Source organism: Python bivittatus, unplaced genomic scaffold, assembly GCF_059951505.1.
Source record: "Python bivittatus isolate LINGU-HERP-01145 unplaced genomic scaffold, Pbiv_v1 ctg000570_np1212, whole genome shotgun sequence".
Taxonomy (NCBI): Eukaryota; Metazoa; Chordata; class Lepidosauria; order Squamata; family Pythonidae; genus Python; species Python bivittatus.
In genome coordinates this window covers 14,980,685-15,039,902 of record NW_028277097.1, presented here as the reverse complement: position 1 = coordinate 15,039,902, position 59,218 = coordinate 14,980,685, and the positions used below count along the sequence as shown (strand labels likewise).

Below are 59,218 nucleotides of genomic sequence, written 5' to 3'. Positions count from 1 at the left end.
ACCCAGATTGCAGAATGCTTTTCTCAAAGATATTGACTTTCTAGTTTATTCTACCTGTTGACTGCTAAAGAGCAAACCAAAAACTTCATTCAGCCTCCTGTTCCTGTCACGGGCACATGTGCATTCAGGAAATCCATAAACTAGACAAGGATGCATTAGTCCCTAATGGTTATAATCCCCCCCCCCTTTTTTTAACCAAATTCTTCAAAGTTTATAACATTTTATAAAATAACCTGAATAAGAGTTCTCTGGTGGAATTTCCAGCCAGCACAAAGAACAGCCGCTCTGGCTGGGCAATTAGGAGAGTCGAAGTCCAGTCTGTTTAGAGGGCACCAGGTTGGTGAAGGCTAACTCAGATGAAAGAACCAGATACTGTACTTCTTGCACAGGGGCCAACTAATGTCAGCGGTGGAGGACCAAGGGTCCAGCTGGAACAGAAGGATCTTGTATCTTCTTTGCTTACTTCCCTAATTCATGCAGGCACTATTTTCAGTAACTCAAGAGACCAGATTTGGCCTGCTGGAGTGTTACAGTAGATATGGACTTAAATCCACTTCCCAAATTTTCCAAGAAAATCTTTGGGCATTAATTCTTGCAGCCTCCGTTTCTACAGTTGTAACCTGGGGATACCTTGCCTTAAAGCAGGGCTGAGGAAAGTGGAGGCAAACAAAGTATAGCACAGTGTTTTTCAAACTTGGCAACTTTAAGATGGGTGGACTTTAACTCCAGAATTCCCCACCCAGCATGCTGGCTAGGGAATTCTGGGAGTTGAAGTCCACCCATCTTAGAGTTGCCAAGTTTGAAAAACACTGGTATAGCTCATTGTATGTATCAGCTGGGCAAATATTTTCTATTTGTGGGTGTGATTCTTTGGATTTTTAAAACCACAAGTCTATTTTAGGGGAGCACTACTGTTCTCGTGTCTCCGGTCCTAAAACAATCAAACGTAATTCAGCCAGCGTTTAGCAATCAATGCTCTGGAATTTGCTTGCAAGGTTGGTGAAGACTCTGAAAGCTGCAAGCATGGGGTATGAAACTATATGTAATCTTGGAGTGTCAGATTTATTTATAAGACTTATTAACCTCTGCCTCCCAAAGGACTTTGGGTAGCAGACACAATATAAAACAATAATAGAATAGCAGCAAAAACAACTATTCTCATGATGTTGGCTATTCACAACCTCCAGAGACCTTTCTAAAGAGCTAGTCTTCACTGCTCTTCAGAAGGTGGAAATACTGGCCACCCTCACCTGGATACATACTTGGCACAGTAATTGGTCTGTTTTCTGATGTCAGTAAGGCAGTATTTGCAGTATAATACAATTTGCTTTTCTGTGCACACACACACGGTACATGGTGCAGCCCTCCTATTGCATGCCTTCCATCTGTGGCCCCCTTGAAATATGGCCCTATGCCACTTTTTGCAACTCAAATTCCTCCATCTTGCAAAATTAAGTTTTGAGTTTAAATAGAGCGACTATACTTGGCCTATTCTAGAAATAGCCTGGGCCTGGATTGTTTGGCACTTCTGGAAGAGTTCTCACATAGATATGTACAAATTGTTTTAGGGATATTCTTCAGCATCTCAGTGGAATGTTAGCAACTGGACATTTTCCAGTTTTTACAAAACTCTTGGACAGGTTGAGACTCAGTGATTTAATTTGTACCAAATTTTTAGCACTTCTTAGTTACACTGAGTTTCTCCTTTGGTTTCTCCCCTACTCTGTTCAAGGCGGGCACAGAGAATGATTTGCCTTGATGGCAAATAAGTGCCATAACTTCTCTGCAATCTCTCTTTCTTCATTCATCTTCCCTTAATTCCCTTCTTCAAGGGTCCCCCCATCTTTCTGAAGTAATAACCTTTGTTGGCTTATATATTAACGCCATTAAGCTTCTCAAAATCCTTTATATTCCATCTTTTCGACTTAAATTCCTTGTGCCAATTAATGCTTCTTTTTAAAAATCCATTTCCTGATGGAAACCTTTTCTCTAATAATTTCCTTGACACTGTTCGTGACTCATCCTGTTGACCTTAATGTGATGATTCTTTTTCTGAACTGGAGTAAGTATTATTGTTGAGCTTGTACTTTTGTGGGTTTTGAATAATCCCTAAGCCTTATGGAGAAATTTGACTGTTTTCTCTCCCTTCAACTTCATTCTTACCAGTTCCCTAATTTGAGATATTCATTCTTTTGAAGGAAAACCTGACTAAAACTTCCTTTTAGGTGGCCATTTTCCACCAATAGTTCTGTTAAGTGTTTGAAAAAAATGCTGATTTTTTAACCTATTTTTGCCATTGAATAATATCAGAGATTTATGTGGCCCCTACTGATACATCGAAAGAGTTTGAATTAATGAACAATATTGAACTTTGGTGCTTTTTTTAATGCATAAACAAAGTAATCCAAGTTGGGCCACTGAAATAAAATAATTCTCTCCAATTCAATTACAGCAATAAATAGGGCCAGTTGTGTATTTCATTAACCAGTTGGCAGTCCTGCCCTCTATAAATTTCACAAGCTTTGTCTTCCTTATCACAGAACATTTTCACTACATAAATTCTCAAGTATATCAGGCCTCGTTCAAAATAAATTTCTGAAGACTGCTGTTGAAAAGTAATTGATGTCTGTCAGTCTGGAAAAGGTTATAAAGCCCTTTTAAAGGGTTTGCCAGAGTCTTGAAATGGAGAAAAGTTGGGACTGTCATGAACTTTGCATGTCTGTCCTGTGAAGATCACTCCAGGAGTGCAACATAAAATCGTCCTGGAAATCACAAAGACCTTCAGGGATCTGCAAGCCTCTGTTGACAGACTAGACTCACTATTCATGAGTGCACCATCAGAGAAGTACTAGGTAAAAATGAGATTCATTAAAGAGCTTGCAAGCAGAAGTCATTGCTCATTACTGAATGACCTTTCAAAGTTCTGCAGGAATTTCCTATGGATGAATGAGTCAATAGTGAAACTTTTTAAGGTACCTGGATGTTGTTAAGTCTGGAAGCGCTGCATTCCACAGGACACTTCATCCCAGGTGTCAAGCATGGAGGAGGTACTGTCATGGTTTGAACATGCTTGGTTGGCTTGACAACTGACCATCATTGAAGAAAGCATAGCTTCTGCTTCATATCATGGATTCTACAGAAGAATATCAGGCCACCTGTCTGTCAGCTGCAGCAGTATTCCCCTAACTCACCAGCAAATCTACAGGACAATGGATGAAGAATACTGAATCTAAAGGAGCTATTACTTTTTCATCCTAGCACACTGCATGCTCAGTGATTTAATGACATTAATGAAAAGAAGCACCAAACTTTGTGTTAGTTGTTAACTTAGATCCCCTTTACATATCTGTATGACCCACAAGAACATGAAATTGTTCATACATATCTGTATGACCCACAATGAGCATGAAATTGAGCAAACTCCGGGAGGCAGTGAAGGACAGGAAGGCCTGGTGCGATACGGTTCATGGGGTCACGAAGAGTCAGACACGACTTAACGACTAAACAACAACAATAACAAATGACCCACATGAAGCTCTGGTTGCTTTCACTAGCAAAAATATGTAAAACAGTCAGAAAATTTGAAGAGGTGAATACTTTTTCACAGAACTGTACATATAAATTAAATATGGCAGCGCTACAGTAATTATTTCCAATTGATTCAACAACATTCATATCTTACAGGAGGTCCAAAGCTACCTTCCTACTACTGATTTCATAGCAACAGTTCTGGGATACAATAATTTATGCTCTGTAAACATTCTATCACTTAATCATGAATGTAACTGGACAGTAATTGAATTCATTAATTACTGGAAAACTTCTCTTGTTTGGATGTCTCTCCATTTTAAGATCTTCCTAAACATTTTGGCAAGAAGGATAATACCATGTACTTTGTGTGTCTGTGTGTGTGTGTGTGCGCGCGCGTGCACCTTTGAGTCAGTGTTGACTCCTGGCGGCTGCCTGGATTAATCCCTCCAATTTCCTCGGCAGCATTTTCAGAACTGTTCTGCTCTTGCCTCCTTCCTAGGGCTGAGGGAAAGTGACTGGCCCCAGGTCACCCAGTTGACTTTGTGTCTAAGGTGGGACTAGAACTCACAGTCTCCTGGTTTCTAGCTTGGTGCCTTAACCACTACACCAAACTGGCTCTCACTTTGTGTTTATGACTAGATGATGAGGGAGCAGGATTGACCTCCAAAATAATGATCCTATGAAAAAAATGGCAGTGTCTGGTTTGACATTTTGCCTCTTTGATATACAGAAAGACGGCAACACTAATATGTCCTTCCCCATCCTTCCATATTTTGTACCAAGAAACAACAACCATCTCCCATCTAGTCTCATGTATCTAGAAGTAGCATGGAAACACTTGTGTGTAGTTTTGCTACTTTGATTCAAACAGAATTCATATATCATACCAAACCAAGGTTTGCTTAATTGTGCTTTGGTGGGAGACGGGGGTTGGCCACTCTCAGGGAAGGTGGCCTCAGTGCTTAGCACCGGTGCTGGGTTCTAGCCCCCTGGGCTCTACCGCAAGGCCTGGTCATTAGAGCTTCAGTGGCCCTGGGTTTTGCCTGCTGCTGAATGCCAGGTTAGGCTGGATAATCATGGATGAGGCAGCCATCTAGCAGGGTGTGAAGTGGGGGGGAGGAGAATTGTGCCCAGCTGGTTACAGAGGTGGCATTAGTCAAGACAGCGGTGAAGGGGTGGGAGTGTGGCCATTGTCATCTAGAAGACTCTGGAGGCTTTCAGGGGTGCTGCTCTGCAAATAACCAGATGCGAAACCCTATTTGTAAGTCGGGTCATAGGGATCAGATGAGACTGCTGTTGCATACTAACACCCTTACTATGCAGTGGCTTCCCTGCTGGAACTGCTTAACTTGGCAGAGCTGCTGGTGGAGCTCCCCAGGCTTATGGTGATGAGGAACTTCAACCTGCCTTAGCTTGGCCCGGAATCAGAGGTAGTTCAGAAGTTCGTGGCCTCAATGGCAACCACGGATCTGATCCATGTAGTTGAGGGCACAACACACAGTAGGAGTCACCTGTTAGACTGTTTTTTTTTCTCTTGGGGCAGTGGCAACATGATTTGGAGTTAGGGGAAATCGCAATCTGTCCCTTTTTATGGACAGATTATTCCCTATTAGCCTTGGAGTTTTTTTCTGCCTCTTGCCTCCCCCGCCCCCCCGCAGGGAGGTAGGACCTATTTGACCGATCTGCCTTAGGCACCAGATGGACACTGTTGGATTCCAGAGGGCACTTGGGGTTATTCCTGAAGCTCTCATTAATGGTTCGACTGAGGCTCTAGTCACTTCTTGATGGCTGGCAATTTGGATTGGGTCATCCCTACACGGCCTCTCTGCATACACAGATCCTGGAGCGTTTTTACAGCACCTCTCGGAGATGAAGTGGTGCAAGAGACACTTAGAGAGCCACTGGAAGAAGATGAAGAGTGAGTCTGACCAAGCACAGGTAAGAGCCTGAATTAAGGACTACCTTGTGACGATAAGGGCAGCAAAATGTCCTCATTTTTCCACCCTTATTGTATTTGCAGGCTGCTGTCCGATGACCCTGTTTTGGACTACTCAGTCCCTTCTGGGTAAGGAGGGGTTGGGGGATCCTTGGCAGGGTTGTTGTGAGAATTATGCTACACATTTCACAGATAAAGTCCCTTGGAGTTGGACTGCAGCTGTGCTGGTCCTATAGAGATGTCTATGGTCCAGCCTCGTCTGATTATCTGGGTGGAGTTCAATCTGGTTATTCCTGGGGAAGTGGACAGAGTCTTAGGGATGTTGAGTTCTGTCACCTGTATATTAGATCTATGCTCCTCCTGTTGGTCCTGGCCATCTGCGGGTGGGGTGACATGTGGCGGGGTTCAAGCAATTATAAATGCCTTTTTGCCGGAGAGGATGGTTCCACCTGCCTTGAAGGAGGCAGTTTGCCCCCTCCACAGGAGGCAGTCACTGGATCCAGCTGTTCTGGACTTTTGTCCAGTCTCCAACCTTCCCTTTTTAGGGAAGATTGTTGAGAAGGTGGTAGGCCTGCAGCTCCAAAGGGCTCTGAAGGATTATCTGGACACATGGCAGTCAGGGTTCAAGCTGGGGAATGACATTGAGATGGCATTGATTATGCTTATTGATGACCTCTGATGGGCTCAGGAGGGGGGTAGTGCACGGTCCTCCTTGATTTTTCAGTGGTTTTCAATGCCATCAATACCATGGTATTCTTCTGGAGTGGTTGTGGGGATTGGGAATGGGAGACACTGTTCTTCAGTGGTTTTCTTCTTTCCTCCAAGGCTGGTTCCACTTGATGTTGTTACAGAGGGAGAAGTCCTGCCCTAGCCTTCTACTATGGCTTGACTCTCTCCCCACTCCTATTTAACTTCTACATGAAACTGTTGCATGAGGTCATTTGTCAGCATGGGATTAAATATCTGTATGCTGATGATATCAGTTGTACAACTTGGCCCTGGGCCAACCAAGTGATGCTGCTGAAATGCTTTCCCAGTGCCTGGATGCTGTGGGTCTGGATGGGGAAGAAAGGGCTTTAGCTCAACCCTGCCAAGACAGAATGGCTGTGGGTTTTAGGTCCCGCAGATCTAGTGAGTTTCCATCATTAACCCTGAATGGGGTTACACTTCCCCAGAGTTGGTGCACAATCTGAAGGTTCTACTGGACTCACAACTCCTGCTTGAGAAGCAGGTGGCAGCTGTAGCCAGGAGAGTTTTCACACACATACATCTTGTGTGCCAGTTGTGCTCTAGAGAGTAGGGAAGGAAATACTGAAGAACCATTACCTAGGCAAAGGGGGCTGAAACATGACATAAAACAATGTCATCTTGCAGGTCCTTGGAAGTGTGCCTTCTCTGTTTTGGCACCTGCTCTATGGAACTGCCTCCCCCATGAAAGAGAGAGAGCACCTACTGTATTTGCCTTTCAAAAGGTTGTGGAGACCTGACTCTTCCCCCAGGCATTGGAGTCAGGGTGTTAGCATGGGAGCACTGGCATGGATGTGTATGTCTAGGGGTTTTGTGTTTCTATTAAGCCTTGGTGCAGCTTTAGTTGGTTTTTGTTTTAATGGACATTTCTTTTTGTTCGCCACCCAGAGTTTCATGGATAGATGGGCACCCATATAAATTAATATAAATAACCAACCAACCATTGGCTAGATCTACAAAACACCTCTATAAAAACCACATTATGGAATAGAGAAAATGGTGTCCTACAAGAGTAGGAATCTAACAAGTAAAGAGCAGAATGGAGTGATATACAATTTATGAACCTTTGATTAAAGACAAATAGAAATTGGGGAAACATGATACAGGGAGCAGAGGAGGCCACTAAGAAGCTCCCTTTAGGTTTTTCCAACTTATTCATTATTCCTGAAAAATAAATTGCTTCCAAGACTTTCACTCTCAAGCAAAACTCATAAAACCCTGTTGTATCACCTGCGTACTGCAATCCAACTAGACTTTCATCTTCAATTGTCCAATACATCCACTTGGCTATTTATTGCATTACTACCTCAACTTCAATGTACTAAAATCTGAACTAGTATTTTGGCTCTCTAAGTCATTATCCCCCCAATTACTGTTCATCTTCCTGAGCAGTACTCTATACTAGTGTTTCTCAAGCTTAGCAACTTGAAGATATGTGGACTTAAGCTCCCAGAATTCCCCAGCCAGCATGCTGGCTGGGGAATTCTAAGAGTTGAAGTCCACACATCTTCAAGTTGCTAAGCTTGAGAAACATGGCTCTATACTCTACTGAGCAATTACATTCTGTTGGTTTTGATTCCACCATACCCTCAATCTGTTGTCAAACCATAATAGTTCCTGACACATTGGGAGAATCTTTAATTCAGCTGGAACTGTTGCCCGTAATCTTTTTTCCCCTCCACTTTGCCTGTATCATTTGTCTCTAGCCTTTCACTCTCAAATATTCACCTTAAACTGCCAGAATAATTGATCTTTTCTTTCATCCAGATCGCATGAAGCTGGTCCTAAAGTCCCACTCCACTGCTACCCAGCAGAAACTCCTTATGTTTATCTTCTAGTTTTCTACTTTGTCTCTCTTATTTATATTTGCCTCCACCTTTAGATTCTCTGACCTCCCATCCCAATTATCTATATATCCCCTGTGTTATAACATCTTAGTACAATGTGGTGATCTAGATACTATTTTACATATAAAACTTGCTTGAAAACCATCATGAAAAGCGCAACATCAAGAAAACATTCAAGTTAATGGAAACAAGTCTTTATTAAGTAACTTTTTAATATCAGAAAAATAAAACTCTTATAATTCTCTTTACAGCAAATATATAATATCAGTGCTTTGGCCATCATAAGTTAAAGGCCCTTTATCATAAAATATATGCTTTTTTTAAACTTTACTCAAATTGAATTTATAATCCCTATGACCTCCCTACATATACATAACAAAAAGAGTGTAGTAAAATTAGCAAATACTAAACCATATTGAGAGCTTTGTCATTCTGAAGTCTGTGGTTTATAGAAACAGTACACGCATCTAATGTTGAATCCTTGGCTTATTAGTTGCAGTGTACAATGCAACAATACTCAAAACACATGCTTGGTAAACGAGATTGTTCATATCTACAAGACTCAGCTAAAGATTAAGATTTCAATACTGACATTTAACTATCCTACAAGCTATTAGCGTTAAAGTTATGCATCTCATAATGTAATAATAATAATAATAATAATAATAATAATATGCCATCAAGGCAACTTTTATACTGAAAAAAAATCATAAAATAAAAACCGTTATCTGTAAACTTTTTTTTTATACGAAATGTAACTCTTTCAAGTGGAAATAAAAAATAAAGATTTCTGTATATTCACTAGTTCAATACACATAGCATTTTCTATACTGAGAAAAATTATTTCATCTTGGGAAGATATTGCTCAAAAAAAGAGAGAGGGAATAAGAGGAGGGACAGAGAGAAATTTTTAAAAGGAGAGGGAGAAAGAGGAAGAGGGAGGAAGAAGGAAAAAGAAATCCATCAGAACTTCTGAGTGTTCTTTTAAAAATGCCAGCACAGATTTGGGAATATTCTGAGGATGAAGTACTGTAGTGAGAAACATCCATAGGCTGAAATGTATGTTAAAGAAATCAACAGAGAAATTCATTTTTTCCCCTTAAGATAGGAAAGTATAGTTTTGAAATGAGATAAACCATTTTGCTGGGTCTTAAGTCACTGCTATTTATCATGAATGATACAAAAAAGTGGATGTTACTCCTTTTGCCCTCCTATATGACTAAAAATAAAAGACAAGTTTCACATAATGTGCAAGTGTGGCTGAAACATAAAAATGATTCACATTTTTTATACTCTTGATATTCTCTAAAATAGTTAATTTAAGAACAGCTTGATCACATGAGCCAATGGAATGTTAGCATCCTCGTTTGCAGATACAACGGATGCAAACCCCTCTCACCTTCCCCTTCCTCCCAACACAGGTCCGCCAGAAGCAGATACGGGTGGGGAGGGGGGTCCATACGGAAACGTCACAGCTCTTAGCATCATGAATTGCATCTTGTATTGTGTGATGAACGCCTAGTACACAGAGGGTCTCCTTCCTTTCAATGGAAGATAGGGGCAATCCACATATTCAGAGCATTACGTAAGATTGCCCCCCAATAAATAAGCAAACTGCTACAAATGGGGGCTCTCTGTGCACGTGGCTGGAGCTCCTGTGTCCCTTGGCAATGATTGAGACAAAGAAGGCTTTCCCAGGCTTCAGCAATGGAAGACCCACACATTCCTGATTCACTTAAGATGCCTCAATTGCATACTGGATGAGAAGAGGCTTAATTCATCCTGTTTCGCCCCCTCTGTCCTCCATGAACAATGATCTTGTTAATAAAAATTCTCACTAGGCTACTCGCTGAATGGCAGGAACTCAATCGACGCACTGTAAAATTATTTGCAACATTAGGTAAATTAAGCCTGTATTGTTGTAAAGAGGGAAAAAGCATCCCCAAAACCTGCTTTGAAAAACTGGCAGTGTAAAGAAGGCAGCACTGGAAGTATGTTGAAACATTCATCATCCTTTGCACCCTTCCCCCTCAACAGTTTCTACGCTCAGGGGCTACATGAGACTTCACTTTCACCGCCATTACCGCCAATGCTTCGTCAAGATCTGGACAGCCTGCAAATGCTCACTGTATGCTCCTGCTCCGAAACAGATCTAAGTCCCTGGCATCCCAACAACATCACAGCTTCCTTCCTGGACTTTGCTAGAGGTACCACAGCTGCAACCAAAATGGAGAAAGACTGGCTAGGCCTATAAGGTTAACTGAACAAGCCTTTTTTGAAAAGAGTACATGCTTTTCAAACAATGTTAGCCTAATCTCAAGAAAGCCCAATAACAGTCTGAGTTCATTATAAGTTTACTTAGGGGGTACCATTACATCCAAGCCATTAAGAGTTTAAAAAGTCCATATATAATATCTCTATATATTTAAGAGTGAATTTGAATCGCCTGAGTAACAGCTGTCTGGCAAACTGGACACGATGGTGCTTCTTTTTCACAGATCTTGTTGGCACATTCCATGCAGAAAAGGTTGTGGCCACATGGAACCAGGGCAGCAATTACTTCATTCTCAAAACATATCACGCAATCGTGTTTCCGTCTTAACTCTGGAGGGGAACTAGATGTGGAACCACCATTGGAAGAAGAGTAGCTGTTGGTACCATTTGAAAAGGCAGGGATATAGATTGGAAGGCCAACCTGGTTGACTGTGCTGGGGGGATCGCTTCTTACCCTCCGTGCTAAGGGATGTTCCAAGGTTTCAGGAAACGTAGGTGACAAGCGAGGTGTGGATGGCTGACTCCCTTTCCGCGGAGCCTTCACATTACTAGCAGGTTCACTACCAAAACTGGAGAGTGGGTTGACAGGTTCAAAAGGTGTCCAGATGGTCTGAGAAGGAGTTGGCAAGGAATCATATGCAGGAGAGTCGACTGCTAGATCCTCTGCACCCACAGAAGGTAACGACTCTCCAAACCAAAAATTGCCAGTGCTGAATGGACTTGTTGGGCTGAAGTCAGCCAACCTATTGCTTCCAAAGTAGGAATCGGTGGAACCGCTTCCTAGAGAACTGGAGCTGTCATTTCTGTAATTAGAAATCATCTTGGTGCGACTTGGAGGTGGTACCGGGTTGGAAGTAAGCCAGGCAGATCCAAGGTTTCCTCCTTCAAAACTTACATCTGTACCGTTGTAATGGAAATCATTTTCTTCGTTTAGTTCAATGTAGTTTCCAGTGCGCATGGCAATGTGCATTTCTATCTCTTCACGGGCACGATCTACGTTTTCAGGCATGCCGGTAACCTCAAAAACTGGCTCTTTGTCTCTACTGGGAGTAACTATGTAGGTATGAGTTTGCTGCTGAATTCTTTTGATTGTAGCGCCTTTTGGGCCAACCACCAGCCCGACGACACGGTAAGGCACCCTGACCTGGACTGTGGTTTGGCCTGGCAGATTGGGGTTACAAGGCAGCCCTCCCAGAGCAGGGCCATTTTTGTTGCGCGAAGCTCTGATCATGGAGAAGTGTTCAGCGGCGGAAAGAATTTCCCTTTTGGCCATGGCTACATCTTCTTTGCGTCCAGTGACAACAAAAATGGGTTCTTCTCCACGGACAGGGGTCTTGATGTATGTATTTGTTTTGGCTCTCAATGCCTTTATTTTGCAACCTGCATCAAACATACAGAAACAAAAACACATCTTTTAGTAAACTAATTTTTTTTAACCATTAAAAAAAAATACTTAGCCTCTAAGTTAATTTTACTGTCACCATGCTCCATAATACACACAAGCTAAATCAAACAAAAATCCTTTCCATGGCGAATCACGTAACTACACAGAGACCAGCATCACATTCTCTGCAAACACTGACGCTTCTGAGAATAAATGTCAAATCGGGCTTGCAAATTAATTGGCTCAGATAAATTTTTAGTAGCTTCCCAGCCCACATAAACAGGTTACTCACTTGTGGTTTGTACAAGTAAAAAAAAGAGTCAGCTTTTGAAAAACTTGTCAGCTGGGCTGCTTAAAAGTACTTCTTTACAGGCAAATGGCTATATAAAAGCCATTTTGCTATTATTGCCTTAGAGTAGCAAAGGCTTTAACTTTAACTTGAATTTCTTCTATCTGTATAATGTCCTTCCCTCTATGAAACACTACTTTTTAGTCATTGCACTATATTATTATTATTATTATCATAATAATAATAATAATATTTTAATAATAATTTATTAAACTTTTATGTTGCCCAACTCTCAACAACTCTGGGTGGCTCACAACAATCAAAGAAATTACAATAAAACATAAAGAAATAAAGAAAAAAAGATGGCAAGCAGATTTTTATTGAAATATTTTAATTTATTAATTTCAATACAATTTGTATTGCCATTAAAAAGCTATTTTCAATAAAATGAAAAATAGTAGAACACATACAATTCATTCAAGGGCATTTCTTCTTTGGAACATCAAGAAAGCCCTTTAGATGGAGGCCAAGATGATCTCTAAATATGCTAAAAGCTGAAGAAGCTTTTAAATTACAGGAAAGTTCTTAGTTGACTAAATCCATCTAAGACAGTTATGATCCAGATTATTTAAAACTTGTAATTTTATCTTTAGCTGGGTATGGATATTATACCAGGAACATCCCTTTAAAAAGTCATGCTAATCAAGGACTGGAAAACCTTTTTGAAATTTGTTAATTGGAAAATGAAAAAACAGTAAGATATTTCTAAAGTTAAATCTTGCATTATGTGGAAAACCATGTAAGACTGCAATGTATATGAAGTTCAAAAGAGCAAGTATTTTTGGATAATATGCCTTTTAACTAATTTCTTCAAATCAGATTGTCAATTGCACATTCCTTGCAAAGTAATAATTAGAACACAGAATGTTGACTAATTAAGCAATTGCAGAACATTACAAGTTTACTAGAGATCAATGAATAAGAAAAAAGAAAAGCAAAAGCAAAAATCACTTAAAAGTCGAAATAATTATGTAGTGGCTGAAGAGAACAGGAAAGAAGCTACATATGATAAAACTTGTACTATTCAGTTTTGGGAAGATAGGAAAATGGTTATTAGGAAAATGAACTTTCACTTGCTTCTTGTAGCTATTAAGTACTGGGACATTTCCAACATTGTTTCTGTATTCTCTTTCACATGAGATTTTGTTAAATAAAGATTTAACTCTTATGCAGGATGTGTTCATCCAAACAAATCCCTTTCCTACGAAATTTTGGAAAACAAATTTCTGAACATCAACCTGGGGGTTGGGCTATGTTAGCCTATGTTAACAATGAGCCATACCATCCTAGGCCTGCTGTATACTTTCATAAACAGGAGTGAAACAGTCTGATCAGTGAAGAGTTTCTTACTAATCGTCCATCCATCCTGACATACATATTCAACATACCCTTGCTAAAGACACTTTCAAAACCAAGGGCTCCCAATCACTTTTTCTTGGGCGCAATTATTCAAAAATGAGAAAAGACTAAGCTGAAATGCCTTATGCCTGACTGGAAGGAGGAAATGCCTTATACCTGATTGGTGCACAAACCAACAACACTATTTGCAAGCCTAGATCCCAACGTTGCCTTCAGCAGGGGGCAAAAATTGTTTCCCAGTTGAAACTACCAAAATGTTGCCATCAAAATGCAGTTCAGTTTTTCAAATGTCTGAAGGTCATATGGATAATTAGTGAGAAAATCAGAATAGAGAGGAAAACACAGCCAGCATAGCTATTAAATCCATTTTGTGTAGTGGTATAGATATTTCTATAATAAATATTGTGATGGACACAGTATCATAGGAGGAAGAACAGGATGCAGAGATGGGGATTTGCTTCCTGTCTGTCTGCCTTTTGCTTGCACCTTCTTTGTGCAGGTACAGGAGTGGCACTGTCACAATAGAGAGAAAGTTTCCCCACTTCTCTTTATTCTTTCCTTCCAACATCACTGCTTCTCTGCCAAGATCTATTAACCAGAGGCAATAGCAAAAGAGGGCTGCTGTGTACCATTCTGTGAATTGTTGAAGACAGACAATTAATTATTAAATGCACTTTCTAATTCAATATTTTGATTGAGAAACATACAAACACACCCACCCACACAAAACCATGTATAAATACTTAGGGATAGCTCACGTTTTTACACATGTAGGAGGAAGCATCATTTACTTTCTAGTCAACAGAAATTTTGTCTACACCTTAAGCTCCCATCTGAAGACACCCTATTTGGCTTTTCACAAGAAGGAATGTAGGTGTTCTAAACATCCTGCCAGAAAAACGCAAGCCCTGCGTTCACTGTTGTATCAAAAGCCAACACAACAAGATCCCTAAAACTGCTCTCTTTTAAAAAGTGATGCTGGAAGAAAAGCTGATCTTATAGACTCTGAGGTCAACTCCTCTGTTATTGGGAAGGAAAGAGCAACCGCCCAAATAAAGCTGCAGCCTCCAACACCTGAACTTTTTGTCTGTGATGCCAATCAATACTGAGTTTATTTGTAAAGAAATACTGTGAAATACGGGCACAGGTTACTACTGTAAAGGCAGTCACCCACTCCCCCCGGCAATAACCTCTTTATGCAGTTCCACTGGATGACCTTTGGAGCTCTCTCTGCTCGTTTTTTGTTCCTATTAATCGCTTCTTAATGTGCTACATCATAAAATGTCATCTAACAGTTTAAAAACTTAAACTGTTATGAATAATGCCAGTATATGAGTTAAGTTTTCTGTTTCTAGCATAACGCTTAAAATGAGGAACCAGAAGGTTTGACATGAGGGAAATTTCATCTCCCATACAGTATTTCCAGACCCCTGGACATGTGAGAGCTTGCCATAGGCAAGGGCTTGCAGTGAGATGTCACAGGGAGAATACAACGCTTTGCCACAACTACCAGAAATTGTACACTGCTGGTAGGAATACTTATAGTTCAAAAGATTTACCCTTCAAATATTCACACACACACACACACACACACAGACTCCTAACCCTTATTTCTTCAGCCTCAAAACTGGCCTTTTCTGCCAAGTCAGGGGTTCTCAAATTTTGTGGTGCTGTGACTCCCTAAAATAATGAGCTTATTTGCCCCCTTTCCCCATGAACAGAACTGCCAGACAATGCTGACAGGGCTCCTGCTGTTAGAACTTGCTCCTGAGGACTCTCCTTTGATGGCCTTTGCTCTTAGGTCAAAGTTGCAGCAGACCCAACCTCTTCTTGAACTCTGCCCAAGGTAACCTGGCCAGTATCGAAGTACTCTTGCTGAATCTCACTTCCCCCCTCTTCCAGGAAAGTGAAAGAGCAGGAAAAGTCTTAGTGCTCCAGACAGCCTATGCATGCTGGCCTCCTGTTATGAGGCACTGTCTTCCAGCAAGAAGTAGAAGAGGCACTGTGGCTGAGGTGCCTCAAGTGGGTGCACAGGCTTGGTGCTAAGACCCACATGACTTCCCAAAAGATAAATTTCAAGTAAATGAGGAGACAGAAACATCTGGTTTAGATGGTAACAGATGGCTTACCTTTAACTGTGGGGCTCTGAGTGGTCATATATGAGCTTGAATATATAAATGATATGAAACACCATCAGGAACTTTCTATTATGGATACATTTTTAGTGGGAAGCACAATCCATCTTGGTCCTAAGTACGTCTCCCATTCTGTCTTCAATTCTGCATGACCAGTGCAGCACTTCCAGGGTTTGGTGTGAATGCATATATGACCACTCAAAGAACCAGTTATAGGTTGGGTTGCTGATATAGGCCAACAAGAAATGCCACCTTCAATATGAGGAGTATACAGAATGCATGAGTTTGAATGGGCTTGAAAACAGAGATGAGAGATTCCAAGTCAGAAAGGTCTGAACTTAACAACAGGTGTTAATTAGATAAAGACTTAATGACAGGATAAAAAAGCACTATAGAGCATTGAATGCATACCAAAAAGGCACACTTAGAATGGAATGGATGGAAGCAACAGCAAGGTCTTGAGACTTGAGAGAAAAGCAGAAAATTAAATACAACTTTTAATGGATAGGAGTTGGGACAAACAACTTCAAATAAACTAAAGTTTAATTCTATTTACAGGCATGTTGGGTACAAGGCCATATGCAGTCTCTATAATTGCCAAGAGTTCGTCTGAAGATGATCCATAGGGAAGAAGCAGGTGTGAGATGGAGGGCTGAGTTCCATCTCCTGCCCCAGGAGAACAAATCCTTTCCAGTGAGAAGTGTGAGGTAAGAAAGGGAAAGAGTAAGGGAAGATGAAAAGGTGTTTGTTTTGGTCTTCAAGGGGTAACCGGGATTCATAGAGATAATGTGCAAAACACCCTATGGAGAACACTTCTGAAAAGAGGAAATGGGAAAGAAATAATTTATAGAGGTAGTTCTGTCCATGCAAGAAAAAATATGTCTCCCAGAATGTCTTCATCTCAATCCAACTGCTATGGAAGTCAGCAGTCATGTCTGGATTACAAGCATGCTGGCATTATGCCTTGAGATAGTGCATCACATCCAACCACATCCAGCACTGCAAGGCTGAATGAAGGAAGCAGACTTTGTTCCATGTTGTTTGTCAATTTAACAGACCATGACAAGGCTGCCCATAACCTGAAGAATCTATGCCCCACAGGTGGTTTGAAAGTCTGGCCTGCTTTGATTATACTATTAACTCAAGACCACTTACATGCAGCCAATAGTTGCAATACGCCCAATGAGCTTAGACTGAGTGATTTGTCCACTGAGCTCCCAACCTAGTTTCCAGACATCTGTCATCAGAGTTACCTATGGCAGCAATGGAATGAAGGAGTAGCCACAAAGCAAATTTGGGATGAATGTTCATAACTGAAGTGACTGAAGGACCAGGATGGACAGGCAAACTCAGACAATCCAGAACTACGTGAAATTTGTAATGCTGAGAGAAACAAATGCTGGAAGCTCCTCATGTACAGCCCGCCCAAAAGAACCACCATCATGGTGGCCAAATGAATCAGCAAAATCTGGAACTTGGTGATAGTGCAGCCCTGATGATGGATACTGTCCATGAGGGCTGGAGATAAGTCATCCAAAAGAAAAGAAGTTGAACAAATTGAACGCAGAGAGATTAGCTGACAGGATTCCAATAAAGACCCATCTGACATTAAACTGAAGACAAACAAAAGCTGCTTGAAGAGCTCGTTTGGATTATGGTACAAAGAATCAAGCATCCAAATAAAAGAAAATATTAATCCAGAAAATATAGATATGGATCATCATCAGCATGAATTCTGAAAAGCCTTGTAGGGCAATGGAGGAGCCAAGTAGTAGGATCCAATCCAGTAAACAAAATACTTGTTTAAGCTCCTGATGATAGTTCTGTGGATAACTACTGCCTATTACCCAACAATCAGCTATGACCCATTTACAACATCTGTTCTGCCTATCATCCTTGGTCTCCAAACATTGCAACAAAAATGTTGAATGCTTTGATAGTTTCCATGCTGAAAGTGGAGTTATACCAAACAAATACATGCAAATCTATTTATTTCAAATAATTTATTTTCTAACAGATGTTATAGTTCTGTGGCATATTATACTACAGCCTAATTTCTATGAATATTACAAAACAATTCAGAGCAGAATCAGATGAACCTAAGCAGAAAGGAAGCATTGCTAACAAATGCCTTAGGAAGCATTGCTAACAGCAAAGCTAGTGGAGATGACAGTATTCCAGCTGAGTTATTTAAAATACTAAAAGACGATGCTGTTAAAGTGCTGCACTCAATATGCCAGCAAGTTTGGAAAATGCAACAGTGGCCACGGGATTGGAAAAAGTCAGTTTACGTTCCAATTCCAAAGAAAGGCAATGCCAAAGAATGCTCAAACTATCGCACAATTGCACTCATTTCACATGCTAGCAAGGTTATGCTCAAAATCCTACAAGCTAGGCTTCAGCAATACGTGAACCGAGAACTACCGGATGTACAAGCTGGGTTTCAAAGAGGCAGAGGAACTAGAGATCAAATTGCCAACATTCGCTGGATCATGGAGAAAGCACAAGAGTTCCAGAAAAACATCTACTTCTGCTTCATTGACTATGCAAAAGCCTTCGATTGTGTGGATCACAACAAACTGTGGCAAATTCTTAAAGAGATGGGGGTACCAGACCACCTTACCTGTCCCCTGAGAAATCTATATGCAGGCCAAGAAGCAACAGTTAGAACTGGTCATGGAATAACCGATTGGTTCAAAATAGGGAAAGGAGTACGACAAGGCTATATACTGTCACCCTGCTTATTTAACCTATATGCAGAGTACATCATGAGAAATGCCAGGCTGGAAGAATCACAAGCCGGAATTAAGATTGCAGGGAGAAACATCAACAACCTCAGATATGCAGACAATACCACCCTAATGGCAGAAAGTGAAGAAGAACTAAAGAGCCTCTTGATGAAGGTGAAAGAGGAGAGCGCAAAAGCTGGCTTGAAACTCAACATTAAAAAAACTAAGATCATGACATCTGGACCCATCAATTCCTGGCAAATAGAAGGGGTATAAATGGAAGCAGTAACAGACTTCATTTATTTGGGCTCCAAGATCACCGCAGACAGAGACTGCAGCCATGAAATTAAAAGACGCTTGCTCCTTGGGAGGAAAGCTATGGCAAACCTAGATAGCATATTAAAAAGCAGAGACGTCACCTTGCTGACAAAGATCCGCATAGTCAAAGCTATGGTTTTTCCAGTAGTAATGTATGGCTGTGAGAGCTGGACCATAAAGAAGGCTGAACGCTGAAGAATTGATGCCTTTGAACTGTGGTGCTGGAGAAGACTCTTGAGAGTCCCCTGGACTGTTAGAAGGTCAAACCAGTCAATCTTAAAGGAAATCAATCCTGATTGCTCATTGGAAGGATCGATAATGAAGCTCAAGCTCAGATACTTTGGTCACCTAATGCGAAGAGAGATCTCTTTGGAGAAGACCCTGATGCTGGGAAAGATTGAAGGCAAAAGGAGAAGGGGATGGCAGAGGATGCGATGGTTAGATAGCGTCACTGAAGCAATGAGCATGAAACTGAGCAAACTCAGGGAGGCAGTGAAGGACAGGAAGGCCTGGCGCGATATGGTTCATGGAGTCACAAAGAGTCGGACACAACTTAACAACTGAACAACAACAAAGCAGAAAGGATCAGCTTTCTGAACTTGAAGGTAAATCTATACAAAAGGAAATACTGCCTATTATATTTATATGGAAAAGTTTAAAGCTATAAATATTCCACAGAAAGGGGAACAGAGAAGTAGTGTGCAATTAATTCCATCAAAGTCAAACTAGGAATAACCTTTATTTATTGTAGGCAACTTCGTCTACAAAACTTTTCAAGACAGATGCACACACACAAAATCACAAAAGCAATGTTCTATGTTTTGACTGCTCTGACCTTAATAAGAAAGGTACAAAATAGGCTCAAACAAAAGGTAAAGGCAAGGGATGAACTTTCATGAATGTTCTTCCCAGTAGCGAAAAACCAAACAAACAGTATTTCTTTAATAATTATATATTAATTTCACAATAAGCAGAGTTCTCTGGGTAGAATACAAGGGGCAATGACAGCAAAATAAATGAGTGATTGTATTTCATGGCACACTATATGTTATGACCTGTTGTTACAACAATACACTTACTTACTTACTGTATTTTTCCGTGTATGAGATACTTTTTTCTAAAATCGTTACACTAAAAATTGAAGGTTGTCTTATACAAGGAAGTAAGCCGAGGAGAGAACTGCGCGGTTGCGAAACTGCCCATACTTTGTCTGCAAACAGGCTTCCTCCAGTCACGAGCCTTATGTAACTGACGTCAGCTGATGCTGAACAAACCAACTGGAACACATCCCGTTGGAGGTGGAGAGCGTGTAGGCAGTGCGCAGATGCGACAGGGACCGGTAATGTCAGAGCATTCTGAGCCCATAAAGATGTCGGAAAATAAAAAAATAAATAAGCGAATGTCTTACTCTGCAAAATTCAAACTGAATGTAATCAGTTATGCAAAAGAGTATGGAAATAGAGCTGGAGAGAGAGAGTTTGCACCTCCTCCCACTGAGTGTACCATGTAAATGTTGCCTAATTACTAAATAAAAATGTGTTCTGCTTCATCTTTAAAATATTGATTTCTTAATTTTGGGTTGGAAAAGTGGGGGTCGTCTTATACATGGGGGTATCTTATTAACGGAAAAATATGGTACTTTTCTAAAATATGATGCAATTAACCCACAGAGGGTGAGGGTAATGGCACTTTTTTTCCTGTTCTCAGTAACATCAATATCATACCGGCTATACAGGTGGTCCTTGACTTACAATCACAATTGGGACCCGAATTTCCATCGCTAACTGATGTGCTCTTAAAGCGAGATGTCACACGACTGCATCACTTAGCGATGGCAATCCTGGCACTCCCCATTGCCGTTATTAGGTGAATTCCACCAGTTGTTAGTCAAGGACCCACCCCAATTCAAGCCATTCTGGGCTTGGTCCCTTCCCAACCCTGAGCCTCAGCAAGGCAAGGGCTGCCTCCAACTGTCCCCACCCACCTATCTTCCCATCTCTGCCCTTTTGGCTGCTGTGCACCCTGCCTTGTGGGGTGGCAAGCAGCCCCAGAACCACACAGCTCTGGGGCTGCTTGGCACACTGTGGCTCAGGGGCTTCTTGGCCCTCCTTCCCCCTTTGCTTGCACGCATGCATTGCAACTTCGTTCCCTTGCTCGAGGACTCTCCAGGGGTGCTTCCAGACACTGAAGGATTCTCCAAGGGTGCTTCTGGTGTGTGCTCTGAAGCTCACATTGAAAGCTGCTGGCTGTTCATGAGGCTTTCTCCTTTCACCGTGAAGACACGGTGTATGTGAGCGAAGGAGGATATGGTGCCTGCATGCAAGTGAAGGGGGAAAGGAGGATGCTAGTGCATGCGAGTGAGCGAAAGGGGAAGGAGGGTGCAATGCATGTGAGTGAACAAAGGCCAGGGTGGGTGGGGGAGACTTACCTGAGCAACTTGTGACCTCCTCTGCTGGCTCCCCCATTGACTATGCTTGTGGGAAGCCGACAGGGAACATTGCAAATGGCGATCACATGATTGCAGGGTGCTTGGCAACCGGTCATAAATGTGAACTAGTTGCTAAACACCCAGATCATGATGACGTGACTGCAGGGGCACTGCACAGCCATAACTTTGGGGACCAGTCGTAAGTTCATTTTTTCAGCACTGTCGTAAGTTCGAATGATTGCTGAACGAATGATCGTAACTTGAGGACTACTTATATACTGCTTTGATATCAGCCTGTATACTATGTAATGCTTAAAAGGACCAGGATGATCAAGGTATGGCTGTTCCTACAATGTGACAGCAGCTTGGACAGCAGTGACAGGTTAAAAAAAATAATTCACAGTATGTAGGCAGATCAATTATTTAAACCTCTAAAAGTACTAACAGGGAATAGATAAACATGCCTTGCAATTCAATCAAGTTTTTCTGTTTACGTAAGAGCAGGAAAGGCCAAAGTATTAGTATGCTAACAACATATAAGCATACTAATATAGCCCTAACAAAGTTACAAACCTTCTTGTAAAATAAAAGAGAGAGATTAGAAGATGGGATGGAAGCATATTTGATAGAGTAAGAGGCCTATTCTTACTAATGGGTTCTGCTTGGTCTTTCTGTATCTCTCTTCTTCCGTTTTCTTTCTTTTGGATAGTGGTCAGCAAGGTGTGCTAGGTTCACCACTTTGGAAATAATAATTGTTGCTGGCTAGGACTACTCATGGCAAGAGAACTCTAAACATACTCCCTGACTTTTCCTAACTTCCTGTGGTGACTTCTACTGCCGGAAGTAGTTCTGGAATTGTACCAGAAACGTTGGTCCAGATTAAATTCTGAATCTATCTGAGCCAGTAAAGGAACGTAATACAATAAGGACTAAACGACATATTCTACCTCAGCAGCATATTACATTTGTTAATCACAATGCATAACTTGCTTTACATTCCACCTACTTTGGCAATTTGACCTTAGCCTTTAAAGCCCAAGTTCAAGAACCAACTTCTGCAGAAACATACTCCACATTTTTTTAAAAAAAATGCCAGAGGCCATTCTCTACATCTCTCAAAAACAAGAGAGTCAGGAGAGGAGGGAAAAATCTACTCCATAATGGCTCCAAAAATACAGAATGCTCTCCTTGAAGAGAGTTGACATGGCTTTTAAGCAGCTAACGAAGACATTATTTATAAGCATTAACAACTGCTTCTAAATTGGTCCATTTTTATTTTATTTTATTGTTGGATGTAAAGCACTCTTTCCAAGCAGAAAACTAGAATAGAAATTCTCACCATACCTGTACCAGAATACTTAAAGACTGCTATGTTTTACATGAGACTTCTGTGGAAAGGAGAAGCACCGTATCTGAAGCAGTATCTCATTCATTTCCTACCAGCTGCTACTACTGAGCTGATACAAGGATCTGTAAGAACACATGGGATGGATATAAATATACTAATGCAAAATTTATCACAGATCAACTGATGGTATAAAGCATCTTATCCATGACATTGCTTGGGGGATCTACATTCCCTGAAATGGCCACAGTTAGACAAATGTGGTCCAGAATACGATGTAGCTGTGTGATATTTCTTACAGTTGCATGACGGTGCTTAAAACAAATAGGTACAATTAACTTGAACTCGGTAAACCATATACAGCAAGCATGGAAATTAGTAACGGTGGGGTGAATCTAGAAGCAATCTGATCTGGAAGAATTGCTTTCCAATTCCAGATATATTGGTCAGCACTGAAAACTGAGCAAACTTTTCATTTCTGAACAATGGAGGTCACATAGCTTGACAGTCAAACTGGAAGGCAAAAACATTAAAAAAAAAAAAAGAAGTCTTACCCTTCTGGAAATGGGATAAAGCTCATTTTTAAAACCAGCATGATGGGAGTATTTCATATGGCTGTTTACTGAAATACTCTAGCATATACCATGCAACACTTCACTAATCTTCCCAAGCTAATACTCCCAGGCTATACTGAACTACTGGCATTGAATTTTGGGAGTTGTACTCCCAAGCATGTGAAGGACACCATGTAGGGTAGGCAGTTCTGGCCCTAGATTAGCATCAAAATGGGTTGCAAAGTCTATTGAATAATGGGTGCACTGTGGAGGACAAGCAAAGAAAATACAATGATCATCTCCTGTCTATTGCACTTAGGCATCTTGAAGGAAAATTACATTGCTGGGCCTTCCTTTCTACCAGACTGAACCTGCAGTTCCTCTGGCCTCAGTGATGAAACATGAATGGTTATGGGCCTTTATTTCCCCATTGTCAGCTCACTCAAGAAAGTCATTGAGCATATCAGGGATTTGGGAAGGGTATTGGAGATTAAATGGCACAGCAGCTGAGTCAGACTACAATCATGACATCTCTTCAATGCACATACTCAAAGCCATGTTTAGCTTATTACTTCAAGTATGTAGGAAACAGATTCCAGAGCTATGACCCACAGGAAAAGAAGTGAAAGAAACGTAAGACAACGGGCATGAAAATGCTAAAGCAAACAAATTATCTCTTTCATTCTGAAACATAATGTATAATTTCTTCTCTTGCCAGTTGGCTTCTTATAAGTTGATGCCTTCAGTAAATATAAACAATCGTAAAGCAGATTTTAAAAAATCCATACGCCTTTTGTACAATTTCCCAAAGTTTTTTTTTTTAAATTAAGATTGTAGTTTAAACACAGCAGTCCTAATGAAGCGTTGAAGTTATTTTTCCACGTGCAGTGTTGCTCTACCAGATAACATCAACAGATTTCCCAGATTCCAGGCTGCAATATATAAAGATGTCATTAAAGGGGATAACAAACGTTTAACATAAACATATTGCCAATTCATTCAATAAGACAGCCAATCTTTGAGACCAACTAGCAAGGAAGGTCTTGTTTCTGGTACAGGAGAGGAAGTTATGTGTGATGAAAGGCAAACTGGAGTTGAGCCTACAAACTAACCTTTGCCATCACTATCCCTATGCAAGGTATACAACATCAAAGAGATGCAGCTCCACATTACCATTATCCACTTTGAGAAGGAAAAAGGGTACTCTTCCTAAATTCTCTATTATAATCTCTCAGGACATCTAAGTCAAAAGTTTAAGTTTACATACTTCACCAAAATGTGGCAGTCAAATTGTTTAGTGACTGGCTAGTTCTAGGGATTAAACTCTTACAAGAAGGTGAGTTTGACGGACAGTGGTACTGATGGGCATCATAAGCAGTCCTAATTGCTGTAGGTTAAAACACATAGGGTTGGTCTTACAGGATAAACAATATGAATTTCATCTATAGTGCTTCAGAATGACAACTCAAGTCTGATTCGATGAGGCTGTTATTCTGTTGTAATTTAACTTTCTGTATCATCGTGTTTAAATGAACAGAATTTTATCATGTCTGATGAAAATGCATGGCTGAACAATTGACTACATCACTCAATATTCTAACATGGAGGAAGTCTGATAACGCAGAACATCCAAGAATATAGACAAAGGTTGTCTACTGTGCTCCAAGAAATAGGTCCACTGGGATAATTTTCAGGAGTTCTTTATGTATCAAAATCACTGCATAGAATCAGACAATTAAGTTTGAAGCTTTTCAACACCTTGTCTATCCACAGAACTGTCCACCTACCAACCATCACAGAACATCCCATTCTTCTATATGCAAGTAAAAAAAGTAACATTGTAAATATCTAAACAAAGATAACATGAAACAGATAAAGTTTGGTACATGATATCCATAATTTAAAGACTGCATGCATTTTGTTTTCTCACGCCTGAACAGTGCTTTTCTTCCTAGGAACCCAAGGAATGTACAGCCATTTCTCATGGGGACCTATCCAGTGTGAACTACTGAGATATAAGCCGATGAAGAGAAACAAACCATTCCACTGGCCGCCGAAAGAATTTTATGTTATCTCACAGATGTAAAGCATTTTCTACAACTACATCAACTAGAAATCTTTTCTAACCTGTTGAAAGCTGAGATTCACAGAATGTTATGTTTTGTATCATCTCAAGAAGATCTGATTGAAATCTGAAATAATACATATTGGAGATAGATGGGACCATCAAATTTAACAAGAGAATCTGAGTACAAGGTCCGAACACTTAAAACGACCATCTCTGGAATGGAACAATAACTCACCACTGAATTATGAAGATTAGCTGCTGTGTGAAATGCAGGACGATCATTTTCCAAAATTTATGGGTCACATGAGATTCAAGCATGCAGAAATAGCACTTAATGGAATTAAAAGCCAAGTGCAGTGGGAGAAATGTAAACATATCATGAGTTAATTTAGATTTTGAACAGCCTCCCCTTTGGGCCTGTCTGTGACCTCAGGGAAAAAAATAACGTATTGGGAAGCATTTTATGAACGAGCTGCAAATATATATCCATTTAATTAAGAACACCATTATTTCCATAATTACTAATTTCAGAGCTGCTGGAATCATAGCTACTCTATGAATTGGATACATATATATTTTGGATTTATACATGTTTTAAGTATTTCACGTGATTCTAAATGCATGCAAGCCCCAGGACACTCACTTGCTTCAACTAGCCCTTTTTCATCCGCTAAATACAATAATACTGTAGTCACAATTCTCTCCCAATAAAACTGTAAAGGAGAATGAAATACATAAAATGGGATCTTAGAAAAGCATTCATGTCTTATTTGGATTTCTTTAAAAATATTTTTAAAGGGTTTCATATTATTTAAAGTAGCAATTCAGAACCTAGACTCCAAATAAGGCATAAGAGTGAAGCATTTGTTTCAATCTAGCAACACCAAAATAACTTGAACCCCAAAGCGGCAGACTATTAGATGCAGAGAATGGGCTCATATTTGTAGGTTATCAACAACTTTCTAAGCAAGAGGTCTGCAGGCCAAGTTTGAGTAAGGCAGACCTGTGCAGTCTCTGCTGGTTCAAAGGCTGCAATGGACTTCATGTGGCTTGCGGGGTTGCATTCCATAAGCAGGAGGAGCAATGCATAAAGCAGGCTTAAAGTTCCCATTTTGCTCCTTAAAATCCCACAATCTGGGGGGAAAAAAAAACGCACAAAGCAAAATGAAACAAAAGTCTTAGGCTGAATTTTTTGAACCTGCCCGCTGTGGAAGCTCCCTGAATGCTGCTAAAGCAGTGCTGCGTCTCTAGGATAAGGAGTAGAACAATGCATAACCGATGGCTTACCAATTTGGATTCTCCTCCTGCTGCAAAGATGCCAAGCCAAGAGACCAATAATACAGTAGCCAGGAGGGAGGACATACTGAAGTCCCACCCTTCTGCTATATTGGGAGAAGTGGGAAGACACTGTGATGTCAGCTAACTTCAGAATCTCAGGAAAATGGCAGATATTGCCCTAATGCTGTAGTGAGCCTTGGAGATCCTTGGAAATGCGGAGGGTAGGTGTGTGTTTTGTTGAGGGTCAGAGGCTTGCTGCAACACGCAGCAGTTTCTCCGATGTCTTCAGCTACGGAAAAAGGCAAGCTCCTCCCCACAAGTCGGCTGCCCAATAAATGCTGTTTCCGGCTTTTTTTAAAGCAAGAGTGGGCAAACCAATGCCCCAACCAATCAGTAAGTGCCGCCCAGCACCCTATTTGAGCTACTCCAGCATCCCAAGATGGCGCCATTTAAAAATCTCTTTTAATTCAAATTTATGAGTGGGATTCTGGAACGCAAAATGCTCCCTTTTCCAAACTTAAAGCTTCTCCAAGCCACAAAAAATGGCTTGAAATTGGTCCCCCAAAAAGTAACTTTGGGTCATTTTCAGGGATTTTAAGGAAAGGGGTAGGAGTGGTTTCTTCTCAGAAAGCTTCTATTCCCCTTTTCACCCTTAAACTTTAGCCCCCCAAATAAAATGTGGAATAATTTCAGTTCTGCCCCCTCCCAGAGACTTCATTATATTACTGGATGACTTCCTGAGCTCCCTGGAAGGTAAGAAGTCTCTCCTCAACATTTCAAACATTGTCTACTCTGTTTTAAAGGCTTTTACTTTTTCTTAATAATACGATTGATAATACCACCAGAAATCTTTATACTTAAGGTAGTTTGGGAGTTGGATGATTTGGTTCTTCCATAACAAATGCCTTTTGCCTCTCTGGCACAATAGAACGCAGTGTTCCTCAAACTTCATTAAGATATGGGAAAATATAAACACTGACTCAACTCTATACACTGCTATATATATTTATTTCCATAATAGTCACTTATTTATCTTACAAATAACCTCTTTTTAAAAGGGCTTGAGAAGATCCATTTAACTCCATCTAAAATAGCCATTCCTTCGTATTGAAGATAGTCCACAAACTTTTAAAAATAAACATGCACAATTCAGCGAAGGGTTTCCAAACACCCACGTATGTTAGACATAAATGATCATTTTCACAGCTATAGCTAATAATATACCGAACCAACTAACTGCTGTCTAGGATACTTATAGGGCAGTTAAGGGCAAGCAAGAAACTATTGTCCATTCATGAGAATAAAAACCTCAGTGTAAACATTTGCAAGCAGCGACCTCGTGCAGAGCAAGGTCGCAGCAGAAACCGCCCAAGTTCCACAGTCCAAATGCCCAGCTAAGAGTGCCTCAGCCACCCTCTTAATCTCCAGAAGCTCTGCCTCCGTCTGCAGCTGCGGGGAGGCATCACACTGCTTGCTAAAATGCACAGCTTTTCCACCCAGCCAAATCCACCTGTTCCCTTTGACCAGATTATTCCACCTTAAATGGAAAGGAAGCACTCAAAAAAAAAAAAAAAAGACTCCCTCTTCCCTGCATGTGTTGGCTTCCTGGGAGCAAGCAAAATGAAACCAACCAACCCTTTAGTTGCCTTGAAAGAAGAGAAACAATTCAAGTCAAAACAGAATGGCTGTTACTTCTTGCCTCTTCTTAACTTCTGTATAGAAATAGCAAACCTTTTTGGCCTCCTTGAAGCATACATATACTTAGAGGGTGGGGACAGTTAAAAGACGTTCAGCCTTTGGAACAGCGCTTCCCAACCTTGGCTATTTTCAGATCTATGGACTTCAGCTCCCAGAATTCTCAGCAGTGACCACGCTGGCTGGAGAACTCTGAGTACTGAAGGCATTATGAAGTTGCCGAGGCTGAGAAAAATGGCTTTAGAAGCAGCTGGGTAATCATTCGTATTGGATCATTTTCAAAAATGACAAAGATAAATGAAAACCCAAATGAGAAGAGGCAACTCCAGTATGCAAAACAATGTATGTGAATGATCAGCAATCCCCACACTGTGGGATACAGATCCACCAAGGCTTTGTTCTGGCTTTCCTATATTCCTGCAAAGCTGTGGCTACCAGATTTGAGCAGCATAACCCTGGCTTGGACTACCCTTATTACATTCTCTCTCTCGGCTGCTATCCATTGGCTTTCCAGGTTTTTGCAGTCCAGATCTGTTACCCCAACACAAAACAAACTTACTATCTTAATTATCTACATACCAAAAACCTGACAGACTTTAATTGCAAAAAGATGTATGCTAGCTTCCTGATCAGAATCTAAATTGTATTAAAATAATGGGAGGAGGAGAAGATTGGATGCATTCATGAACACACCTCTATCAAAGGCTACTGGTCTTAAAGACTCAGTGTTACCTTTGGGTTGGGGGCAGCATGCCTCCAAATACTAGCTGGAGCAGAATAACAATGGGGAAGGGTGCATACTACAAATACAGGTTCCATTTAAACCAGAACTATTCCTGTTGGGGATAATGGACTTTCAAATCGGAAAGCATCTTATCAGAATTACTCAATACATGATTACCGCAGCAAGACTTTTGTATGCACAATTTTGGAAAACACAGACACTACCAACAATACAAGAATGGTTGCTAAAACTGATGGAAATGGCAGAAAATGATAAACTGACTTGTTTATTAAAAGAAAAATCAAATAATTATTACTTAAGGAATGGAAACCATTGATGGACTATTTGCAAAATGCAGGCGGGACGAAGCTTACATGGGGATTTGAAGATTTGATTATAAATGTAATGGGATATGTTTTGACAAAGAATTATTCCTATTTAATGCATTAAAAACTAGCACCTATGACACTCTTACTATTCTCAAGACCAGAGATAGATTGGAAGCTATCTATTTTTCATGTCTTTCTTCTTTTCCTTTATCTCATGTTTTCTTTTCCTTTTTCTTATAATTTGTATTTTTCATTTTCTTTTTCATTTCTGACTTTTAACCTTGTAATTTTAAAATTTCAATAAAATATTATTAAAAAAAAAACAATGGGGAAGGGTGAGTCTCTCACCCTTTACTGTTTGCAAGAACCCCAGAAGCATCTGGCCACTGTGAGAAGCAAAATGCTGGACTAAGATGGGCCTTACACAGTTTACAACAGTGTGGCTAGCATTGCTATAATGTATGGTTGGAACCAACATCATGCCTAAGATTTTCTTCTCAGCCATTAGACCAGGTGCTGCCTCTGTAAAATAAACAGCAGCAAGACTTATTTGCCCTTAATATTTTACACTCAGTAGGCCTTGTCTGAGTTCTACTATTATCACCTTGCTTTGACTCTTCTAACAGTTTTATGGCATGTTGTCTTAAAGCAAACTAAAACGATGTGCTCCACTTTAGCATGTGTGAGATGCCTAATGAGGAAACGAGATGTCTAGCATCCATGTGTTATCTTATAGCACAAAACAAGTCTGCTTGTTTCTGCAACGCATGTCAAGCTGCTATTACTGTCTCCAAAATGAAATGTGTGCATTTACAGATGGTATTACTGGAATACAGCATATAAGAAAATAATGATCAGACAGAGAATAGAATAGATATTTCTTAGGTAATTAACCATCTCAGGGAGCGGTCATGTTCACCAAAGGTGCTGAAGACCAACTGGAACATTCCAAACCAAGCCAGAAACATGCTGGTTTGAAAGCATAGTGAATGATACATTTGGGGAAAGCCTACGCATACCAATCATAGTAAAGAAAATGTCACTGCCTTGAATACAGGCCCACAAAGGAAAAGATTCATTCTCTCCTGACAGCCAGCTGTGTTTCTATACTGAACATAGAGCAGGCATGCTCTCTTCTACCACCCAACTCACTTGCTAGCATAAAATTCCTCACTTGAGAATTAATTAATCTAATGCCATGCAACATGGGTGTTCATAAAACAAGAAACATGTTTTGTTTCAAGCCCAGAACATACCACCACATTCTGGACATTCTGCCAAACCTTTTGCACTAACCATAGTTCTGCAGAACCAAAACCTGGAATACTTTAGTTGTTCCACGTTTCAAATGAAACAAAAACTGGACAGGTAAGCGGCAAGGCTAGTGTACACTGTCCCCATAGCAGCTCCTAGCAAGGCATACCTCTTTGCTCCTGAATTTCCTAGCACTTTCCTTCCCTCACTTGCTGACACCTTTAGATTTTTCCTTGCTCCTCTGAATCACTTCTGCCCAAAAAGGAAGAGCACCATGTTGTTCTGGGTAGGAATGAAAACATCTTAAACACCATGCACACTTTGGTTCATGGATGGATCACCCTAAAGCAATTGTTCCATACACAGAACATTTTGTACATCACAATCATCCAACTAAATGAGAGGCAGTTTGGTGTAGCAATTATGGCACCAGGCTAGAAACCAGGAGACCATGCATTCTAGTCCCACCTTAGGCAGGAAGCCAGCTGGGTGACCTTGGGCCAGTCATTCTCTCAGCCCTAGGAAGCAGGAAATGGCAAACCACTTCCAAAATCTTGCCAAGAAAACTGGAGGGACTTGTCCAGGCAGTCACCAGGAGTCAAGGCTGACCTGAAAGCGTGTGCACATACACACCACCCAACTATTCAGGACTGTAACTCCCATATATCCAAGTCACAAAGATGGACGGCAAGGGCATACAGGCTGGTAATACATCTGAAAGATACCAGGTCACCAAACCATACTTATCCTCATGCCAACACTTAAACAGCTAATACTTAAACAAATTCTCTCTCTAGCAAAAATTCATCTATACCTAAGGACTGAACAAAGTTACACAGCAAACTCTGTGAAGCCAGCTCCCTACTGAGACCGGAGACAAGATGAATCAGTTTTTTATTCCCCTCCTGTTAAAAATGGAACTTGCATAATTTTCTGCAGATTTGAATGCCAGATACCAGGTTATACTGGCTCAACTAGTCTTACAATGAAGATTATTATTAGCAAAAAGAATTACTGAAGTAATCAACCTTAATTATACAAATGGGATGGAGCACAATTTAGTGAAAACTGTAATGATTTTCCATGTATTCAACTTAAACTGGGGAAAAGACTGGGCAGGGGGAAGAAGACCTCATACATGTAACATACAAATGGCCTCCCCAGCTCAGTCCACAGTGTTCTGCCTATTGAGCACAACCTCTGTCTTCAATCTTTTATTTGTTGTGGGTTTTGAATCCTGGTTGCTGGAACAGTCTGAGCTATTTTTATGTGCTCTGGTTTCCTTCTTCATTGCTTCTCAGCTTTTTCTGGGGCAGTCCATGTTTGGATCTCTTATAAAGATTAATTGATTAGCTAGCTGGGTCCCCCCCCCCTCTCCGGAGCTGTGTCTATGTGGTCTGGAGCTGACCCTGCAGCATTATTTTTTAAAAACTGAAGTTTGACTATTTGTGCTTTCTGATTTGGGAATAATATTTATTAACTGTAAGCGAAGCAATCCTTCTGGCAGATATTGAAAGACCTGTTTCTGAATTGTGAATCACTTCTGTAGAGTGGTTGTGGAAATCTGTAACTTAAAATGGATCTCTGAGTCAATGACTTCTTTTAATGTAGACATACTATTCCAGAGCAGGTGGTAAACTGCAGATATCTGAAAATTTAATGACATAGAAGCATATAATTACTGAGACAGATGTAGGCATTACATTTAATAGTATTTAGGAAAAGAGCAGAGTTTTTTAGATTCAGTAGCTTAAAAATCAGAATTAGAACAATTCTGGAAATGCCTTAACTAGAGTTAACAGACTTAGATTGGGCCAAACAGTCATGTTATCCCATGTCTGCCCACTAACAGAATGAGATATGAACATGACTATTTAAAAAACAAGAATCAGCTATAAAGTGTCATCTATAAATATTTTTATATAAGCCTATTTATAATGAAACCTAAAGTTATTGCAAACATCATCTTTTACAGCTCAACTTATACTCCCTTGTAACTTTTGAAAGTCTGCTATTTATTGATCTTTTTCAATCAACATGCAACACAGTACTTCAGGTATTTTTTAAAATTATGGCTTGATACTCAGTGAAGGAGAAACTAGCATTTGTTGATAGCGGCTTTTCTCTAAGTAGCATCACCCACTAAACCTTCATGGATGATACTTAATGTTTATCTACCTGAGATCCACAACATGTTAGCTCCAAAACTATTAAAATCTATGACTTATTATAGGACACTTGGGGGGGATGGGAAGGTTTGAAGCCATCTTTATGTGTCCAAAAAAAAAAAAAATCTTAAAAATACATATATATCAGAGACTCCCAGGAAAGAAGAGGGGAAAGAGCATAATTTATAGGCTTTAAACTCCAAATTTCTTCCAACAACCTTCTGATTGGCTGGCTGTAAGTTGGCTTCAAAGCACCTTTTCTGGCTATCAACATTCATAATGTACCTTTACAAGCATTATCTTCTCTGGATGGAATTCCTCAGCAAAAGCAGAAGCAGTGAAATCAGCTTCCCCACTCTTCTATCAGAATCATTTTGTATATAGGAAGGGCCCTGCTAAGAAAGAGTCCTGCAGACTAGACACAAGGGTTAGATGAAGCCACTGCACATATCAGATCACTTAGCCCTGGCCTTGCACGATGACTTTGGAAACTTAGCCTTCATTAAAATGTGCCTAACAAAATCATGCAGAAAGTCCCACTTCAAGCTCTCATAGCTGTCAAGCAAAAGCAGCAGCAGCATCTACAGCCATCATGCGCCCAAGACTTTGAAACCAGAGAAGGTTTAAGCAGGAATCACTGGCAGAACTGCCTCAATCAGCACAATTCCTTAGCCTACACCACAGGCTGTAGCTGGCCTCCTTGTCCGAGAGCGAGCTTTGGCCTCATGTTTCATCTCCTCCTCCTCCTCCTCCTCCTCCTCTCCCTTCACCGTGCTTGTAGGGTTTTTTCCCCTTTGCAGCAACGTTTCCCTCTCAGATTAGTTTCAATCTCTATCTCTCCCCCAAAGCTCAAGAATGCACAGGCTACTACATTTTATAAGATAACATAACATTTCATAAGAGAAAATTGGGGGATTTGAGCACCTGTTTCCCTGAGCCAAAATTGGATGGGGGGGGGGAGCTATGAAGTTAGAAAGCCAGCAGTGATATGAGAGTACTCAGTGTTTTACAAAGAATGTAACATGTGCAACTATCATTCTATTAAATAGAAATTGTGCTCAGTGTACTCAAGTCCAGTTACGAGATGTTCTTTTGAAGAAGGATAGCTGACCTATATAATCTGGGAGAGACAGAGAGGTTGATAGATAAAACTACAAGAATGTGACACATGGGCTGGTTCAGTTCATTGTGCTGGAACTCACACTAAGGACTGGTTTTAGCTTTGTATATTATCAAAACCAAGCCAATTTTGCTTTATTCAAAAAGCCATGCATTTGTATGATTACAGGTAGTCCCCAGGTTAAGAATGCCTGGTTTAACAATGCTACTTATATAGTATTATACAATAATACCATTTCTGCTTACATACAAATTCGACTTAAGGACAGACCTTGGGAATGGAACTCGTTCTTAAACTGGGGACTACCTGTATATGAGGGTATCAGAAAAGGAGGCAGTCATTTGGAGAAATGGTCCTTTTCTTGGAGATAAGACAAATATCTAGCCACACCATGATACTCCTCTGGAATGCAGTGGCTTATAGCGTGGGTAATGCAAGTATTATAAACCACTGAATTTGTGATGGGTTGACTTCATGTGGAATGTCTATCTAACCCAAAGGTTGTAGATATGTGTGAAATTGATAGCCTTGTGTTAATATGTGTTGGAGCCAAGCACCAAAGTGTAGATGGGCACCAGTGACTTGTGGAAAATACAGCTACAAGTTCCTGAAAGCCCAATTTACATTGCTGGGTAAAAGACTGAAAGCAGAGACCTCCAAGACGACTTTCATGAAATGCTACTATTCCACACTCAGATTTAGGTTGATTGGTACAGTTAAGAGGAATCAGTGATAGAGTAAGAATGAGAAATTCAGGTATGTGAGGCAGAGTAGCGTATGGGACAAGGCAGGCCTGTACAAAAAAAGGCTACAAAAGAGATATGGTGAATGAGAGAAACTTTAGGATATAATCACTTCTGGAGAGAGACAAGCTGAAAAATGTCCAAGAGGAAATGTTACATTGTTTGGGAACTTAGCCAGCACTATCTGTCAATAAATACCCTTCATCTAGGCCTGTCCCCAATGACATACTGCAGTTCTTCCATAGATATCCCTGCAACACTTTTCAACCTACCTTATCCATTATCTACCCTTATTCTATACCCCTCAAATTTGCAAAGCACTGTGGTATTTTCATTATCCATTCACATCACATGCCTGAAATATGCAAGCTTCTGCTTGCTAATGATTGCTAAAGACAGCAGTCAGTCTTTCTGACTGGTTCTTCCTGCAGACCATGGAACTCTTTGGTAACCATCTCCTAATCCATAATTTGAAGGCATTTATCTTCTTCCTCCTTACCCTACACATTACCACTGAAAAAGCCATTGCTTTAACTATTCTCAGCTAGTTTGATATAATGGTTAAGAATGTGGAAACTGAGTTCTAGCACTGCCTTAGACATGGAAGCCTACTGGACGACCTTGGGCCAGACACTCTCTATCAGCCCTTAAAAAAAGGCAAGGGCAAGCCACTTCTGAAAACATTGCCAAGAAAACTGCATGGACTGATGCAGGCAGTCAACAGCAGTCAAGCCTGATTTGAAGGCACAGTACATACATATAAACTATTATGATCTTTATTGTAATAGAACTGCCTTTATCCTTCATGATCTGGTCTATCATTGTCTTCCGGCCTACGATTATTTTTTTTTTTCTTCAGCACACCGTCCTTCTACATTTATTCTTGAGCCCAAGAAAGCAAAATTATTTACCACCTTCATTTCTTTGCAGTCAACTGTGAATTCACTAAGCATGCTAGCTGATGTTACCTTTGTCTTTTTAATATTTAATAGATTTTCCAGTTTTACTTCCTTAATGAGCACTTATAAGTCTTTAACCTAATCAAGTGGTGTTGTCTGCATATCTCATGTTGTTAGTTTCAACATCTTATTTCGATTTCAGTTATCAGTTCTTCCAAACCTGCTATTCTTACAGTATGTTCACTGTGAAGGAAAACAGTTATGGGGACAAGATGCATCCTTGCCTCACTCCCTTCCCTATCCTGAATCACTGTGTTTTTCCAAATTCAATTCTTACAGTAGCTTCTTGTTCACTGTAAAGGTTCCTCAAAAGAACAATCAAGTGTTCCAACATACCCATTAACTCTAATATGTTCCTCATTCTGGTATGAACTGTACTATCAAAGGCCATACTGGAGTCAGTAAAGCAAAGGTAAACCTAAAATTCTCTTGCTTTCTCCATTATTATGTTAGTAATCAAATATCGTGTCCATTTGCCTTTTCTAATATATGCCTGTTCATTTGACATTCCTTTTTACATGACGGCTCTATTCTTCTTTGTAAGAACGTAAACAAAACTTTTGCTTGTGTGAGGAATTCGTGCAGTGTTTTGTTAATTAGTACATTCTCTTGAATCTCCTGACTTTTTGCAAACTTACCTTGTCCACAAAGGGGTGTTGGCACTTCACTGCCTCTTCTCCTCCAATGGGATTTCTTTTCAATGTGGTGCTTTGTCTGTTAATTCTTAGACATCACTCTCTAGTGGAACCTGTTCCTGAATATATTCTTTCTCTACAACTGTTTCCATCATTCTATAAATCTGTTTGTAAATGGTTTCAGTACAGTTCTTCCATCTTTAACTTCATTTGCCTGGATTAGGTCTGTTCCATGATTAATTTTGAGTAATCCTACCTTAGTTCTAAATTTTCTTCATTTCTCTGATTATCTTGAACACTGCTCTCATTTTCTTCCTATTTTTGTCCATGTGTTGACATTCTTGATTGAGACCTCTCCCCTTGTCCTTTTAAAAGGTATGTTTCTATTTTAATTATTTATGGATTTTAGCCATTGTTGGAGGGATTGGTGTTTTTTCCTTGTTATTGTGAGCCACCCAGAGTCACCTATTGGGGGAGATGGGCGGCATACAAGTTTAACAATAAATAAATAAATAAGTAAAACTGTCATTTGCACTGAGTAGTCATATAGGCAATCACTATTTGTGGGTTCTGTATTTGTGAATTCATAAAAGTTTTTGTAACCCCAAAATCAGTACTCATGGTGGTCACATTTATTTGCAGACATGCAGTGAGGCAGAACATTGGAATTGGGCAACACCCTCACTCCCAGCTGAGGTTACAGTATTCATGGCATTTTCACAGGACTACTGTGAATGATGAGAACTGCCTGCACGAGACTGACCCTCTATCTTTTCTGGCTACTGGAACAGCTTGTTCTGAAAGCTTCTTGGATCTTTTCTTCTTTTGAAATTTTAGGAATATTTTTTTACTCTATTTCCACTTTTCCACAGTTTAAGCTCTGTTTTGCGTAAGAGGACCAAACCTCTCCTTTACTTTGATTTGGTATTCTGATAGATAGCTTTCAGGTCAAAGTGTGGTGGCATACATGTGTTTTTTAACTAAATCCATACATATCTATATCTATATCTATATCTATATCTATCACCAATAATTCATGGCTTCTTCAACCATCTGAAAGTGTTCTATCTCACTGAATGCCTTGGAATTCTGGGATGGAATTCTTGGAATTCTGGGATGACCCTAACCCTGTTATCATTCTGGAAGTCCCTCAAGACCTGGATATGTCAGCAGGTCTCAGGGAACCAGAGATATTCTTAGATGGCTCCACTGTGGTTGATCTTTTTACTCTCTCCATGTGGTTTGTATATTTTAATTTTTTTATGTTTTCATTTTTAATAATGATGTTTTATATTTTTATAATGATTTTTAAAATATATTTGCTGTTTTATTGATTGTTGTATGTCACCCAGAGTCGTTTTTTGTGAGATGGGCAGCCATATAAATGTGATTAATAAATAAATAAGTAAATAAATAAATTGCATTTCTCCATCTTCTGTTTCCTATTATTTAGCTAATGTTGTCCATCTGGTGATAACCAGATGCAGAATTCTCATTTATGTTGCTTAAAGCAGATACTGGCAATCAAAAAAGAATTCTCTTTGCAAATTCTCTTCCATTACAGTACTTTATCTATCCAAATCTTGTAATGCCACGTTCCTTTAGATGTACATAATTTTTAGATATTTGCATTTGGACACTTAATTTGCCACAGAATTCCCTAATTTCTTCTAACATCACATCTATAGTAAGGATATAGAAGTGGATAATTCTAATAGATATGACCCTGTGATCTATTGGGTTATAGCCAAATACATACTTTGAAATGTCCTTTTTGGAATCTTAAGTTTACTCCCCCTCCCAAAAGCAAATAAAGGACTTGATAAAATGTAACGATATAAACTAAATATGGCTGGAATGGACTAGTTTCTCAAAGGACGCTCCTGTGAGAAACTAGAAATTAAGAGCCATGCGTATTCCTTCTGTTTTAAGGAGAAACCATTGTGGGCACTAAGAAAAGGTACCAGGTATTTTGTCTAAATTAGCACTATAAATTGTCCATCCAAATCCACAACTCAAAGTACTGAGGCTCTGCATACTGTTTAAGGCTTGGTGCTACATCTGCATAACCATGCGCGTACGCAAGAGACGTTTCCACTGGGATTGCTACAAAAGCAGTTCAAGAGTTCAGACTGTGTCTGATGATGAGCTTCAGGAGCACGTCAGGTATAACAACATTTGTTTTTCACAGAACAATTACTTCAAATCAACTGTGAACATAGGAACATGCACCTTTGGTATACTGACTCTTCTGGGGCTGTCAGACTTTTAGAACAAGACTAGTGCTGTGGACAAAATAACCTTTCACACTATTACTATTGTTAATAGCAGGAAGAAGTCTTTGAAATTCTTGTAATAACTGATTTGAAAGTAGCTTGGTTACTAATCTAAGTTCATAAGATAGCGTTCAAATCAAAAGACTTTGTACTTTTAAATATGCCTTTGGACACATAGACAAAAGGTATACATTTTCTCTACCGGGATTTTATGATTTCAGTGGCACGCTGACTTCCAAGGTGTGAGTGGTCCATAGATTAGCTTCTTTCAGCCCATACTAATACGAAGAACCTTTATATAAAGTCAGATCACTGGTCTAATCATCTTTTCACATTTTTCCAATCCTATTTCCTTGGAATCCTTATTACTAGAAATGCTGTGACTGTAAACCAAGTGAACGAAGCTGTTCCTGCCAACAATTAGAATTCTTCCTGGATGTGAACTCTGATACTCGTGTCTGTGGGAGAAAACGTATCATGTAATGTAGGCTAGGCCTCTGCTAGAAAGTCCTTTTTTTATCTCCTTTTTTGATATCTTTCACCAATCCCTAAAAGGCATATATTATTTACTATAAAAATCGTGAGTCCTTCCTCTCAAGCCAATAAACCTGGGAGGTTCTCACTTGAGATTTAACCAACTATTCTGAATGTGGCTATAGCTAAAAAGGCCACTCTATGCCTCTTTAGCCACCCCGTCCTCACAATAAAATTTGATGCTAAAAATGGGTATACATAAAAAAATTATCAGTTTCCTCATTTTAGAGCAAATTCTGTTCAGATTCCTTTCCTTCTACCCTGGCCTCATTATCTCTTCTCCTTTGAAAATCTTTTGACATTCTGCTTTTGCTCTATAATTTGGTCCTTATCACAATTTTCAGCCACTGCTTAATTTAGCCACCCTGTTTCCATGTTACCAGTATGTGACAAAAACTCCTACTTCCTGTTTTCTCTTGTAGTTTCATTTCTTTCTTATGCTGTAAACAAGCAGAGGGGTCTTACTGACAACAGTGTCTGGACTGTTTTAGGTGTTTTCAGAAACATTAACGAGGAGGAGGCCATCATAACAGCAAACAGCCAGCTAGGTATAGTTGTTCATACCCCACAATTGCTGGATGTGATCAGCCCCTGTAATTTCAAGAACTACATATAAAATATAAATGTACTGCATCGGTGTTTAGCGTTTTTCTTCTCCTACTGCTTCTGATGAAAGAAACTAGCCCAAGGTCATGCAGCTGGCTTTGTGTCTAAGGCGGAACTAGAACTCATGGTCTCCCAGTTTCTAGCCTGGTGCCTTAACTACTACACCAAACTGCCTCTCTTAAGTGGACTCTACCAGCATCAGAATAAATTACTTTAACTGCTAGTGGTCTAGTACTTCACAAATATATTAAGAACAGGGGCTAAGGATTTGGATGAGGTCTGAATGAATTCCCAGACTCCTCCCAAGAGCCAGACAGCCACTCTTAATGAAACTTCAAACCTCTCCATGAAGCATCTCATAAAATACTTTTTCTGGCCCTCTGCTCTGGTGAACCATCACCTGAACCAATCTGCAGGGTGCCTTCCAAAGATCAACTGTCAGTGGAGTTCAAAGTTAGGTCCTATGAAAACTAAATTCCCTCTTTCCCTTTCCCGCTTGCCTTTCTTTAAAGGAAATCTGAATAAGCAAATCTCTGGTTAGAAATGGAAGTAGTAGAAATGGTTTGAGATGGCCCATTCTTGCTTTATGTGCCTATTCATCATCAAAAACCTATTTTGGTGCTCTTCCATGTTGAGGTGGAGCACGTGGACACCCACAATTATGATCCTCTCAAAAGTAGAGAAACTGAAAAATACAGTGCTTCTTCTGTTTGATTTGCATAAAATGTCATTTTCTTCTTTCAGGTTATAATTTAAACCAATCTTTTATCTTCATGAAACAGGATTTGAAGGAAAAAAAATCTCCACAACTGGAAACTGTCAGGCTGGGGAAGGCTATGTTCTAAGATCTTTCAAAATGCCAGTCATCATATGGAGCCGCAAACTGACTGGACTTATAATCCTGCCCCTCTGTGTCTTAATTGTGGGGAAAAATGGTTCTTCCAAACTAGGCTAATGTGTTTTCACTTTACATCAGTGATGGGCAAATTATGGTCTGGACATGGCCTTTTAACACCTTTCTCTGAATGTGCCATGGATTACACCCTGACAAATGTTAGAGACATGATCTCCTACTGATTCCAGACAATACAAAGGAAATAAGGTATATTGGGACTTGGCAAACTTAGCTTACCTCAACCAAGGATGAAACAAAGAACACAAAAACTCTCACAACAAAAACTCACTGTTGATCCCACCACGTGGGACATGATTAGGAATTATGGGGACTGTTGTCTAACATCTGGATTCTTAACATTGGGAAAGGCTGTTCTTAGCTTTAGACAGCACTTCCCAATTCAACTCTGAAGGCTGTTTTAGATCAGGATCAGAACTTACAATACTAGTAACACCTATAGCCCTCAAAATATTTAAGTGTGATTTTCTAGCCCTCTCTGAAAGTCACCACACATTATGTTTAAGGTGAGAGAAAGGGAGAATGTATTTAATTTTGAAGGGTTGCAACCCCACCTTTAACAGTCACTATGAAACAAAATATTTGAATTTCCTATTTAAGCAGACCTCCAAATTCTAACTCGTAAATCCATTATAATCTAGAGGTATTTATTTATTGGATGGGCCTATTTCTACAATTCAGGACTGATTTTAATTAATGGAGTTGCAAATTAAAAACAAACTTTATATGTCATTTTTGGTATATTTCAGTAATAGGAACATAACGCCTTCTGATTAATAAACAATTTTACACATCTTCAGTGTCTCAGAAAAAGGCGTTATATGGTAGCCTTGAAAACATGCAAATTGTATTTAAATAAATTGTTTTAAATAAATTAGTCAGATAATAAATAATCAACTTTTAAAACTTGTTGACAAACCTCAACTCCTGAACCATTTTTCATACACAAATTACTGCATTATTCTGATTACCTTAATGAAAGAGCCTGTACTGATAACATGAAGCACAAGGAAGTGAGGAACTGAAATTGTGACATCACAAGCAATATCTTATCATGAAAACATGATTTGAAAAATAGGTTATTTTGCCAAAGTAAGAGCGGGAAGTAGAAAGTGGAGTCAAAATATAAGCAATCTTGGTCAAGCAAACACTAAACATGATAGGTATTGCCTTCTTAAACCTGTTTCCTGTAAAGCTACTTGTCTTTTATTTTCAGCCTGATTTAGCATAAATGAAAAACTTTAAATTAAGTCATGAAATCTCACTCATACAAGAATCCTTCAAAAGTCAACTGACTAACAGAGGTAGCTACAAGTTTCCTGACAGATGACCAATGATTCAAACTGATATGAAGCCTTCTTGTTCTCACCCAAGTTTGGTTTTTGCACTCCCAGACAAAAAGCGACAGATGGCTTTAAGGAGGAGGAGGGAAAACAGAAAAGCATCAGACAAATGGAAGAAAGGAATTTTATATGTGGAACATACAACAAACTGGGGAGGCAGGCAAGGGAAGCATTTCACCATTTAATCATGATGCCGCTTTTTTTATGGTTAAAATAACTGTGCTCCAAGTTTTCTTGATTGTGGTTAAAGGTGCCTGTTATTTTTTTTTTACCAACCTCTCTGAAATCACACTATTTTGAAATAATTGCGCTCCAGGTTTTCTTGATTGTGGTTAAAGGTGCCTGTTATTATTATTATTTTTTTATCAACCCCTCTGAAATCACACTATTTTGAAGTTACCCTAGTCTTAGAAATAACTAATTATCTCCTCAATAGAACTAGATTTGTCATTACCAATCTGCCATCCATTAGCATTTGCAGGCTACAGTCTACTATCCACATGGAACTATGTAGGGAGTTTGCCTAAATGTAACAAACAACATCTCTTTTAAATTATCTTTCCCTACAGCGAATCTCAAATAGCGAGCCACCACATGCATCAAAGCCTTTGTTGAAAGAGCTCTTGGAGCGAGGGAGCTAAAAGGCTCTATTCACACATTTGCTCATCATTCCAGCTCCTTTGTGGAAGTAGGGCTTGTACTCAAATCTATAACAATACAATCAATTATAAATATAGTAATATATAATAGAGGAAAACTTGGATGAGAATAAACGGAATGCTTAGTGAATGGTCTAACACTGGCCATGGAGTAAGACAAGGATGTGTCCTATTTGCTGTTTAATGTATTTATCAATAAATCTGTAAGGAACATTTGTGGTATTATAGACATGTATTGGTTAGAGACATGAATGTGTATTTTGTATGCAAATAATGTTATGTTGTTTTGTGAGAATGTGAATTATTTTCAGCTAATATTAGGTTGTATAATGCAATGAGGTGTATGAATCTGCAAATTAATATATCAAAACTGATCTAGTTGCATTTGAATGAAAAATAGAGTAAACAATTGCAAGTTATACATAAATGATAAAAAATTAGAGCAAGGAGATGAATGTGTGTACTTTGGTAGAACATTTACTACAAAATGGGGACATGGAGATGCTTTACGATAAATGCTTGTAGAATGATAATGGTAGAATCTAGGTGTGTGAGAGTACACTTCTGCCCACTTTATTCTATGGCAGTGAGAATTAGTCAGGAGAAACAGTTAAATGCATTGGACATGGGTCAATTAAGAAGTATATGTGATAAAAGATGAAACAGAATCAAGAATGAATGGATAATGAATTAATGAGATTGAAAAAAAAGCGACTAGTATGAAAAAAAGTATTTAAGGAGATTTGATCATAGAGACTGAATGAACTACAAAACAAATGTATCAAGAGTGAATGTGTTAAGAGGAAGGGCAAGTCCAAGAAAGTCCCAGTTAGAAGCAGCAGAGGTGAGAGAGGTGAGAAGTTTAAACAACAAAACTGTAAGAAGCATTGTATGGCTATGGTGGAAGCAAGAATGGTTTGCAAGATAGAAAGGAATGGAGAGGTACAGGTAGTCCTCATTTAGCAACTGCCTCATTTAGTGACTGTTTGCTGTTATGGTGGTGACGAAAAAGTAACTTTATAGCCAATCCTTGCATTTATGACCTTCACAGGTCTGTAAAACAAAGGAAAGTTGAAGTGAGATCATAAGCACAGTCATAGTTTCACTTAGCAACCACTTCATTTAATGACTGACTTGCTAATCCCAATTGTGGTCACTAAATGAGGACTACCTGTACAGCCAACTGTGTTGCTGCAAACTTGATTTAGCTATATATCCTTTCCTTATCTCATGCCATTTGTTTCTTTACCTTATTATTTCTTATTCATTTTCTGTGCTTTTGCGTGATAGGTATGTATGTATGATGGATTGTGAATATATCGCACTCCTGTCTGGCTGCTCCTCCAAAAAACATGAGACCACATAACTGGCTAGTTATTTGGTAGCTGGATTTCAAGAGATCCCCTACTACTATATAACTGCTGCTGTGAAAGTACAATCATCAAATGCTGCTCAACATGGCAGAGGTCTCCTGTATTAAAGGTCTGTCGCCAGATCTTTCTTCCCAAACCGCACCCATTTTTCAAAGTGTCACCGCTCCAGCTGTTCTATCTCCAAGACCATTTCCCAACCCTTCAAAACGAAGCAGCTTCTCCTACAGTTTCAACATACTCCCCTCTCTTCCTCCTATCTAGCAATGTTCTTTCCAACTGGGGTTAACCCCCTATGTCAAATTTAGACTGATCAGGTCTGGGGCAGGCCATTTCCCTACCTCTCCCAGCCACAGTCCCACCATAACAATCCTGATTCAGGCTGAACTACTTATTCAGGGTCCAATACTCCAACCCTGGACTAAGTTCTGGACACCATCATCCACACCCTAACAATGGGCAGAGCAATGCCTCCCACTTACTCCAGGCTGCTGCAAGGGCACCCTATTTCCGCCCATCTAGCCCCAACCCTCTTTCCCAAACTTTTCACAGCTGGAAGCTACTCAAGGACCTCAAGGCGGACCTCAAGGCAGACCCCAGCGGGCTCACAACTCCCAAAGTGAACAAGAGTAGGGGAGGGACCTCAGCGCCTCGCTGATCTGGTGCCCTCCAAGTGCGTTGGGATCTGACTCCCAACTCCCTCCCCAGCTGGGGTCTATGGGAGTTGGAGTCCCGCTTCCGGCGGGAGCCAGGCTGGGAGAAACCGCCGCCCCAACTTCCCCACCGCGGCCCGGCCGGTCCCCCAGCGGGCGGGCCGCGGGAGGAGTCCCCCTCGGCCTGCGGCCCCTCCGCCGGTCGACCCCGAGGCTCGCCCGGGGCCGCCCCAACTCACCCTGCCGGCCCACGATCTCGGCCACATGCTCGGAGCTGGGCACCGGGACGCACTCGGTCGTGTTGACGCTCTTCCTCCGCAGCAGCGCCGCCTGCTCCCCGTTCAAAACCGACCCGGGGGGCATCCCGGCCGCTGCCACTCCCGCTCCGGGCGGCCCGTAGGACTGCGAGAGCATCGCCGCCATCACCCCGGCGTGGACATCGTCGCCAGGCCCGTAGAGCGCCCCGCCCAGCGCCCCCGCCTCGGGCGCCTCGAAGGCCGGGCCGGCGGGGAGCGGCAGCACCGCGGCGGGCGGCGGCGGCAGCAGCACCGAGCCCAGCCCCGGGGGCAGCAGCGGCGGCGGCGGCGAGGCCGGCGGCGGGAGCAGCAGCAGCGAGGCCGCGCCGCCGCCCTGGGGCTCCAGGAAGCCCTCCTCCTCCTCGTCGTCGTCGTCGTCCTCCTCCTCGGCGCCCTCGTCGTCTTCGTCCTCCGGCGGCTCCTCCAAGTCCAGCTCCAAGTCGCCGCCGCCGCCGCCTTCTCCTTCCTCAGGCGCCGCCGGCTCCTCCTCCTCCTCCTCGCCGCCGCCGTCCGGCGCCCGGGCGGCCTCGTCGCCGCGCTCCCGCAGGCCCAGGCTGGCCAGGCGCTCCCTCAGCAGCCCCGTGTCCGGCAGCAGCGGCGGCTGAGGGGGAGCCGGCGGCAGCGGCTGGGGATGGTACTGGAGAGGCAGGCCCGGCGGCGGCCTGGGCGGCGCCGGCAGCAGCTGCCGCGCGCCCAGCTCGGGAAGCTCCTCGGGAGGCGACGGCGAGGCGCTGCCGCTCGGCATGGCCGGCCGAGGCGCGGGCGGAGAGGCGGGCGGCGAGGCGCTCCGGCTACGCGGGCCCGGGCGACATGCTGCGGCGGCGGCGGCGGCGGCGGCGGGCTCTCCGGCCGCCGCTTCCTCCTCCTCCTCCGCCTCCTCCTCCGCCGCCGCTGTCTCTTGGGGGGTGGCCTGGGCGTTGCTGCCGCCGCCGCCGCCGCCGGCGACGCTGTTGGCGCTGCTGCCGCTGCCGCTGCTGCCGCCGCCACGGCCCGCGCTCGGCTCAGCGCTTCTTTTGTTCCATGGCGGCGGCGGCGGCTGCGGCGGCGGCTGCTGCTTCCCCCCGCCGGCTCCAGCTGCGGCGGCGGCGGCGGCGGCCGCAGGCAGCGGTGGCGGCGGCGGCGGCCCAGGCAACTCCAGCCCCGCCCCGCGCCGCTCCCCCAGCCGGGCGATTGGGTGGCGGCCGCGCGGGGGCAGCAGGGGCCGCGGCTCGGCGGGGCGCGCGGGAAGCGGCGGCGGCGGCGGCGCCTGGGACTGGGGCTGGCGGGCGGGCGCGGGGCCAGCGGCGAGCGGGGGTGGCGGCGGCGGCGGCGGCTCCTCTCGCTCCTCCTCCGCCTCCGGTCCGGTCCCCGCGGACAGCATCCACACGCGCGCGCCCTGCCGGCTCTGCCCAATCTCGGCTGCGGGGAGGGCGGCCCGGGATTGTTGGGTTGGCCCGGCGGGTATTGTGACGGGGCGGCAGGGAAAACGGGGGAGAAGAAAAGGCGGCGCGAGGCGGCAGGCCGGACGCGGGCCGGGCCCGGCCCGGTTGGGGTCGGGGGCGCTGAGGGGCGGCGGGGGCGGCGTTCGGGCAGCCCCGCGGGCCTGGACCCGAAGCCGGCCCTTCTGCTTCCCCGCAGGGCGGGGGGCCGCTGGCTGTCCCGGCTGGCTGGGCTTGCACAATGCTGACCCGCCCCCCAAAAGGCCAAGGCTGGCACGAATCAGGTTTAGCGGGTTGTGAGAACGGAGCCGGTGAATGCGGGCAAAGGCGCGTGAGAGGAGCGGGTGCAAAAAGACGAAAGCAGGCTGTTCTTCCCGAGCGTGGGCGTCGGAGTCTGGGCTCTTGGTCCCCAAGGCGGGCAGAGGGGCTTCTCCGGGCAGGACTCTGAACATGTGCCGAAGGCCCATTCTCCTGACCCCGATCTCTGTCCCCGCAACCCCACCCGCCAACTGGGAGCGGCGGTTTCCAGCCTTAAGGCAGCTAGGTTGGTGATGGGTTCTGTTTTCTGCCAGGGCTACTGGGATAAGATATGAGGGTTTTTTTGGTGACTCTTAGTTCACATAGCAGTGGAATCCAGAAAAGTTCCAGGAAAGTTACTGGCCGGGCCTGATTTTGTCATATTCTGCCTCTCCAAAACGTTCTACAATAGTGTGCCTCAAACTTGGCAACTTTAAGACTTGTGGAGTTCAACTCCCAGAATTCCCCAGCCAGCATGGGGAGTTGAAGTCCACAAGTCTTGAAGTTGCCAAGTTTGAGGCACATTGATCTACAAGATGTGTTCAGACATGCTTGGTTACACTGATGGGCGTCTTAACTCACTGATCTGTAATGTACGGTTGTATAAACAGGATTATCTCAGTTATAGGGGGACCGTTTGTCTTTGACAGTATGGCAGCGAGCAACTGATAACCTACCTAACCTTTTCCCCCATGTTTAAAAGATGAATAAAGAAGATCTGCGATGGCCCATGTGGTAGCTGAGGTAGAAGAAACTTAATCTCACACACTTTTTAAGCATTTCATGCGCATCAGGGGCCTGCAAAGAGCGTGGGAGGAGAGAGCGTGCGGCAAGAGACGCCCCATTTAGCAGTTGGTGGAATCACTTTGCTCTGCCAGGTAACTGGAAGAAAGAACTAATTGCAGAGTTCCTCTTGCTTTAAAACCTGGATTGTACGATGAGCCATTGGTTTTGGCCTTATCCAACGATAAAACTTGAGTGTGGTTTGGGAAAGTCACTGTCCTAAGCTGGAGATGCCTGGACTACCTCTTAACTTGCAAAATGGATTGCAAAAGTTATTTGCACCAGGCAAAGCATAAGAGGCTGGGATTAAGTACCTCTTTCATTCCTTGGCTAATGTTCTTTGCTTGAACATTAGGATGGTGTTTAAGATTGGAGTAGGAAAGAGGCTAAAATCATGACTGAAAACATGAGATAGTTTGTGTGCATCTGCACAGAGAGAGTATGTGTCCCGCTATGCTGTGAGGTGCTAAATAAAAGAAGTGGTGAATAAAATTATTTGGACTTATAGACAACTTTATTAAAGTCAGACATGTTATTTTATGCCAGCAAAATATGGTATCTGGTGGTCTTGCTTCTTTGAGTGGGAAAAGATGCAGGTGCTTTAAAGAGTTGCAGACAGGCTAAATTTGTGCTGCTTCATTCTTGGGTACATCTTTCTGGAATAAAATCTTAAGTATTGCCCGGCTTTTCTAGTTCCTTGTAACGACCACTGTTCATTTCAGTGATTTAAGCAAATGGCTAGACCATGGGTTTAATTAACCATCTCACAAAAGTTGCTCTGGTTTTTTAACCCTGCTTTAGCTGCCTAAGCCTGATTGGTTTTTTTTTAAAAGGTGACAGCACTCACCCTCAATTTGTTCTTGATCACAGGGGAGTAGCGTAATATTTTGGGGTTCATTCAACAAATCATGCACGTGTGAACTCAGCCACTTTTTATTGCTCTTAGTAAGCATTTTGTGATGACTTTGTTGCTGTTGTGGGTTTAAATTGATATTTATCTTATACTACTTTGAACGGTGATTCATAATCTTTGAAATAAATAAATACAAATAATTAGAGTACATATTTTAAAATAATGCCAGGGAGGCAGTGGGGATGGGCAGGGTCTGGGAAATATGACTTACTCCAAGTTGAAATTTGTAAATCCAAAAAGTCAGGTGCTTTCTGGATATACAGGAACTAATGTAGTTTACTATTCCCACTTCACATACAAATAATTGAATGGATAAGCCAAGCTCTTACACACCCTTGGCAGGAGTTCAAATTAATCAGTATAGAAAGATTCCTGATATCTGTGCTATACTTTTATGATATACTATAATTTTTTCATCAACCATTTACTTTTGCGTGGTACAGTATGATTGTGGCATATGCTCCGTAGATGTTGGCAATTTATCTGGCCTTGTAGGCTAACTTTCAGAAGGTGCTTGGTGGCATGCCAACCTGCCTCAGAAATTGGGCATATGATTAAATGATCACATAATAGTCTCCGTGTATACCAAGATGCTCAGTGCCCACATTCTTCCCATCGTCAAAGTCGTCTGAATTATCTGCTTAAGGATCTTTAACGTATCCTGAGAGACTGCTAAAATGAATGATATAGTCTTGAGTCATGCTTCTGTTCATGTCACACAAGCATATAGCCAAATTTTGAAAAGAAGAATTATATTTCATTGGGGGATGACCAAAAATATAAACAAAAAAAATAGATTAAATGCTAATCTAGCTTCAAAGGCTAGCAACTTTTGTGTTGATTTCATACTTATAAATATGCTTGGATAAACACCAACAAGCTTGTACACCAGTCTGGCTTTAAACATTATGCTACATGTTCTAAAGCTGTTGATCCAACACGCACCCAGAATACCAAAGTACTTGCAGGGTTTTTTCTTGTCTCTTCAGACAACTCACACTTTGAGCAGCCTGCACGCAGCTATATTTTCAAGCAGCTTCCATTCATCGGGCTATATGTAGTAGCCTCAGTGGCAATTTTATTTATCATGCAATTGCATCTTAATGAAGTACAAAGAGGATAAACATTTAATACTATAATTGGTAATAACATTGCAATAGAAAACTAAATAGCCTGTGACATACAATATTAATTTACGTACATTCATTTAATAAGTATACTTTTTGAAAAACTTTCCAGGGGCTTAAGAATCAATAAAACTGTCAGTGGTGGCTGATGGCCGATGGGGTGGGAAGAGAGCAAGATGACCCATGTTCAGGTGGAGTCAAATGCTTTTGATTTATCCCCATTTTCCTCTCTTGCAAAGCACCAAGAATGCTAGAGCCAATGTAAGACTAATGCCTTACCTTGATTCAGAAGGGTTGCATGTCAGGAGAAAAAAATGGTGGACTCCACACCCCTTGGGGCCACCCCAGTCCTCCAGATGCTTCTTGTTGTCATTGCTCATTGCTGCGGTCCCAACAGCTGCAAAAACCAAACACCAGTATGCAAATGCCATGGATAATTGGGTCCAGGATAAAAGCCACCAATGCAAATATGTTGGGAAATGAGTTCCCCATCGTTTTTAATGGGCCCTATAAAACTGTGTTATGGGAAGGGAAATACAGTTGCAAAAATCTAATTACCTTTTACAAACACTGGCGCCTTAATTTTGCTGCACATTTCAGAAGTTATAAAACAAGGTACTCTTATTAGCACAAGGGTGTTGATTTCACTTGGATTCTAGGGCTGATCTGAGTATGCGTGGTATCTTGCTTTACTGGCATTTTTTGGTAAGGTGTGCTCTAAAAGAGAAGACTTGGAAAATGGGACGTTTAGTGGCTCACGTTTTACATGCACTACTCTGCCCTTTAGACAGTTACTCATGCCCTGGTCACCTAACAACTGGATTACTGCAATGCGCTCTACATGGGGCTGCCCTTGAAGACCACCCAAAAACTATATCTGGTCCAAATTGCAGCAGCATGAGCAGTAATGGGTGCATTTTGGTATGCCCATGTGATGCCACTGCTTCACAAGCTGCATTGGTTGGCAGTCTTGAGTGCAATTCAAGGTGATGGTTATTACCTGTAAAGCCCTCTGTGGTGTAGGGCCTGGATATCTGAGGGACCACCTGTCTCCAATTGTTTCTGCCTGCCTGCACAGTACAGTAATACCTCAGTTCATGAACGCTTCTGTTAACGAACAGTTCAATTCGCAAACAGCAGCGTTTGCAAAATTTTGCTTCCGTTTGTGAACTCCGCATCGGGTGACGAACACGACCTGCGGCCATCTTCCCTGCTCCGACATGTGGTTGTGGCTTTCTCTAGGTGAGATCACGGCCGCAGACAGACACTTGCTGTGAAGCTTGTTGGTGTCGCCTCAAGCAAGGTTAATGTTCTCTCTCTTCATGCTGTACTGTACTTTGTTTCATATTTTTGTGGTTAAAAATAATACATATGATTCAGAACTGATTAACCTTACTTACGTTGAACCTTATGGGAAAATTTGATTCGGTTGGCGACCAATTCGGCTCGCGACCAGAATTGTGACCAGAATTGTGACGAATTAAGTTCATGAAGCGAGGTACCACTGTATGTTCTAGCTGAGTGGGTGCACTCTGGGTCCCCTCTATTAAATGGGGGACAATCTTGTGAGACTGAGGTAGCGTGCCTTTGTTGCGGCCCCCACCCCCTGGAATAGCATCACCCCAGAGATACGGACAGCATCCTCTTGCCTGGGGTTCTAGAAAGCTCTTAAAACCTGACTTTGGTCCCAGGCCTGGGGTTGATGTATCAATCTATTATTGTATTTTTAGGGCCTCTGTTTTGTTTACTTTGTGTTGTTTGTAAGATCATGTTAGTCTGGGCTGTCGGTGTGCTTTGATGTTTTATCTGTTTGTATGGATTTTTTGGTTTTGTACGCTGCCCGGAGTCCATTGGAAGACATTTGAATAAATGCTAATAACAGCAATAACGACAACAACTTAGGAGATGACGAGGGATGGATTTTAAGCCCAAAGGAGCCAGTCGGCAAGAATGAGCAGGAGTGTGCTTGTGGGTGAATTCAGAAGTTAAAAAACTAATCAGAAAGCCATGCAAGAAGGAGGCTTGTGCATGCCACGTATGGAGGAATCTGTTGAAAGAGGGGTTGGTTGCTTTATGGGCCAGTGGACATATCTGGAATTCTGGGAGCATCTTGTGGTACCTTCATAACATGGTTGCTATGGTAGGCAATGGCCATCATAAAACAACCATTTTTCAGAAGGCAAACTCTTTCCATCCCTTAAGCCCCGTCTTGAGATTCAGCTTATCTGTGGCCTTCTCCAGAGGACCAACCTTTCTGTCTCTTGGTCCTTCTGAATCCATTTAAAATATACCCTAGATCAGTGTTTCTCAACCTTAGCAACTTCAAGATGTGTGGACTTCAACTCCCAGAATTCCCCAGCCAGCCATGCTGGCTGGGGGATTCTGGAAGTTGAAGTCCACACATCTTAAAGTTGCCAAGGCTGAGAAACACTGCTCTAGATTGATTGGGCCTGTTTTGACTAGTTTCAAATCTATATGGACACCTCAATGCTATAAACCCAAGAAGAAAGATGGGAGAAATACAGACTTGAATGAGGATTTTACGGAGAAGTGAAGAAAAGGGAACTAGGCTAATTCAGGGAATGCTTTTAAAATGCAGTTCATGCTCATGCAATTAAGAATGTGAACATCTAGTGCATACTTTACAGCCTGTTTTTATTTAATCTCATATATACCACCATAATGTTAATAAATCCATATTAAGTGATTCAGAAAAAGAGGTCTCTTCCTTAATTTATTACCTGATGTAATAAATTAACAATTTCCCCTATCAAGGCTACCTTGCTGGTCCTTGATTGGGCTCTGTTTTTAAATTTATGTGGTTTTTGTTCTGTCTGATGTGTAACGATACAGTATTTATTAGACTTGGTTTGCATATCACAATAAGGCATGGTTTGTTAACCAGGAATAAGCTGCAATCAGCTGGATTCATGCAGCACATGAAACGGGCACATCTGTAGAGGATGTCAAAAGAGTCAAGATGGTCACAACTATGAGATCAAACCACCATCCTCTTCTTTCATGCATTATGGGAACAGGATGGGGGCAGTACATCCATCCTTGCTCTTCTTGACCTCTTAGTGGCTTTCAGTACCATTGACCATGGTATCCTTTTGGGTCAACTTGGGGAGTTGGGAGTGGACGGCACAGTTTTGCGCTGGTTCACCACCTCCTTTCGAAGCCGGTCCCAATCGGTGTTGATTGGGAGCGAGAGGTCCAGCCTTTGGTCCTTCTGTGTGGGATGCTGCAGGGTTCAGTACTCTGTCTCATCCTTTTTAACATCTACATGAAACCGCTGGGTGAGATCATCTGTCACCATGGGATGAGGTGTCATCAATATGCAGATGATACCCAATTATACATCTCCATCCTGGGTGACTTGAGTGATGCTGTGACCACCTTTTCACGGTGCCTGGAGGCTGTGGGGGTCTGGATGGGGTGCAACAGGCTTCAGCTGAACCCTGGTAAGATGGAGTGGCTGTGGATTGGAAGTCCCACTATATCCGGGGGTGTACCATCTTTCGTTCTGGATGGGGTTGCACTGCCCCAAACAGACCCAGTGTGTAATCTGGGGGCCTTCTGGAGTCATGACTCCTGCTCGAAGAGCAGGTGGCAGTCATGGCTAGGAGGGCCTTTGCTCAACTTCGTGTTGTGCACCAGTTACACCCCTTCCGGGATCAGGAGGCCCTCTGGTCAATCACTCACACCCTGGTCATCTCATTTAGACTATTGCAATGCGCTGTACGTGGGGCTACCCTTGAAGAGTATCCGGAAGCTACAGCTGGTTCAAAATGCAGCCACATGGGCAATTTTGGGTGCCCCAAGGGTGGCACATGTAGCACCTTTGCTGCAGGAGCTGCATTGGGTACCAGTTTACTTCCAGGTCCAATTCAAGGTGTTGGTTACCACCTTTAAAGCCATACATGGCATGGGTCCAGGTTTCCTGAGTAACTGTCTCACCCCCATCATGTTGACCCATCCCACCCAGTCAGGCAGAGAGGGCACGTTGCAGACCCCATCAGTGAGGGAATGTCAACTGGCGGGTCCTAGGAGGACAGCCTTCTCTGTCGTTGCCCCCGCCCTATGGAATATTCTCCCCCCAGAGGTGAGGCGGGCCCCCATCCTCCCAGCTTTCTGAAAAGAACTGAAGACCTGGGTCTGCCATCTCGCATGGGGTGAGAAGAGACATAACCAACCCTGGGGGTGGCCAGTGCCGTGAGGATGCTCCCCAAGCCTAATAATTTTACCATCAATCTTGGAAGATATTTATTAATTATTATTTGTAAGCCTACAAATTGTTTTATTGTATTTTAATTAATATTTATTCTTTTACTGTAAATCACCCAGAGTCGCTTGTAGGGGGATGGACAGTGACAAATGTGAAATATAAATAAATAAATAAAGACATGTAAGAAAGGGGTGGGACTTTAATCTCATGATTGTGGCTGCCATCTTGACTTTTTTGACACCCCCTGCAAATGTTCCTGAGGTGAAACCATAAAGTACGGCTTATCATTAACGAACTACATTATGTTTAAGCAAGATATGTCAACCCAGCCTCTGCTGCGCTTTCGTCATTTCCTTTCAGCTAATATTTGGCTTAGATTATATAGTTCAGAAGCTGGTACTACTCTCTGCAACATCAGCCTCTTATACTGTATACAAAGAGAAAATCAGCCTGGTCCAGTTTTCAGTTTTTTACTTGCTGACAAACAAAGGCCCAGATTGCAATTTACTTTGCTCTCTACTGGTTACTACAGCTTTTTATTCAACCAGCTGGATAGTGCCTAAGTTCAAACATTTTGCTTAAGCAGTGTTTGCCTAAATAAATAATTAACTGGGCTCTAAGAACATACACTAAAGAAGAGCCATCATTTACCCATCGCAAAGGCTAGGTTTACACTTTGAGCTAAATCAAATCCAAAGAAAACATTTAGTCTGTTGTATGAAGGAGGCTAGTAGTTGCATTGGGATACAGGTGGTCCTTGTTTAATGACCACTCATTCAGTGACTGTTTGAATTTGCGATGGCACTGAACAAGTGGTACTTATGTCTGGTCCTCAAAGTTCCAGCTGTCACAGCGCCCTGTGATCATGTGATCATGATTTGTGACCTTCTCCAAGCAAAGTCAGTGGGGAAGCCAGCAGGAAGTCAGAAGTCGTGATCACGTGAGGCCTTTGCTTAATGACAGTAACTGGGGACTGCTGGAACTGCCGTCACTAAGTGGTGTCATGTGATGTCACGCTTTATGACCACATCGCTTAGCGATGGAAATTCCAGTCCCAATTATCTTAGTTAAGCAAGGGCTACCTGTACTGCTAAGGCCTCCTGGTCATCAAAGGCTGATTACAGAGGCAATTCCCATAATTCTAGGTTTGCAAGTAACTTATGGTCCAGCAAAGATTTTCATATGATACCATAGGGGAGTTTCCAAGTATGGTTCCTTCAAAGCTATTTTTAAATGATCTTTTTTTGCACCACAGAAGAGGTCTGACTCAAGGCCTAAAATGGCCCCAGTTTGGATTCTACCTCTTTACAGAGATGTCTCCACTCTATGCCTTTCCAGACAGATTTTCTATTCCAGTTGTTAGAATAGTCTCCTATATAATGCATTCAGTGGCACAATATCATCTAGAGATAGTGGAGAGGAGAATAACGCAAGGGAAGTTAGGCACACAATCAGAAGATGAAATGCATTGCCTGGCTTAGCCTGTCAGGCTGCAAAGATATGGGTGCAGTTCTCTGAAAAACAATCTTTCCTGCATGCAGAAAACCAGCGTGTCAAAAAAGAAGCCTTTAATGTAGTAAAGGTAGTCCTTGTTTAACAACCACAATTGGAACCGGCAACTTGGTTGTTAAGCAAAGCTTAAGATCTACCTTCAGCTTTCCTTTGCTTTACAGACCTGTGAAGGCAGTAAATGCGAGGACTGGTCACAAAGTTATTTTTCCATCATCATTGTAAGTGTGAACGGTCACTGTACAGGCAGTTGCTAAGCGAGGACTACGTGTAATTGCTCTGATAAATTATTTTCTATGCATGGTGCTTCCACATCTTCATTTAGAGCATCAACTCTCTGAAGGGAATCTTGGGAGGGAGATTTTTCTGGAACTTGCCTGTTTAGTAGAGAAGGTGATTGACGTATAACTTGGGTTTGCTCATTATGCGCACTACACTGACTCATAGATTGTGGTTGGATGTTTTCCTCTTTCTTCTGAATTGGGGATGTTTCCTATCTAGCCTGGACTGTTTCTAAGCAGACTTAAGTTCTGAATGCTCCTTGTCTGGCAAGTGAACTATTGCCTTTCAGCTGACACTGAACACAATCATGGCTATTTCTTCTGTTCAAAATGAGGAATCACAGCATCTTAGAAGGGGCCATTTAAGGCCTTGAGTCAGACCGCTTCCTTGGATCATTTAAAGATCATTTAAAAATAGCACTGAAGGAACCATACTTGGAAATCCCCCTATGGTATCCTATGAAAACCTTTGCCAGACTAAAGTTATTTGCAAACCTAGAATTATGAGAATTGCCTCTGTAATCAGTCTTTGACGACCAGGAGGCCTTCATTTATAAATCTTTGCTGGTTGCTAACATTTTAAAATAATACTCAAGAGGGAGTACTAGACTTTAATTAATATGTCTGCATTATTGCTCAGTTAAAAGTTTAACTGTGTGTTGCCAGTCCTCTCAACAAGGCTTGGACTACTTCCATCTTTTGAGCCCCTAAGTGTAATAAAAATAAAACAGGCAACCTATAAAACACTGAGTGAGACATAATTTAAACATTTTTACAATTAAAAAAAAAAGGTAGGAAGCAACTACCCACATTTGGAGCCCTGTCTGAATTCAGGGCTGAGGCCAGACAGTTCTCTTGTCTCTGTCCCCCAATGCCCCCAACCCAAAATGCAGTCTTTAATAGCTCTGTTCTCACCATATTTACTTAGGAAGGGGTGGAAGACCTATTGATTTTTATCCAATTTAGTTTTCAAATGGAAACACTGACCACCAGTAGGCAGCCTAGAAGAACACCAAATTTCCTACCTAAGTACTAATTATGTTGAACTTTTTGGTATCAGCCAGGTTCAGCTAGGAGCTATTACATCAGCGCATTTGTTTCATATACCACACTAATAAACCTGCATTGAGCAGGAAGTTACATTTGATACAGTAAATTCTTGAACGTAATTTACTGTAGTTACATTCTGTAAAATTGCTGCAAACATTGAATTAGCAAATACTGAACCCCTGCTCCTAGGGGAATACAGGGTTAGATTCCTACGAGCCCCTGGTCACAACATTTTCATCCATCAATCAATACATAATCTTGTTTTATGTGTGTTTCTGTTTAAAGACACCTTATTTAATGTATATATATTTCTTACAAAAAAAGTCCTGAAAGAAAAAAATAAAGATTAAGCATTTAAAGTTTTATTAAAAAATCTTACTTTTGATGGCCATTTTAACCAATGAGATCACTAAGAGAAAGCAGACGTGTGCAGAGCCGCAAATAACTGTGAAAGCCTTGTGAGTGTTGATTTGGGGGTTACAAATCAATTTTAGAGAGAGGCAAATTTGCAAATATGGAACCTGCGAATAACAAGGAATGCCCTTCCCTTGGTTCAATGAATAAATCATAATTCACCCAGGAATCACAGACAAACAAACCATGTTACGGCTTAGTGCAGAGTGCACAAGACCCGCCAGCATTCTTTTTGTGGCCTCCAGAGCCATTCCATAAAGGCTGGGGCAAAACTTGGGTCCTTGTTTACATTTTGGAAGATGGAAGGTAAAAAGGCAAAATGGGTGCCTGAATGCTTGTAGATGCTTAAGGAACCCATTTCTCCCATTAATATTCTGGAATTCCCTTCAAAAAGAGGTCTTGGCCTCACCCACTTTGGGAACAAGGCCTTCAACATGCCACAGAAACTATGGAAGTTACACATCTCTGGTTTAAAGGAATACATGAACTGCATCACTTTGTTCAATAAAATGCATCATTCTGCTGGTCAGTGCTTAATTTTTTAGGGTGGCTCAGTCCTAAAACCTATTTCCATATCCATATCTTGAATATCCAAACCCCAGGAAGATTTCTGAGTTATTGAAAAACTTGCAAGATGAATTGTGATCACTGAGTGGCTCTAATTAAAGTATTATTTTACTGAAAAGCTGCATCCTATATATTGCCTGCTTACTGACAGTCGCTTCTTAAAGAAGGACAAACTGTCACCCACTGTTAACCCGAAGGTTCGGAAACTTCCTTCTGTAATTTTCGAAGCCTATGGTGATCCAGCAGGAGCTGGTTTGGGGAGTGATTTTGTTTGTTCCCACATGCAGTTTCAGGAAAGAATAATTGTCAGTGGACTTGATCAGTCTTAGAAATGGTTCTGCCACATCCCTGATCCTTGCTTCTGGCAGACAGCACACATCATGAACCAATGGGCTTTGTTGGCATACATTTTTCTGAATTCCTCACAGTAGTAAGTCACCAACTACCATGATTCTTCTATTTGTCTTCTTAGAAGGCACAGTTGCATCATAAATATCCATCATCTTGTCTCTCGTTCTCCAATGTCTTTTTCTTCCCTTAATGCTCAGGGTCTGTTTTATCTGCAAATGTCTTAGAACTGTTTCTGAGTTCCAGCAATGCAGATGCAGAATATCCTGTAACTATTGCTTCTAGATGTTATTTGCATCCATTGTATGTGTTCTTTTATTTGACTGTCTTTCTTATGAGGTTGCTTCAAGTTGTTTTTGTTATAGAGCTTCTTTTCTTGAATGGATAAATCTCCTTTCTCATCAACTGAATTCACTACTCTAGTCCTCTGACTTTTTTCCCCCCCCAAAGATTGCTATGAGTTTCCATTTGCTGCAAATGTTTATCAGGTTGTTTTCAGGTAGGAAGACAAATGTGTCATAAAAACTGCAGGTCACAACTGTAGATTCCTGTCCTTCACCTTAAGTTAATACTAACAGTACAAAAACTTCTATTTTTTTTCTTATTCCCTTCTCAGGATCTTATGTTAGCCGAATACACAGTTTTTACAAATTTTCCAAACTCCTTACTTCTCAGGTTTTCATGCTTGTCAAGTATAAATGTCTTAGATGGAAAATTTGCTAGTCCTGCTCAGCTCCCTAGCCAAAATCTTGTTTACTTTTCCTATTCACTTGTTCCTTGTAACCTAATTGCCTTATATTCTTCTTACAGTCTCTGCTTACTCAATAGGAAGCAGTCATTCAGTCACCCATAATGGAGAATCATCAGTTCTCAGGACATACCTCTTGCAATCAGCAGCTATTCAGAAGATGGCCTTATAATCCATCACAGCTCAGCACACAATTTCTGAGAACACACAGATTCTCTGATGACTCCTTCCTTCTATTGCCCTGGGATGCTCCTATTAGCATTACCTCTTTTCTTATTGGGTAAGCTTATATTAGGGCAGAGGTACATAATTTTTAATTGGCTGAAGTATGCCAGGGGTACAGTTCAAAAAAAGTGTGGGGCCAGGCTAAATTTAATTAGACTTGATTTCATTAACACTTCAGTTGAATTAAATGTAATTAATACGGTTACTCCCTGATCATGTATTTAATAATTTCACCTTTCGATCACATATTAATTAACATTTGTTAACAAACTTTAGAAATATTAGGGCTATGTGCAGCTGTAGAGTCTAAGATTACGCACCTCTGGTGTAAAAGAAAGTTATCTTTTAGAGTTTGCATACCCTTAAATCAGTTTTAAAACATACATACATACATACATACATACATACATACATACATATCCCCAGTCATGAATGTTGGTCGTAGAACAAAGAAAGGACAAAAGTTGAACATTTTCAAATTCTTTCCCACTTGGGGTGAAATTTTGCTTTAAGTACTGTATGTCAGTAGCTAAATCCACACGTTGTGCTAAATTATAATGTTCTGGCTTAGGAAAGTTTGCAAGCTGTGAATGTTGATCCCACTCAGTTTAAAGTGTTGTGATTAAACCAGTATTTTTCAAACCTGGCAACTTTAAGATGTGTAGACTTCAACTCCCAGAATTCTCCAACATCTTAAAGTTGACAAGTTTGAAAAAAACACTGGATTAAACAAATCATGATTTCATGCAAT

General features: G+C 41.5%; 1 protein-coding gene across 1 annotated transcript; it reads right to left on the bottom strand.

The window, feature by feature from the left end:
- Positions 1 to 8,243: 8,243 nt before the first annotated feature.
- MEX3C (mex-3 RNA binding family member C) lies at positions 8,244 to 45,697 on the bottom strand. The gene is made up of 2 exons (XM_088152704.1): positions 44,503 to 45,697; positions 8,244 to 11,715 (listed from the first exon to the last, which is right to left on the bottom strand). Exons 1-2 carry the CDS (start codon positions 45,302 to 45,304, stop codon positions 10,487 to 10,489), a joined length of 2,031 nt encoding a protein of 676 aa, XP_088008830.1. The 5' UTR covers positions 45,305 to 45,697; the 3' UTR covers positions 8,244 to 10,486.
- Between the last annotated feature and the right edge of the window lie 13,521 nt (positions 45,698 to 59,218).

Coding starts and splice junctions, on each gene's coding strand:
- MEX3C (XM_088152704.1), bottom strand. CDS start 45,304: ATGCCGAGCGGCAGCGCCTCGCCGTCGCCTCCCGAGGAGCTTCCCGAG. Junction 11,716..44,502: donor CGAGATCGTGGGCCGGCAGG/GTGAGTTGGGGC, acceptor TGTTTGATGCAG/GTTGCAAAATAAAGGCATTG.